Below are 72,089 nucleotides of genomic sequence, written 5' to 3'. Positions count from 1 at the left end.
TATAACCATGGGGTTTATTAGTTGCCTGATTGTATGCTGAGAGCAAAAATTTGGGGGCACCTGGATAGATTTGTATATTGAGCGTTATTAGTGAGCTAGAATCACGAACAACTCTGTAGATGATATAATAGGTGCAGTTCAAAGCAAGTGTTCGCATACATTTGCTCTGATGAAAGAGATTGTGTAGAACCAGAGTAACGGAAATCTGTTCATGATGAGAGCGAACGGTTAACAATTGTAGCATTTTCTGGGACCATTGTTCAATAGATTCAGCCAGATCGTCAATGATCAGCCAAGAGTTTGGTTCAATAATGCTGAAAACATCAAGTCCCTGTATGAATTGTATCTGCACCAATCCCATGGTGGAAGCAATTGCTTTTATTTTACCGTATGACTCCTGCCAAATACTGTAACAATAGTAGATTTTTTTCGGCTTTTCCACAAACATTTTATCGCAATTTTTAATTATTTTAGTTAAGAGTGTTGTTTTGCCTGAAATAGACAGCCCACACAGAAACGATCTGAATAGTGTTTTAAATTTATACATGATCCCTTCAATAATTCACCTAGACAGCTAACTTTATGCCATAGTTGTCTAATGACTAAATAATTTCCCTACTACTACTCCATTAAAGAATAATAATAATAATAAGTAGAAGAAGACGAACAAAGGATCATATTTTCTTTTATTATATGAATAAAAAAGTAACAATACTTAAAAAAATACTGCATTGAAAAAAAAGCACATTAAACTTGAAAAAAAAATACAACATTTACATAGGCACAGAGAGAGAAAAAAAAACACTTAAATAAATACACTTTTTTTTTGTTTATTTATTTATAGAAAAAATACAACATTTATTAGAATAAAGCACTTAAAATAATATCACTTTTTTAATTTGAATGCAACATGTACAAAAGCAAAAAAAAAATCTGCTCTAAGTCCAAAAAAAATATAACTTTGGTAGTGGCTGGCGGTGCGCCTCCCCCCCCCCGGGCCGCAAGGCCCCCCCTCCCACAAAAAAAAGGTTTTAGGAAAAAAAATTTACTGGACTTTATTCAAACCGAGACTTTCCCTTTGGATAACACATTCGGCCCGGTCTGAAGTTAAATAGTGCCCAAGGGGGAGGGTAGTCACACCATCTTGACAAACATAGACCTTATTGGAGATGGTACTCATGGCAATTTTCTCTACATTTACAGTAAAGTTCCTGTAGCTGAGAGAACGAATTGCCAATAATTTGGCTCGTGGAGTTGTATTTTGAACAATACAATTTCCCTAGATGTCCAAGTTGAAATTCGTATCCACATAGCGCGTGGGTACTCCTTTGCAACGTTTCTTGATTTCCTCGTCGTGTGTCTGTACACCTTCGGACTTACAAAAATACCACTGGAAATCATGTCGCTTTCCGTTTCAGATTTAAAAAATAAAAGCTGATTTGGCGCCCGACGTTTCACTAGCTCTGGGTATAGCCCACTCCAATTGGTGTAGTCCATCCGTGAGCTGATAATTTCACCGTGCGCCAAATCATCAATTAGATTTGGGGCTTTACTTTTAACAGTAGAGAATCCGTGTCCCCGTAGCAGACCTCTACTTGCCCCTTTTCCGGCCACTGTACCCTAGCCACATTGTAGTAGAATTCCAACATGAGCTTTTTTGAGATCTCCAAGATAGCACTGCCTGCAGCAATATTTTTATTTAATAAAATGCTTCTTTTTTTCCTATTCAATAGTACCATGTCCGGGCCAATGATTGTGAAGGAAGCGTAATTTGGATTGGTAAAAATTCAAGCACATCGTTTGGGATCGGTCACGATGTCACAACGATTTCTATTGTGAACACTAGCACATTTTTCCGAAAGCCAAATTCAAAATGAACGTATAAATTTCTTTTTTGGCTTTTGTTTGTGCTTCAGAAAGTTTCTTGACAAAAGTGTCTACAAATGTTTTTAGATCTGGTTTTTGGCTAAACTGGAGCACATTGTAAACTTTTGTGATGTTTAGACCATTGTTTTGTATCAATCATAAAGCCATGTCATGCATAGCAATATTTTTTTTTGGCTGTAGTTCAGCAGTAAGTTTTTGCTTCGACGGGGACCTATTCAATTTGTCCAACTCGACTACACGTCTTTTGTGGAGTCTCACAAAATCCCTAATTCCAGGTCCGTTTAAGCACGGGAAAACAAAATCCTTTACTGAATCGTGAAGTTCGACTGGTATCTCCCCATCAATTTCAAAAAACCATCCGACCGGTCCATTCTCCTCAACACTGTCTATTTTGGGGATATGGGGAGCGTGAGGGTCATTGAGCCGATTATAGTCATGGCAAGGTAGTACATAAGGGGACATGGCCGAGGGGTAGAGAGAATTCATATCAAGGAAAACTGCATCCAATTGTGTCCCCCTCTTCCCTCCTGTTGGATCAGTTTCCAAGATACAATCCCCGTGAAAAACGTATCCACCCCTCATTGACCTTTCGATGAACAGATGCTGATCAATGTCTGTGATTAGCCCAATTTTTTCCCCACTAATTTTTAGGATGAGGTCCATTACCAGATGAGGAGATGAAAAATAATAGCCCAAATCAAAATTAAATTCCCCATAGATTTTGTCCGTATTTTTACACATAATGTCTAACAAAGTTAAAACATCACTCGACAAATACAGCTTGCAGTAATCAAACCCAATTTTTACAACCTCCCTCTGCCCACACTTTTTTAGCAAAACTGTATTCATCGGGGGTGCACCTACGATCGTGTAGACTGTCGTAAAACGATTCAATACAAGGAATAGTTTCCTCGGCGAATCTCGACATGGAACGAAAGATCTTAAGCCGAACCGGCCAGCCATGACAAAAAACCAACAAAGAGAAAAATCTCTAAAAAAAACAAACAAACGAGACTGTGGCCAGTGGAGAGAAAAGTAAACAACAAAAAAAAAACAACGCGTATATTTCGCCTTTATACAAACAAGGCGTCTTCAGCACGAAATACACAAAAAAAAAACAGGATAAAACTAAAAACCAAAAAACCCAACACCAAAATAGAAAACCAAAACAAAAAATGAAAATCGGCGCAAAATAATCCCCGTAGGGAAAAGATGCTAAAATAGAGTTACTTCAGTGAGGACACCAGAGTAACTGAGGAAAAATAAAAAAACTGTAAATTAATTTAATTATTAAGTTGCGAAATAACTGAATAATAACTGAAATAACTGAAAAGGATTATTTCGGAACTGAATAATTAAAGTTATTTACAGTTTTTTTATTTTTCCTCAGTTACTCTGGTGTCCTCACTGAAGTAACTCTATTTTAGCATCTTTTCCCTACGTGGATTAGTTTGCGCCGATTGTACATTTTTGTTGTTTTGTTTTTTTTTGGTGGTGGTTTTATTGGTTTTTAGTTTTATCTTGTTTGTTGTTTTTTTTTTTCTTTCGTGCTGAATACGCCGTGTTTGTATACATGCGAAATATCCGCGTTGTTTTGTTTCTGTTGTTTTCCTTTTCTCTCCACTGGCCACAGTCTCGTTTGTTTGTTTTTTTTTAGAGATTTTTCTCTTTGTTGGTTTCTCGACATGGAAAAATAATAATCATAAGATTAGATACCATTGGCAGTTAACAACTACCATAAATCATTTGTAATTTTTTGTTGGAAAAGGAGGGAGGAGGTGCAACAGTCATGTTATTTCTTTACCTGTATTAATTAACTCACTGATTTGAGGAAAAAACTTGAGGACTCTAAAAAGCAACTTTTGTTCGTGTACTCAGCGTCGTCTTCAGCAAATTTCCACATAAATTCCAAAACAAGCAACTTTTCCGATGATTTAGGAATCATTTTGTAGGAAAAGCTGTCTATCACCCATGCATTATCCACTGTTCCATTTCTTTGAAGATGTGCCATTGCTGGTAGCACATATTTCAGACCGTAGATAGAGTTATGTATAAAAACCGGAAGAAAGAGTTGTTGTTTAATTTTTAAATTACATGAATTGTGAGCCCACCCCCGAAAGTTACTTTGTCCCGTTGAATTGGGATCAATAAGGTGATTATGATCCTGGACAGCGTCTTTTGGGGCAAGAACACCTCTACAAACCCAACAAATTTTCCCCTTTTCTAGTGCCAGTTGCTCCTTATCTGATAATGTCATTGGGTAGTTGGTGTGACGCAATCGTGAAATTGCGCCGTTTGCTGTTTTTATTAAAGATATCAATAACTTTTCCATACTACCCTCCTCATCCATAGCCAAAAAAAACTCTCCCAACTGCATTTTATTGTTGGAATCGTGACGGGCGTGCGCGTAGGAACATGCAACTAGTTTGTGTTCCTTGAATATATTTGGCCTTAATAGCGCTGATACCTACACAAGTCTTGTTTCACAGTCCAAACATACTTTATAAATATGAAGCTGGGAATTAACGATATTTTCAAATTTTAAAGTATATTTACTTTATGCCGGCATTTCAATTCTTTTAGTGCCATGAACTTTGCAATGCCTCATGTGATCTGTAAAAGCTTACTCAGATCTGAATGGAGAAAGACACATGGGGCAATAGAGACGTTCCCCTTTCTTCACACCTTGGGATAGGAGTCGACTTATTGCCGTAACGGGGAAAAAATTACCATAGGAATTTACATCTTTGGGGGGCTCGTAAATAACCCAAACCGAATTTTTAACATTATCCACCATCGATGTCGTCACTGAGTGCAAAACACCTTTTTCATTTGGTTTCTTCCCCCATTTACAAATTCCGTGTCATAGTGGTGAACAACCACCCCCAACTCAAGATTTTCATTTGCTTTTTCAAATAAGGTTATCTCTTTCAAGGACACAGGATACTTCCCCTCTAAACAATGAAAGTTAACTTTAGGGAAATTTTTTCCACCGTTACGAACAAGTCCGTCGAGATTTTTTATTGTTGAATAATTGTTTAATGTTTTATGGGCTGCTGCTAAAAATGCATATTTTATGCATTGCAGCCCAATGTCAGATTAGAAACCCTGAACCCATTTGCTAGCATACAAATATGAGTGATATTTTATTTTTTTTCCCTGACCTTCCCTTAAAATAAAGTTTTTTTTAAATCTACTGAGATTCAAATTCATGTGTTCAATGTATAAAATGGTGGACCCACTTCCCCTCTCGTTAAACGTGTCCAAAGTCAATATTAATTTATCTACCCAGTTAAAAAAGTTGTCCTCAAATTCACTTAGACCAGGGTAAAAAGTTTGATTGCCAGTTGAAAAATGAAAATAAAAAACTTCCCCAGATGTCCCCTTTTTTAAATAAAATTTTTGATTTACTGATGCTTTCATCCCCCCTTGACCCTCCCATTTCTGAATCTGAATATCAATTTGTGCTTGAATTCTGTCGATGTAGCTATGGAGAACATTCACTGGGTCTGTTAAAATAATGCTCCCGTCGATCAAGTTTTCCTCGGGAGGGTTAAAATCTACCCTATATGTTTGTAAGTGACCTAGAGCAGACTCTAACAAATAAAATTCACGTAATTCCGGGGATATGACACTATTTTCATGTCCTGCACCTATTTGCATAGGACTCAATTCACTAATTATAAAACTATCGTCAAAAATGTCCCCAGAAAAATTAGGTCCAACAATTTGCATTGCTGTATAATTAAGCGGAATGGTGGGGGTGACAGAACTGCCAATGACTTCACCCCCAGTCTGTTGAATTACATGGTTATGAGATGGCATGAGGTCCCTTATGCCGCTTAGTACATATTCCAAGATGTTTGTGGACAATTGATCGAGCCAGCCTATATTGTCCTGGGACGTAATTTCTTTATGAGAACCCGGTTCAGTTGCACTAGTAACATCTCCTAAATGCTCAAGCATAAATCTATCAACCAATTCCGGGTCCTCAATCATATCAATATCACAATTTAAGTCGTCTAGGCTAGCCATTTCCCCAAGAGTATCCTTAAGAAAACCTCTTTGCCATTCCATGTTATCCAGAACTAATATAGGTTCGCCACTGAAATCTGTTGGGGGTGATAGAATTGGTCCAGTAAATGCTCATGTATCATGAGCCAGTAGCACTGCTATTTCATTAATCTGTAAAAAAAATGTTTTATTTTCTATGTGAAATAAGCATTATATCATAAAGTGGAAAAATCATGTTCATTTTTTTTCCATATCATCCCATAAAACTCAATTCCTCCTAGAATTATTTAAACTAAATACTTTTTTGCTTAAAGCATTATTTACAGAACAAATGCATAATAAATTACAAATTTTGTTAATAACATACACACACACACACACACAAGCACACACACTCACACATGCGCACACACACACACATGCGCAAACGCACACACATGCGCACACACTCACACTTACAACACACACACACACACACGCACACACACACACTTTTACAATGTTGAAAAAATGTCGAAAATGCTAATTCATTAACCTATAGAAAAAAAAGTTTTATTTTATATGTTAAATAGCGATTATTTTATAAAGTTAAAAAAAAAAACATGTTCATTTTTTCACCCCATCCTCAAAACTCAATTTCTCCTAGAATTATTTCAACTATATACCTGCCTCCACCTCTATCCCTCAGAAAGTTCAGAAAGACGCAAAATAGTACTTTCTTTGCTAATAAAAAAAATTCATTATATTCAGATATCTATGAGGGGAGCAGTGAAATTTAAAACAATGGTCGAGGGGCAGGGAGATTAACATTTTAACATCTCTGACATACACTTTTAAGGTGTTGAAAAATGGCAAAAAGGCTAATTCATTAACCTATAGAAAAAAGGTTTTATTTTCTATGTGAAATAACCATTATTTTATAAAGTTAAAAAAAAACATATTCATTTTTTTTCACCCCATCCTCAAAACTCAATTCTTCCTAGAATTATTTAAACTAAATACTTGCCTCCACCCCCCTCCCTCAGAAAGTTCAGAAAAAGAACACAATAGCCTTATCTGTAGTGAAGCATTTTTCTACTCGTAAACTAATTTTTAAAACTAAATAGTTACCCCCTCCTCCCTCAGAAAGTTCAGAAAAACACAATAGCCTTATCTGTATTGAAGCATTTTTCTACTCGTAAACTAATTTTTAAACTAAAAAGTTACCCCCCACCTCCCTCAGAAAGTTCAGAAAAACACAGTAGCCTTATCTGTAGTGAAGCATTTTTCTACTCGTAAACTAATTTCTTAAACTAAATAGTTACCCCCACCTCCCTCAGAAAGTTCAGAAAAAAAAACATAATCGCCTTATCTATAGTGACGCATTTTTCTAATCGGAAACTAATTTTAAAAGTACAAATTTACCACCGCCCACCTCCATAAGAAACTTCAGAAAAAAACAAAATAGCAGAATCTGTAGTGTAGCATTTTTATAATCGTGAACTAATTTTTAAACTAAAAAGTTGCCCCCACCTCTCTCAGAAAGTTCAGAAAAACACAATAGCCTTATCTGTAGTGAAGCATTTTTCTACTCGTAAAATAATTTCTTAAACTAAATAATTACCCCCTCCTCTCTCAGAAAGTTCAGAAAAACACAATAGCCTTATCTGTATTGAAGCATTTTTCTACTCGTACACTAATTTTTAAAACTAAAAAGTTTACCCCGCCTCCCGCAGAAAAGTTCAGAAAAACACACAATAGCCTTATCTGTAGTGAAGCATTTTTCTACTCGTAAATTAATTTTTAAACTAAAAAGTTTCCCCCCCCCCTCTCAGAAAGTTCAGAAAAACACAATATCCTTATCTGTAGTGAAGCATTTTTCTACTCGTAAAATAATTTCTTAAACTAAATAGTTACCCCCTCCTCCCTCAGTAAGTTCAGAAAAACACACTAGCCTTATGTTTAGTGAAGCCTTTTTCTAATCTTAAACTAATTTTTAAACTAAATAGTTACCCCCTCCTCCCTCAGAAAGTTCAGAAATACGCAAAAGAGTGCTTTCTTTGCTAATAAAAAAATGTATTACATTCAGCTATCTCTGAGGGGAGCAGAGAAATTTAAAACAATGGTCGGGGGCGGGGGGATTAACATTTTAATATCTCTGACATACACTTTTATGGTGTTGAAAAATGGCGAAAAGAAAATACTTAAAAAAAAAACAAGTTAGATAGAAATAGGTAGAAGCTAGAGGTGAAAATACTCACATTTTCAAATTCAGACTGCTGTTGAGTGCCGTCCGTTTCTTGCATAGATGTGGTGGCGATGTCACTGACTTGTACAGATGAGCCAGTGGGGCTCCCCATCATGTGAGCAACCATCCATTCTCTTTTCAGCTTTCTACCTTGCTGCATAGGGGTTGGCACTGGTGGGTTTTGGACAGGCAGCGTCGGTCTGGAATGGATGTGAGTGGCCCCCAAGGGACCGTCTATCTCCACTTGTTGTATTGGAGCAACGCCGTTAGTCTTAGCTCTCTTTTCCGGGGGAGAGTAAATGTAGGAATCCTCTTCCTTAAAAAGAAGGCAAAATTTAGCATGGAAAAAACAATTCCCTTTTTTTTTACAGAAGAGAAAATTAGTCTGCACAAAGAATCCCCCTCTAACCACACGGAATCAGGGAACGGAGTTTCTCTCAAACCCCGTAAAGCTATAATAAAATGTATAAGAATTATTTATTTAACAAAAATCCTCGCTTTTGAATGACCACCAAGTAAAGATAAAAACACACAGAATGTGACATCGTTCCATCTTGCCCCCTATCAATTCTGAGTTTCTGACTAGAATTAGACAAAGCCTGTCTTAATCACCAAGCTTTTGTTTTCAGATACGACACGTTTGAAGTTTGGTTCCAAAAAGGCACCCTTGTCTGTAATTATAAACACATATGGTTTTAATCTCTGTGATAAAATGAGCGTGCGAGGCCTGTTCTCCAAAAGTGACCGTTTCTTGTAACACAGATGCTTCTATTTAGATCGGAAAAAGATAGCACATTTTAGACGGACGATGGGAAAAAGGATATTTTTGAACGAATTATGGTCGTAACACAGCCATGGAGGAGGGGGTTTTTGTTTTACATAATAGAAAAAACCATACTTAGCGTTTTCTAACGAGTATACGCATCATATTTTAGGGTTTGTGTTGTTGGAGGGGGGAGGGGGCTAAGTCCACCTGAAATTTGAATTTACTGGAAAAAAGATTTTTTTATCTGGAAATACATGCTTTTTATCTAAGAAATTCAGTAAACTATACTCACATTGACAAATAAAATATCGATTGTTTTCAAAGTTAATAATATGCAGTGTACTATGCTCGATATGTTAAAATATAATGGAAATTAAATTGTAGTGCATGAACATTTTATACGAAATTTCAATGACGAATTGTTATGCAAAGGGAAAATCATATGTAAGCAGTTCTCTGATTGGCTGCCTAAAAAACAGGTGTCAGCTCGAAAAAACCAGTCTGGTTGAAAAACTTGGAGTTGAAACAAATTTGTGTGGGGAATTCCCGTTCATACTGCTATCTTTTTTGAATTGTGTAGGAACAGGAGTGAAATCCTCCCTCGTTTGGAATGGTAGCAACGGGGCATGAGTAAATAGAACGTAGTTTCATGACGTGTTTAATCACGTGTAGAGGTCCCATAGAATAACAATGGAAGGAACATAGAATAGCATGGTACATCGTATAGCTTCTATAGAAGTATAAGGCCATGTGAGAGGATACTCACTCTCTTTGAAAAGGTGTAGAGGTCTCGTAGAAGCATTACCTATATGCATGGGGATACTCACTCTCTTTGAAAAGGTGTATATGTCTTGTAGAAATGTTTTGCTATATGTCTTTCAGAAGTATAAGGCCATGTGAGAGGATACTCACTCTCTTTGAAAAGGTGTAGAGCTTCCATAGAATCCAAACTATCATATCTACGGAATCACCGTTAAACCTTCTTCATGATATTAAACTAATAAGGAAGAAAAGAGTAGTGGCTATATGTCTCCTAGAAGTATAAGGTACTACACTACTTAGATAGCTCTTTTGAAAGCACTAAAAAAAACTGTAGCGTAAAGAGCGAGGTATTGACTTGGGGGAGAACCCTCATATACGTTATAATTTATGTTTGTTTTAAGTTCTAATGTTGCTTCTTATTTTCAGTTGAAAAAAACTTTTTTTAAATTTAATTTCTGATCGTTTTTTAAATAATGCTTGGAAATCCGGCGCCCCCTTCATAGAAATGTCCCTTACCCCAAAGAAACATCCTCCACGAAAAGATTATCCCGAGTAATCCCCTCCTCAAGCCCCACCCTCCAGAAAAAAATCCTTCCTAAAAATGTCTGTATACTTCCCAATACCCGATAAATAATGCTGGCAAGTCCGGCGCCCCCTTCATGGCAATTTCCCTTCCCCCATGAAAACTTCCTTCATGGACAGATCCTCCAACATAACCCCCGACACCCCCCCCCCCACTACCAGAAGAAAACCCTCCTGAAAACTTCTGTATACTTCCCAATAACCAATACTAAATGTTAAAATTGGGTAAAGTTCATAATTTTAGCCCTCCCCCCGGGATCTTTGGGGGATTAAGTCATCCTAAAAGACATAATTATCATATTTTCGACCATGCTGAACAAAATGGCTATCTCAAAATTTTGATCAGGTGACTTTCAGAAAAAAATTAGGGTGGGAGGGGGCCTAGTTGCCCTCCATATTTTTTGTCACTTAAAAAGGGCACTAGAACTTTTAATTTCCGTTCAAATGAGCCCTCTCACGATATTCTAGGACCACTGGGTCTATACGATCACCCCTGGGGAAAAAAAAAGCGAATAAACACGCATCCGTGATCTTTTTTCTGGCAAAAAAAATGCAAAATTCCACATTCTTGTAGATAGGAGCTTGAAACCTCTACAGTAGGGTTCTCTGATACTCTGAATATGATGGTGTGATTTTCCTTAAGGTTCTATAACTTTTAGGGGGTCTTTCCCCCTTTTTTGAAAATCAGCCAAATTTTCTCAGGCGCGTAACTTTTGATGGTTAGCACTAAACTTGATGAAAATTATATATTTGAAATCAGCATTGAAATCTGATTCTTTTGATGTATCTATTGGTATCAAAAACCCGTTTTCTAGAGTTTCAGTTACCATTGAGCCGGGTCGCTCCTTACTTACAGTTCGTTACCACGAACTGTTTGATCAGCACTAGTCAGATGAGTGGCTACTGTTCATAGACTCCTCTAGGGTCAGTTTGAAAGCTGTGCTGCTATATAATGACAATGGACTTGCATAAATACCTGTAGCGCATGCCGCTGATATGAAAGAGAGGTATGAACATATGGAGCTAAATTAGTTGTTTTTACCAAATTTTGCTATTTACTGTGAAAACGAGACAGTACAGACAAGAAGTCTCACTAGGCTAAAACAGCATGGCCTCAACGTGAACCTCTTATGCTTGGTCATAAAAATTTGTCATGAGACCCTTTATTGAAATGTAAAAAAATACATGTTCCCTCATTCCATATTAAACTAGGAGCAGTGAAAAATTTCGTAGAAGCAATGGATAAACTTTCTGATCAATTTTTGAACTTTGAAATTACCCGAGGCCGGTGGTGCTAACTAAAAAATGATTTCTATAGGGCCAGAAATACGATCATTAACAACACATTAACATTTAAATCCTCTGGAAAAAGCAGCCTGGCAGTCTTTCAAAAATTTATGCGTCAATTTTCTTGGAAACCATAAAGCAGAAAAACTATCATGACATAGTGGCTGATCTTCTGCATTCACATAAAGCAGTGGGATGTAACATGTCTTTAAGATTCACTTCTTGGACTCTCACTCAAGATTTTTCCCGTAGAATCTGGGGCTCGACGGTAATGAGCACAAAGAGCGGGTTCATCAGCAAATTTCTACTATGGAAAAGAGGTAACTACGCAAGTCGAGTTGAGACATACTGACTGACTACTGTTGGACTTAGAAGAGAGATGTCCCAGATGCACAATATACCTGAACTTCGACATCTACCACTTTATAAGTAAGTTACAGGTTTACAGCTAGTTACCGATTTTACTACGATATAAAAGATTAAATTTAATGCAACAAAAAACTCCTACAGGATGGGGAAAACTGAAACGTTATTTGAAATCAGTATGAAAAATACTTCTAGAATTTGTTATTTTCACTCTTGAAAATAAAAAAAAGTTTATGGTTGTTGAGCACTGGTAGACAATGTCATTGTCATTAAGTGATTATTTAATGGCAATTATATTATAATTTCCTTATTTCTTCTTTTAAGCTTAGAAGACGCTTTTTCATTTGTTCTATTGAAAAGCGTTTCTGTTTTTTTTTTTTCCTAGTACTATTCATGTTATCTAGACTTTTTTTTCTGTCCTTGCTTTCACAGAACCTTAATATTTTTTATTTGGAAAAAAAGTCCAATTGGAATCAGTATCCATAAAATCAACATAAAGGTCTATATATTCTTTATTTTATTAGCCTTTTTACTCGAAAGACCATATACACTGACATTTCCAGGAAATTTTTTGTCGGTGTTTATCGGCTTGTTCAATGGTTGTTAAGTTAGATTTTTCTTTTTTCCACTCTATGGGACTGCTTGAAAAAGCTAGGAGAAAATTCCCTGACGTGTTTTGACATTTCTCCAAATGGATATTGGATAGGATTTATAAACAAATCAGTGTCATAATTTCCTGTCCAAAAATAGTTCAAACATTATGGGAAATTTAGCACAAAAAAAAACGCAAGAAAGAAAGGGTCTACCTTCAAGAACAAATTGGTTCTAACTTGGCTAAGATAGTTGAGGTTATATTGAAAGATAGAACAGAGTGTCAACAAGCTCAGTTTGGTTTGTCTAGGCTCCTGGGAAATATTGTAATATCAAATGTAAAAGATGTACATAAGGAACCCCAACTTTCACTTAATGAGTATTTTTACTAAGTCACCCAACGAAAGCCATTTGCAAGAAGGCCTTTCTTGAAAGCCTTTCTGTCCAAGACTAAGGTCAAGGTACTGTCCAACTACTGTGGGTACCGGTAGTGGGTTATTGTCGAAATTGAAAAAATATATAAAAATAAGAGAATAAGAAACAATCGCATTTAAATCATGGTAAAAACAAACCTTCTGGTAGGATTTGCCTCCACTGGTAAATGTCCTAACGCCTTTTGTGCCACCTACCCTATCGAACATAAAAAGTATCATTCAAGAAACTAGTATTTTGCGTGGGCGTGATCATAGTTCCCCAAATATTTGAAATACGACTTATTTTTAAGTAAATTTTGATTGTTTTCAAGTGATAGTTGGCTTTTGTATTCGGGAGTAAAGTTTATTGGCTTATATGTATTTCTCCAAATACGGACTGTTTATTTGCCAGATCTGTGTGTAAGTTATTGAAGTTATTCACAAACTAAATTACAAGCATTTGTTTCCTAAAGCAGCAAAATATGTCTATTGCAGCCTTGGGTGCTTAAAATTTGGTGAACTTTTTGGCCATTACTTACACTCATTAAAAAATTAAACTTGAGATACTCATGAGACAAGTTAGAAGAGAAAAACTGAACTTGAAACCTCTTTGTGTACTATACATTAAATGAAAATAGCAAGTTTCATCTAGTGAAAGCAATGAGCAACATTATAACTAAGAACAAACAGACATTGTTCTGCGTATGAGGTCGAGAATCCCCTCCTTTACCCCCTCACTCTGTAGGCTAAAGTTTTATAGTGCTATGATTAAAGTATTAATTGAGGAGAGCATGGGGCTTTCCAAAACGTGACTTGGCAGGTACCGTTGTACTTATTTTTGTAATCCTTTATTTCATTTCCTCTTGCCTTTGATTTATTTTCACTGCATCCTCGGTTGCATTTTTTCTGCTTATCTTTTTTCTTGCCAGCCTCTTGTCTTCTTTTCTTTTCTTCCGGCTCTTCAGTTGTCCTTTTTTGGGGGACATCCTATGTGAATCTGTCATTATTTTTGGAGGTATTATAATACGATTTTCTTTTGATTATGTTAATGAACAGGTTTCTTTCTTTAGCACCAACCAGTAAAGTTTAGATCACAATTTTTCAATTTCCCTGGTAGGGTGAGTCCTTTGGATCAGTCTTGAAAGGGAGGAAGAAAAGTTTCAAACCCTGTGTAGGTGGGTATACTTCATGCATGCGTATTTTTTCTTTTTTTTCTTAGAACACTATTTCACTATTTAAAAAAATATTATGTCTAATCTTTTTTTATAAATAAAATATTATAAAATGCCTGACAACAAGTGTGAACTGTCTTTCTTCAACAATAGTCTGAATACATGAAAATATTTATAAAATGTCATTTACTCAAATGACATTTTTTTAATGCCTTCATATTTTCAGTTAATATATTTTATTGCTATTTTTTAATTTTATGTAGCCTAATTTGCACTCCCGTGGTCCCAGGATTGTTTACAGAAAATTTCATTTTTATAGCTTGAATAGTTTACCTTCAAATCACTGAGCAGATAAATGAATACTTAAGTTTATATATTTATATACACCATAAATAAAATCAGTATATATATATATATATATATATATATATATATATATATATATATATATATATATATATATATATATATATATATATATATATATATATATATATATATATATATATATATATATATATATATATATATATATATATATATATATATATATATGTATATATATATATATATATGTATATATCTACATTATATATATATATATATATATATATATATATATATATATATATATATATATATATATATATATATATATATATATATATATATATATATATATATATATATATATATATATATATATATATATATATATATATATATATATATATATATATATATATATATATATATATATATATATATATATATATATATATATATATATATATATATATATATATATATATATATATATATATATATATATATATATATATATATATATATATATAAAACATGCAAATCTTCTGATATAGGATAAACGACTTTCTTAACAAGAGTGGTTTATTGATTTCTGTACAAGCAGTTTTGCTTCTTCCAATAGTTCATGACTTGTCACCTTTCTAATAAAGCAGCCACCCTGTCCAAAGTCACTGCTGAAATCTGCTGCCCTGTAAATTATATTAGATTAGTCAACTAAATACCTTGAACACGTACTGAAAGTCTTTTGCGGATCTACATAATGGCTAGTTATCGATAGCGGTTAAATAAAACAAAAACAGGTTGTTTTTTTTTCCACTCAAAGTGAGCAGAAACATTAAAACTTAAAATGAACAGACTTTATTCCATATATAAGGGGGCTGTCCCTTCCTCAGACCTCGTTCTTTCGTTCTTATCGTTAAGTCTTATCGTTCTTTAAAAAATTTTCATTCAAACTCAGCGGTCCCTATGTTTCAGGAATCTTTCTTAAAGAATTGGGACAAAGAGTAAAATTTTAGCTAGAAAGTGCGGAATCAAAAAGGGGTAACCTCCCTTATATATGGAATAATTTCTGTTTGTTTTAAACTGTAATGTTGCTCCTTGCTTCTAGTTGAAAAACGTATCTTCTTATTATTTATTTTCTGACCGTCTTTCCTGTCATGCCAGGATATCCCCCTTCCCACGTTTAAATTTCCCCCTGGAAAATCCCCCCCCAGAAATTTTCCTTCCCGCGGGAAGTACTTCCTGTGAAAAATTCCCCCGCCGAAAATCCTCACCCCCAAAAAAATTTCCGTATATTTCTCAATAACAAATACTATTAGTGGGAAAATTGCATAACTTACAGCCCTTTCCTCAGAAGCTGTGGAGGGGGGGGGGGCTATGTCATCCCCAGATGCATATTTATTGGACCTATCAACAATGCTGATCCAAATGACTATTTAAGATTTTTTATCTTCTAGTACCATTGGTTCGATGCGATCACCCTGGGTATAAAAATAAATAAAAACAAATGTACACGAATCCGTGATCTTCTTCTGGCAAAAAATACATAATTCTACATTCTGTAGATAGGAGCTTGAAATCTCTATAGTAGGGTTCTCTGAAACGCTGAATTTGATGGTGTGATTTTCATTAAAATTGCTTGAAATTTTAGGGGTATTTCTCCCTTTTTTGGAAATTAGGTAAATTTTCTCAGGCTGGTAGCTTTTGATGGGTAAAACTAAACTTAATGAATCTATTATATTTAGAATCAGCATAAAAAGAAAATTCTTTCGATGTATTAATTATTATCAAAACTCCTTATTAAGAGTTTCGGTTACTATTAAGCCATGTCGCTTCTTACAGTTCGTACCCTGTTTGAAAGTTGTTATTTGACATATAGTTGAAGTGTTTGCTCAGTGATTCCTAAGAAACTCCCCCTAGAACACTCTCATGGGTTTGCTAGCGGCTCATTGAATGTGGTCTAGTCTAAGATTGAAGTTCTTGTTGACAGTAAACCCTTTGTTATCCATTTATTCAAACACAGCACGAATCTGCGGAAAACTGCTGAGGGTTGTGTTTTGCGGAGGAACGCACGGGTCTCTTGCCGCTCATCCTTGCGGTTTTTCGCAAGACTCGTGCATTAAAAAAAATCCAACGCATGCGGTTAAAACGCTTGTGGATTGATGAAGAAAAGAGGCAATTGAAAGGCTGATTTCAGCTGTCAAATTTCATCAAATAATATATGACAAAAGTCATGTTGAGCATAGAAGATCTAGTTTAATTCAGAAAGTTTGGGAGCAGATCTCGAAACAGAAGAGTTTGTCAGGTAAGGATGTGGTGAACAGTCAGTTCACTGGACTGTTTTAACTGCAAGCTATCCACCAAAGTATGACCAAAGCTCACAATCCACTGAAAGGAAAGTTTGTCTTTTAACCTTGAGATATTTTTAGATAAGTTAAAAAGCAAATAGTTGATTTTTTTTTAACTTAATTTTCTGCAACACACCTGTCTGTGTGAACATTAGGTAAAGGTTCCTGCGGCAGCAATTGATATCAAACCCCAGCCCCGTATTGGCAAGCAGAGATCAATCCACTGCACCACCACAGGTAGCCTACATCCTGGTATTGCGTAATACAGGCTGTATGTATGATTCTATATCTATTGGTATTACTGGAGTATATTAATGGGCGGTGGGGGGAGGGGGTGGTGGTGATTAATAGCATATTAAGAACTTGGCTCATTGTGAACTTGCTGACTTAACTTTGTTTACCAAGTTTTAAATACTATATATTATCGCGTAAAGCTGCTTTTAGGTTGAGACCATGTACATTTTAGCTGATTTGATCATAATATGCTGGTGAATGTGGTCAGTTTTAAATGCCGCCTGCTGCAAAGAGAAAATTTTCACCCAAAATCTTAGTAAATTTAATTTTTGTCTTCCCAAATGTTTCAGAAATATATACAGACATATTGCGTCGAATAGAGTATTCGACATAAAATCATGAAAAATGCATTAAAAATGATTCAGAAACATTTATTTGTTGAGATAACATCTGAGAAAAAAAAGCCAAAAGATATACTCTTAGCTAAGCCTTTCCTGCAATTAAGACGTCCATTGAGCTTCCGAACTCATCTTATTCTGAAGAAATGCTTGGGTAATAATTTAGTGTTACGTGTCGTATAGAGCCAAGATTTTTCTTAATTATTTCTTTCTGTCTAAGTAATTGGGCATAATATTGCAGCACCAGTATCGTCATAATAAAATATCTCATACCAATTAACAATTGACATGGAAAAAAAATCGACAGTTCTTATTGTATTTCTAATTTCTAAAATAATAGCTGAATAGTTTATCATAGCCTATGCAATAGTGTGGACTGAAAAGATAAGGATGTGTTTCCAGCAATTTTTTTGGCTTCATTTATATAGTCAGTATTACGCATTACCATGGTGCAGGTTACCTGTGGTGGCAAAGTGGATTGATCTCTACTTGGTAGTACGGGGCCGGGGTTCGTTCTCAACTGCTGCCGCAAGAACCTCTACTATACTGTCAAGAAGTGCTTCGATCCTAGACTAGACAATAGTGCACGTTAATGAGCCGCTAGCAAACCCATAAGAGTGTTCTAGGGGCAATTTCTTAGGGATCAATGAGCAAACACTTGAACTGTATGTCGGGAAACAACTTTTAAACAGGTTACGAACTATAAGGAGTGACTCGGCTCAATAGTAACCAAAACTCTTAAAAAGAAATTTTGATAACAATTAATACAACAAACGAATTTTCTTTTTGTACTGATTCCAAATATAATAGATTCATTAAGTTTAATTTTACCCACCAAAAGCTACGAGTCCGAATAAATTTACCTGATTTTCAAAAAAGGAGAAAACATCCCCCAACATGTCAAGCAATCTTAATTAAAGTCACACCATCAGATTCAACGTATCAGAGAACCCTAGTGTAGAGGTTTCAAGCTCCTATCTACAAAAATTTAGAATTTTGTATATTTTGCCAGAAAATTACGGATGCGGGTACGTTTTTTTTTGTTTATATTTTTCCCCAGGGGTGATCGCATTGAACCAATGGTCCTAGAAGATTGAGAGAGGACTTATTCGAACGGAATTTAGAAAGTCCCTTTTTAAGTGACCAAAAAGATTGGAAAGCAACTAGCTCCCCTTTCACAGTTTCTGCGGGAGAATTTTCTATGGGAAGAACTTTCCACGGGAAGGAAAATTCCGGGGGAAAATTTTCCAGGAGAAAATTTAAACGTAGCGAGGGGAAGTTCTTAGCACAACTTAAAAGAAGGTCAGAAATTAAATTTTAAAGAAAACAAGTTTTTCATTTATGTCCTCAGTGAAGCGCGGGTTTTCCGTAATCCTAAAAACACAGGGAAATAGCACCTATCAATGTATTTGCGCTAGTTTTATCGATATATGCTGCATAGACTGGAAACTATTTTTTAATTTTTTTTTTTAAGTTTCAACTTTGCACTTAACTTCCATGAGAAAAACTTTATTGTTTTTAAATTATACACACGAAAAATATTTGTGGTCGCTTTGATATTTAGTAGACTACAAGGTATATTGTGAAGAAGTACATCTTTGGCCGTTATGTTTAATAGGAAAATATTATATTACCGAGTTGTAAAAGATTAGGGAAATGATCGGGAATTGCAAGGGCTTAGTTTTAAGGCAGATTCTTCAGATGTGAATGGTTTAGTTGCATGACAGGCATTTGTGGTATGGAGAAATGGAGACATAATTGCTTACACATCCACAATCTTGCATTTCAACCATTTTGAAAATGTACAATAGTAGCGTACAAAAGTCTTTTTTGAAATGAGGATTGTGACTAAAAGGCGTTGTCCTATCTCAATATAAAACTGAATCCTTATGAGATTTTTTTGAAGTTAAGATTGGATTCAAATCTTCCGCACAAAACAGTAGGTACAGATACAAATTTGTATCGGATCCTTGATTCAAATTTTGATTCAAATTATTTCAAGGCAGGATTACCCACAACTCGAAATATTCACTAAAAACATTTATCGGCCGTTGAGACAATGCCAATTGCTATCCTATCTGAAAAAATTTGTTGAATGGTAAATTTTACATCCCCTTCGAACCTGTTAAGAAAAAAGCTCATACTTATTTAGCATATCTGATTGTTTTGCCAGTGAGAAAGATCCATGTATCTCCTTTACTCCTGTTTCTTTAACTATCGCACAAATATTGTTTTTCGTAATGCCGCCTCCTGGCAGAACAATTATTTTTCCTCCAGATTGAGCAGCCAATGTTCTAATTTCTGTTATCCCTTTTATGATATTTTTCTTTTTTCCACTTGTTAAAACTCTTTTGAATCCAAGTTCAACCAGAGTTTGAATGTCAATATCGGCGACATCAAATGCCTTATGGAAGGTGCAGGGCAAAGGGAATGCCATGCTGGAAATGAAAAAGTTATTTGTACACAATCAAATAGAATCATTAAAATAATTTTGCATAAAGAAAAAAATACTTTCCCAGAAACTGAATACAGTGAAAAATTTGCGAGTTGATAGTTGAAAACTATTTGTATTTTGAACAGTGCGCGTCAGTTTTTCGAAACATTCATGACAAAATAAAAATCAACAACTATAAAAATCAAGATGACTTGATCATCTGGATTTATACATTTCTTCAGTTTTTGACGTCCCCGACTAATGAATTAGAATATCCACTTTATTGTTCTTAATTAATGACTTTTGATTTGTTTCAACATCCCCCTCAACATTCCTTGAAAGTTTAAAAAGAAATGTCTTTAGTCGTTCCTGAGATATTATAGATAAGCCCTCTTGAAAACCGGGATGCACATAGTATTTTTGATATAGTTCAAATTCCCCCTCAACATTCTCTGAAAGTTACTATTTAATGCCGTAAGCTGTTCCTGAGATATTGCACACACTATTTTAATAAGATGGATGCACATAGTATGTTTTGATTTAGTTCAACACCCTCTGAAATTTTCAACTAAACACAATTAGCTGATCCTGAAATATTGCAGATACACCCTTTTAATAAAATTATTTGAAAAAAACTACGTTTTCTAAAGAGTTAAAGAGGCTGAGTTACAAGGTCGAACCTTAAAACGTACAGGGATTGGGAGGCACAGTTGGGGGGCTGCCGCCCCCCAAACCCCCCGCTTTCGCAGCCTTTAAATAAAAAAAAAATTTTTAAACTGAAAGTAAGGAGCGACATTAAATCTTAAAACGAACAGAAATTATTCCGTATATGAAAGGGGCTGTGCCCTCCTCAACGCCCCACTCTTTACGCTAAAATTTGACTTTCTCACAACTCTTTTTTTTTAAACAATAAAAACTTTAGCGTAAAGAGCGAGGCGTTGAGGAGGGCACATCCCCTTTCATATACGGAATAATTTCTGTTCGTTATAAGATTTAATGTCGCTCCTTACTTTCAGTTTAAAGAATTTTTTTATTTAAAGGCTGCGAAAGCGGGGGTTTGGGGGCGGCAGTCCCCAACTGTGCCTCCTAATCCCTGTACGTTTTAAGGTTCGACCTTGTAACTCAGCCTCTTTAACTCTTTAGAAAACGTAGTTTTTTTCATATAATTTCTGCACGTTTTTGTACAGTTTATTACTTATTATTGCTTGACTAACTGTTGGCTGATCGTGTCAGGAGTTAAAGTTGGGGGCTGCCGCCCCCAAACCCCCCGATCTTGAACATTCTTGTGTTAAGGCTTTTAATTCCTGAATACTCAAATCACGTCGTACAGGGTGCCTCCTAATCCCTGAACGTTTTAATGTTGGAACTTGTGACTCAGCCTCTTTAACAGCCCCCCAACTGTGCCTCCTAATCCCTGTACGTTTTAAAGGTTCGACCTTGTAACTCAGCCTCTTTAACTCTTTAGAAAACGTAATTTTTTTCAAATAATTTAAAAAAGAAACTGAGTTTCTTTTTTAAAGTTTAAATTCAGTATATAAAAAATTTGCTCTGACGGTGAATCGAACCCGGGTTTTCCGCCTGACAATCTGGAGTATCAACCGCTAGACTAAACAGACACAATTGTAATTGTTTTTTAGTAAATGGAAGCTATTTTCGACGCAAGCAAATTCCCATGAAACTTGATATTTGGTTTTTGGAAAACAGAGAAGGAGTAATCAGATTGAGCTGAAATGTCGAGGAAAAGCTCCAAGGACCCAGAAAAGCTTATCCTCTAAATTTCCGTTTGATCAAACAGCGGTAAAGGGGGATTGTGGTGGGAAAAATTAACATGGGCTAATATAGGAAATCGAGGTTTTTCGTAAATGTAAATTCGGGGGATGGATTTTTCGGTCTGAAAATATCAAAAAGCCTTGACAGGTCGAATTCTGCTTCGAATGAGTCCTCATTCACCCGGATCAGTTGCCAACTGTGGCCTGTAGGCGTGGATAAGAAAAAAAAAAGACATGATGAATTTTAAGTGGCTATATTTGGTTTTTTGAAAACAGGGAAGGAGTTATCGGATTGAGCTGAAATTTCGAGGATAAGCTCCCGGGCCCTAGGAAAGCTTAACCTCTAAATTTCAGCCCAATAAAATAACGTTTAAGGGGGGCTGTGGTGGGAGGGTCGAAACTTCCGGCCCAGTTTACCCCATGAAGATAAAGTCGGAGGAGGATGAAATTTTGCAAGTTTCTTAGTTTGAGCTTGGGCTACAAAATGCGATTACCGCCGTCTCTCTGCGACCTCTAGGACCTGAAATCGCTTAACATTGTGGTGGGTCGCCTCTTTATAGAGGCACAAGTGTGCCTCCTTGAACAGGATACACATAGTTGTAAACAATGGGAAAGTTACATAGCTTACAACCCTTGCCATGGGGAGTAGGAAGACCTTAGCACGCCCGAAAGCATAGTTATCAGACCTTTTGATTATTTTCAATGAAATAATTTTTTTTTTATCAAAGTTTCGATAAGTGGCGAGGGGGGGCCTCTAAATAGGGCAATTGGGGTGGGACTGGCTTCCCTGCATTTCTTTTTGAATATGCCCTGAAAGTATAAGCTTACTGCATTCAGCCGTTCCTGAGATCCTGAGATACATTTTTTTATGTATACCCCTATATATTACTCCAGGATATCCTTTTTAATGGCTGCATTTACTGATAAGAAAGGAGAGTCGAAAATGGTATATCAACTAACAAACGAGATAGTCGGAAAGAAAACAAGCCGATCATCCCTTTGAAAAGATTAAAATGGGGAGGTAATCTCGGATCCACAGAAAGCTGACAAGAAATGGGCCTCGCATTTTGAGAAAGTCTTAAATAGACCTAGATTTGACAATCCAGAAGTAGGGTCTGATACACCGTTTTTACAAATTGACGCAAGTGCTGACCCACCAAGCACTGAAGAAGTGACGGCAGCTGTGAAAAGGCTGAAAAACGGACAGGCACCTGGAGTCGATGGGATTACGACAGAGATGCTGAAGCCGTCCCTTCGAGCCGGCGTAGCCGTTTGGACTACTCTCCTAGTGGCTATCTGGAATAGCGAAAAATTCCCAAAAGATTGGACAAGAGGTGTACTGTAATACTGGCGATGCGTAGTCTAAGACAACTGGAGGGGCATCAACCTAACGCCTGTGCCAAGCAAAATACTAACCACGGTCATATTGAAAAGCCTATGAGCAGCCCTAGAATCAAACCTCAGATAATAACAACACGGCTTCCGAACTGGTTGGTCTTGCTCTGACCTTATTTTAATTCTAAGACTAATGGTGGAAGATTCAAGAGAATGGAACAAAAATCTGTATCTGCTCTTCATAGATTTTAAAAAGGTGTTCGATTCTATCAACCGAGATACTTTATGGAAGATTCTTGAATATTACGGAGTACCTGATAAACAAGTCAAGATGATAATGGCAACTTATGAAGAAAGTGAATGCTTCGTACGCACAGAAAATGGGGAAACGCGTTTCTTCAAATTAATTTCTGGAGTCAAACAAGGATGTGTCTTATCCCCGTTCCTGTTTTTCATTGTAATTGATTATATTCTGCGGCAGTTTTCAGACTGTGGAGTGAAGATCAGCAGCAGGCATGTTTTTGATCTGGACTTTCAGATGACGTTGTTCTTCTTCAAGAAGCGAAGCAGCGACTGCAGCTGTTACTGGGCACCATATATGAAAAGGCCGAGAAAGTGGGACTCATGGTTAATGTCAGTGAGACAAAAAGCATGGCCACATCTTTCTCTCCCTTGATACTGAAATGTAAAGACAAAGCAATTGGGCAGGTCAAAGAATTTAAGTATTTTGGGAGCTGGATTGAATATGATATTAAAATGGCTAATGAAATCGAGAGAAGAATTCGACAGGCGATATCAGCCTTCAACAAGTTGAAACCAGTCTGGCGCAGCAGTAAATACTCTCAGCACTTGAGGCTCCGACTCCCAAATAGCAATGTGATGTCCATTCTCCTCTATGCTAGCGAATGCTGGAAATTGAACGACCAACTGGAAAAACATGTCCTAGCTTTTGAGAATACGTGTCTTAGAAAGATTCTGAACAAATCGAAGCACGATAAGGTCACCAGCATAGAAGTCCGTCCGCGAACCGGTCAGTGACCTCCTGCTGCGTAGGAGATGGACTTGCCTTGGTCATATCCTTTGTATCCCAGAGGACCGTCTCCCAAAATCATTATATGAGTGGTGCTGCGAGGGGAGACGCATGAGAGGTCTACCAAGACACACCGTACGACGGCAGTACGACCAAGACCTGAGAAGTACAGAGCTGTCTCTGCAACAACAGTGGGAGGATGTCACGGCAGTAGCCCAGTTCAGAGATGTCTGGGGAGGCTTCGTAGTTGCCCTATGTGCCATTCCTGGCTCTGCAGGATCTAAGGTCTAAGGTAATTTACTCTCTAAGATCTACTTACCTTAAGAGCTCTGAGCATCCTTTTGCATCAATTGTGCCATCTTGTTTTAATAGCCCAAAGACGAAACCGTCTGCTCCGCAGCTTTTCAGGTCAATCAATTCCATCTTCATTATCTAATAAAATTGGGAATATCAAAAACGAAAGGCAAATTACGATCTAAGCATTATAATCTTACGAACTAAGCATTACAATCCAACTTTAGATGAGAAATGAGTACAAAAAATAAGAATAACAAAAAACAGCTATCTTTTGTATAAGCCTAATGCAACGTCCTGGTATTAAGAGGAGAAGGGACTGGGATGCCCTTAAAGTGGGTCCGAATGCGAAAATACAATAATTAGAAATTTTCTAATTGTAATGAAGCAAACATTTTGTTATCGAGGTCCCAATTTTTTACCCTGTATATCCCTCCCCCCCAAAAAAAAATCAAAAGCTGATTCATAATGCCAAACAATATCCATTTGAAAAAAAAAACGAAAAAGTGAGCTAACTCTTGTGTTTAACTGAGGTATGTATTGCGGCACTGGGTGAAGCTTGCAATGTAGTTAAACTGGAAACTACACTGGAAATCCAATAAATATATATTTTTTTTCAATGTGATGTTTAGTTCAGAAAAGAGGATGAACTGCACTTTTTTTAAACAACAAGCAATGGCTACTAATGCAATGACTATTATTGAAGCGTTTTTGTTTTGTTTCTTTTTAAAACTTTTTTTTATTTGAGGACACAATAAAAGGTCAGACGGCTGGAAGAATTGTTTTCTCTTGGGTCCGCTTATGGCTCTTTTTATGCCAGAAATTTATTTCCTTACCTCAATTTCTTTATCTGTATAACGATAATCGCCATCACGAAGGCGTATCATGACGAAAACTGGTTTATTTACAGCAATTTTCTTAACTTCCCTCAGTAGCGAAGTTGATGGAGTAAGTCCTCCCGTTGATAGAGCAGAGCACAGTTCCAAACGATCAGCTCCGCCTTTGATAGCATTTACTGCTGATTCAATACTGTCTACACAAACCTCAAATAGGATCTGTAAATCAAACGACTTGGTTAGCTATCTAATTTGTCAAGTTCTTGCTGTATTTGAAATTGCAACGATGCAATTAACCGTGGCTTAGCCATTGGAGCTATTTGGGCAGGGTTTATCAGCCCTCTTCAAATCCAGACAACTATTTAAACGTGGATATCCTGCGTGCAGCGGCAGCTGCAACCTAGTAAAAGACGAACATTTTATTATCGGGCACCTATCAGAATTTCATCTCCATACAGACCCCATCGCCTCTCTCTGAATTTATATGACCCCTCCCAAAATAAAGTTGTTGCAACACTACTAGAAAGGGAAGATAAATGTGAATTATATCACTTCAGTACTTGAAAAAATGTATGTCCAAATATTTATGGCTCTATAATGCAACTAATAATTTTTTATATACATTTTCCAAAAAGAATGTCTCAAAGAAAAGTATAGAGCCATATAGAACCCTAAAACGAGCAGAAATAAATTCATATACTAATTCAAACGTAAATCGAACAGAAACTACAATGAATGAAAAAATTAAAACCCTAAAACGAGCAGAAATTAAAGTGAATAACCCTATAAAACACAAAGATAACAGACACTGCTCTAGATTGAGGATTCGAATTCTAAAGCAAACTGAAATTAAATTGATAAATCATATCAGCGTTAAACAAACAGATATTACCATAAAGAGAGGGCTACCACCCTCATGAACCTCCTAAAGATCCGATGCTGATTTACACTTTAGTAGAAATGATTTGCATTTCAAGCATTGTATTTTATATCTGTCATAGCATCAACAACAATAAAATAGTTTCACATGGCTAATCAAGGGTTCAAAAAAGAGCTACTACAAATAATGGTTGGGATGTCCACTCTCCAATCGTACCCTCTAAAAGACTCAAGTGTCATTTGCGTTTTAGCGAAAACCGAATGTATTTTGAACACTGAGGCCTTAAGACATCGACAACAACGACAAAGCAAAGAAAGTCACGGTATAATCAAATTACAGCTTACAGCTTTTGGATACCTCAACACCAAGAAATACCTTTCAAAGACCATTTCAGAGCAAGTTACTTTCTGAATGTCCCTCCTAAACCCAGTTTCCAACTTGAAGTACTTATCTTTTTCACCCACACCGATACTTTACACCTTTTTGGTTACCTCAACACCAGGAAATACTTTTCAAAGACCATTTCTGAGCAAGTTACTTTCTGAATGTCCCTCCTACACCCATTTTGCAACTTGAAGTACTTATATTTTTAAACCACAACAATACTTTACAGCTTTTTGAGTGTCCCTACACCAAGAAATACTTTTCAAAGACCATTTCAGAGCAAGTTACTTTATTATTGTCCCTCCTAAACCCTTTTTCTGATATTTAGTACTTATGTTCGTCACCTAATAATACAGAGGTCCGAAGCTTTAATAACTCCTTACTAACAAACATATTTCGCATACCATCTAGATCAAGATCAAGTCTTGCCGTCTATCCGCCAACAACTGTCCAACTTCACGTACTGATGTTTGAAAACTAAAACGATCACGGTTAGATTTTTTGATGATACAGCACCAATAAACACTTTTCATTGAACCGTTCTGTGCAAATTTCATTCTCATTTTTACCCCTAAGCCCAATTTATAACTTGTAGTACTTATCTTTTTCACCCAAGACTATAATTTTCAGCTTTTCGGATACCTCAACACATATAAATACTTTTCAAAGACCATTTCAGAGAAAGTTACTTTCTTAATGACCCTCCTAAACCCATTTTCCAACTTGAAGTACATATCTTTTTCACCCACAACTGTGCTTCAACACCAAGAAATACTTTTCAAAGACCATTTCAGAGCAAGTTACTTTCTTAATATACTTCTTAAACCAATTTTAAAAATTCTAAATTTTTCCATAGTAGATAGAAAAAGCTATATCATAGCTGTGAATATTTTCTCGAAAGATAAGCAGTTCTATTTCAATTTTTAATTTTCTCAATGAAGTGAAGAAAAGTTAAAGTTCTCTTCTGAATTTTCTCAATGAAAAAGAAATTAGTTTTTATTCAATTCTATTTTTCCAAATAATATAAAATTTTTCCACTTTAGTTCAGATTTTTCTCAAAGGGATGAAAAATTCAAAATACTGTTCCAAATTTTCTGAACGAAGTGAAGAAAAGTTCAAGTTCTCTTCTGAACATTACCAAAGAACACACTTCAATTCTAATTTCTCCAGAGAAAACAAAAATCTTCCACTTCAGTTCTTTATTTCAAAAGACATAAAGAAATTTAAAGTTCAATTCTAATTTTTCGGTGGAAGATAGAAAAAGTAATCCCCAACCCGAAGGAACCCCCTCGGTCCCCAAAGGCCCCCCCCGGTCCCCACAATGCCCACCAAAGGACACCAAACCCAAAGGCCCCCAAAGGCCCCCCCGACACACCCAAAAGAACAACAAACAAAAAGTTCTCTTAGAAATAATATTTTTCATCACTGATAACACTTTTCTGTTCGAACTAGCAAGTTTTCTACCAAAGATATCAAATATTTTCATAGAAGTAACATTTTTTGATTGTGATAACAACTTTTCTGTCAGAAGTAGCAAGTTTTGCTTAACACTAACAATCCTTCTCATCAAAGTAATGATATTTTACCTTAATACCAGCATACTTTTACTGAACAAACAAAAATTTCTCTTAGAAATAATATTTTTCATCACTGATAACACTTTTCTGTTCGAATTAGCAAGTTTTCTACCAAAGATACCAAATATTTTCATAGAAGTAACATTTTTTGATTGTGATAACAACTTTTCTGTCAGAAGTAGCAAGTTTTGCTTAACACTAACAAACATTCTCATCAAAGTAATGATATTTTACCTTAATACTAACATACTTTTACTGAACACACAGAAATTTCTCTTAGAAATAATATTTTTCGTCAGTGATAACACTTTTTCTGTTCGATCTAACATGTTTTCTACCAAAGATACCAAATTTTTTCGTAGACGTACCATTTTTTTATTATAATAACAACTTTTCTGTCAGAAGTAGCAAGTTTTGCTTAACGCTAACAAACATTCTCATCAAAGTAATGATATTTTACCCTTAAGACTAACGTACTTTTACTGAACACACACAAAGTCCTCTTAAAAATAATATTTTTTATCAGTGATAACACTTTTTCTGTTCGAACTAGCAAGTTTTCTACCAAAGATACCAAATTTTTTCTTAGAAGGAACATTTTTTTTTTGTGATAACAGCTTTTCTGTCAGAAGTAGCAAGTTTTGCTTAACACTAACAAACCTTCTCATCAAAGTAACAACATTTTACCCTAATACTAACATACTTTTACTGAACAAACAAAAATTTCGCTTAGAAATAATATTTTTCATCAATGATAACACTTTTTCTGTTCGAACTAGCAAGTTTTCTAGCAATGATACCAAATTTTTTCATAGAAGTAACATTTTTTTATTGTGATAACAAATTTTCTGTCAGAAGTAGCAAGTTTTGCATAACACTAACAAACCCACTCATCAAAGTAATGATATTTTACTTTAATACTAACATACTTTTACTGAACACACACAAATTTTTCTCAGAAATAATATTTTTCGTCAGTGATAACACTTTTTCTGTTCGAACTAGCAAGTTTTCTAGCAAAGATACCAAATTTTTCTTAGAAGTAACATTTTTTGATTGTGATAACAACTTTTCTGTAAGAAGTAGCAAGTTTTGCTTAACACTAACAAATCTTCTCATCAAAGTAACAACATTTTACCCTAATACTAACATACTTTTACTGAACAAACAAAAATTTCTCTTAGAAATAATATTTTTCATCTATGATAACACTTTTTCTGTTCGAACTAGCAAGTTTTCTAGCAAAGATACCAAATTTTTTCATAGAAGTATCATTTTTTGATTGTGATAACAACTTTTCTGTCAGAAGTAGCAAGTTTTGCTTAACACTAACAAACCTTCTCATCAAAGTAACGATATTTTACTTTAAAACTAACATACTTTTACTGAACACACACAAATTTTTCTAGGAAATAATATTTTTCGTCAATGATAACACTTTTTCTGTTCGAACTAGCAAGTTTTCTAGCAAAGATACAAAATTTTTTTATAGAAGTAACATTTTTTGATTGTGATAACAACTTTTCTGTCAGAAGTAGCAAGTTTTGCTTAACACAAACAAACCTTCTCATCAAAGTAATGATATTTTACCTTAATACTAACATACTTTTACTGAACACACACAAATTTCTCTTAGAAATAATATTTTTCGTCAGTGATAACACTTTTTCTGTTCGAACTAGCAAATTTTCTACCAAATATACAATAAATTTTCTTAGTAGTAACATTTTTTGATTGTGATAACAACTTTTCTGTCAGAAGTAGCAAGTTTTGCTTAACACTAACAAACATTCTCATCAAAGTAATGATATTTTACCTTAATACTAGCATACTCCTACTGAACACACACAAATTTCTCTTAGAAATCATATTTTTTGTCAGGGATAACACTTTTTCTGGTCGAACTAGCAAGTTTTCTACCAAAGATACCAAATTTTTTCTTAGAAGTAATACTTTTTGATTGTGATAACAACTTTTCTGTCAGAAGTAGCAATTTTTTCTTAACACTAACAAACCTTCTCATCAAAGTAACAACATTTTACCTTAATACTAACATACTTTTACTGAACACACACAAATTTCTCTTAGAAATAATATTTTTCATCACTGATAACACTTTTTCTGTTCGAACTAGCAAGTTTTCTAGCAAAGATACCAAATATTTTCATAGAAGTACCATTTTTTTATAGTGATAACAACTTTTCTGTCAGAAGTAGCAAATTTTGCTTAACACTAACAAACATTCTCATCAAAGTAACGATATTTTACTTTAATACTAACATACTTTTACTGAACACACACAAATTTTTCTTAGAAATAATATTTTTCGTCAATGATAACACTTTTTCTGTTCGAACTAGCAAGTTTTCTACCAAAGATACCAAATTTTTTCTTAGAAGTAACATTTTTTGATTGTGATAACAACTTTTCTGTCAGAAGTAGCAATTTTTGCTTAACACTAACAAACCTTCTCATCAAAGTAATGATATTTTACCCTCATACTAATATACTTTTACTGAACAAACTAAAAATTTCTCTTAGAAATAATATTTTTCGACAGTGATAACACTTTTTCTATTCGAACTAGCAAGTTTTCTACCAAAGATACCAAATTTGTTCTTAAAAGAAACATTTTCTGATTGTAATAGCAACTTTTCTGTCAAAAGTAGCAAGTTTTTCTTAGCACTAACAAACATTCTTATCAAAGTAATGACATTTTACCTTAATACTAACACACTTTTACTGAACACACACAAATTTCTCTTAGAAATAATATTTTTCGTCAGTGATAACACTTTTTCTGTTCGAACTAGCAACTTTTCTACTAAAGATACCAAATTTTTTCTTAGAAGTAACATTTTTTGATTGTGATAACAACTTTTCTGTCAGAAGTAGCAAGTTTCGCTTAACACTAACAAACCTTCTCATGAAAGTAACGACATTTTACCTTAATACTAACAGACTTTTACTGGACGCGCACACAAAATTCTCTTAGAAATAATATTTTTCACTTCTATGTCTGAATCTATTTGCATACATGTCTGGGTCGGTGTTTGGTTAGGTTAAGTTAGCTAAATTAGGTTAGGTTAGCTAAGTTATGTTAGGTTAGCTAGTAAACATTTCTCCATGTTTAAGTTAGGTTAGGTTAGGTTAACTTATCATGAGCGCTCATGATAAGCTAACCTAGCCTAACTAAAGCATGGTATCAAGTCGACATGGGTGGATTTTCTGGCGAGTATGGTTAGGTTAGGTTAGATCAAGTTAGGTTAGGTTAAGTTAGGTTAGGTTAGGTTAGCCTACGTACGCGCGCGTACGTAGGCTAACCTAATCTAACCTAACTTAACCTAACCTAACCTAACTTGATCTAACCTAACCTAACCATACTCGCCGGAAAATCCACCCATGTCGACTTGGTACCATGCTTTAGTTAGGCTAGGTTAGCTTATCATGAGCGCTCATGATAAGTTAACCTAACCTAACCTAACTTAAACATGGAGAAATGTTTACTAGCTAACCTAACCTAACTTAGCTAACCTAACATAACTTAGCTAACCAAAGCTAGCCAAACACCGACCCAGAAATGCATGCAAATAGATTCAGACATAGAAGTGAAAAATATTATTTCTAAGAGAATTTTGTTTGCGCGTTCAGTAAAAGTATGTTAGTAATAAGGTAAAATGTCGTTACTTTGATGAGAAGCTTTGTTAGTGTTAAGCAAAACTTCCTACTTCTGACAGAAAAGTTCTTATAAAAATCAAAAAATTTTACTTCTATGAAAAACAATGATATCATTGGTAGAAAATTTGCTAATTCGAACAGAAAAAGTGTTATCACTAATGAAAAATATAATTTATAAGAGGAATTTTCGTTTGTTCAGTAGAACTATGTTAGTGTTAAGGTAAAATATCATTATTTTGATGAGAATGTTTGATAGTGTTAAGAAAAACTTGCTACTTTTGACAGAAAAGTTGCTATTACAATCAAAAAATGTTTCTTTTAAGAACAAATTTGGTATCTTTGGTAGAAAACTTGCTAGTTCGAATAGAAAAAGTGTTATCACTGTCGAAAAATATTATTTCTAAGAGAAATTTTTGTTTGTTCAGTAAAAGTATGTTAGTATTAGGGTAAAATATCATTACTTTGATGAGAAGGATTGTTGGTGTTAAGCAAAACTTGCAACTTCTGACAGAAAAGTTGTTATCACAATCAAAAAATGTTACTTCTATGAAAAAATTTGGCATCTTTGCTAGAAAACTTGCTAGTTCGATCAGAAAAAGTGTTATCAGTGATGAAAAATATTATTTCTAAGAGAAATTTTTGTTTGTTCAGTAAAAGTATGTTAGTATTAGGGTAAAATGTTGTTACTTTGATGAGAAGGTTTGTTAGTGTTAAGTAAAAATTGCTACTTCTGACAGAAAAGTTGTTATCACAATAAACAAATATTACTTCTAAGAAAAAATTTGGAATCTTTGCTAGAAAACTTGCTAGTGCGAACAGAAAAAGTGTTATCACTGACGAAAAATATTATTTCTAAGAGAAATTTGTGTGTGTTCAGTAAAAATATGTTAGTATTAAAGTGAAATATCGTTACTTTGATGAGAATGTTTGTTAGTGTTAAGCAAAACTTGCTACTTCTGACAGAAAAGTTGTTATCTCAATCAAAAAATGGTAAGTCTATGAATAAATTTGGTATCTTTGGTAGAAAACTTGCTAGTTGGAACAGAAAAAGTGTTATCACTGACGAAGAATATTATTTCTAAGAAAATTTCTGTGTGTTAATTAAAAGTATGTTATTATTAAGGTAAAATATCATTACTTTGATGAGAATGTTTGTTAGTGTTAGGCAAAACTTGCTACTTCTGACAGAAAAGTTGTTATCACAATCAAAAAAAGTTACTTCTACGAAAATATTTGGTATCTTTGTTAGAAAACATGCTAGTTCGAACAGAAAAAGTGTTATCAGTGATGAAAAATATTATTTCTGAGAGAAATTTTTGTTTGTTCAGTAAAAGTATGTTAGTATTAAGGTAAAATATCATTACTTTGATGAAAAGTTTTGTTAGTGTTAAGCAAAACTTGCTACTTCTGACAGAAAAGTTGTTATCACAATAAAAAAATGTTACTTCTATGAACAAATTTGGTATCTTTGCTAGAAAACTTGCTAGTTCGAACAGAAAAAGTGTTATCATTGACGAAAAATATTATTTCTGAGAAACATTTGTGTGTGTTCAGTAAAAGTATGTTAGTATTAAAGTAAAATATCGTTACTTTTATGAGAAGGTTTGTGTTAAGCAAAACTTGCTACTTCTGACAGAAAAGTTGTTATCACAATAAAAAAAAGTTACTTCTATGAAAAAATTTGGTATCTTTGCTAGAAAACTTGCTAGTTCGAACAGAAAAAGTGTTATCATTGATGAAAAATATTATTTCTAAGAGAAATTTTTGTTTGTTCAGTAAAAGTATGTTAGTATTAGGGTAAAATGTTGTTACTTTGATGAGAAGGTTGGTTAGTGTTAAGCAAAACTTGCTACTTCTGACAGAAAAGTTGTTATCACAATCAAAAAATGTTACTTCCAAGAAAAAATTTGGTATCTTTGCTAGAAAACTTGCTAGTTCGAACAGAACAAGTGTTATCATTGACGAAAAATATTATTTCTGAGAAAAATTTGTGTGTGTTCAGTAAAAGTATGTTAGTATTAAAGTAAAATATCATTACTTTGATGAGTGGGTTTGTTAGTGTTATGCAAAACTTGCTACTTCTGACAGAAAATTTGCTATCACAATCAAAAAATGTTACTTCTATGAAAATATTTGGTATCTTTGTTAGAAAACTTGCTAGTTCGAACAGAAGTGTTATCAGTGATGAAAAATATTATTTCTAAGAGAAATTTTTGTTTGTTCAGTAAAAGTATGTTAGTATTAAGGTAAAATATCATTATTTTGATGAGAAGGTTTGTTAGTGTTAAGCAAAACTTGCTACTTCTGACAGAAAAGTTGTTATCACAATCAAAAATGTTACTTCTAAGAAAAAATTTGGTATCTTTGGTAGAAAACTTGCTAGTTCGAACAGAAACAGTGTTATCATTGATGAAAAATATTATTTCTAAGAGAAATTTGCGTGTGTTCAGTAAAAGTATGTTACTATTAAAGTAAAACATCATTACTTTGATGAGTGGGTTTGTTAGTGTTAAGCAAAACTTGCTACTTCTGACAGAAAAGTTGTTATCACAATAAAAAAATGTTACTTCTATGAAAATATTTGATATCTTTGGTAGAAAACTTGCTAGTTCGAACAGAAAAGTGTTATCAGTGATGAAAAATATTATTTCTAAGAGAAATTTTTGTTTGTTGGTCTTTTGGGTGTGTCGGGGGGGCCTTTGGGTTCGGTGTCCTTTGGTGGGCATTGTGGGGACCAGGGGGGCCTTTGGGGACCGGGGGGGTTCCTTCGGGTTGGGGATTACTTTTTCTATCTTCCACCGAAAAATTAGAATTGAACTTTAAATTTCTTTATGTCTTTTGAAATAAAGAACTGAAGTGGAAGATTTTTGTTTTCTCTGGAGAAATTAGAATTGAAGTGTTTTCTTTGGTAAAGTTCAGAAGAGAACTTGAACTTTTCTTCACTTCGTTCAGAAAATTTGGAACAGTATTTTAAATTTTTCATCCCTTTGGGAAAACCTGAACTAAAGTGGAAAATTTATATATTATTTGGAAAAATAGAATTGAATAAAAACTAATTTCTTTTTCATTGAGAAAATTCAGAAGAGAACTTGAACTTTTCTTCACTTCATTGAGAAAATTTAAAATTGAAATAGAACTGCTTATCTTTCGAGAAAATATTCACAGCTATGATATAGCTTTTTCTATCTACTATGGAAAAATTTAGAATTTGTAAAATTGGTTTAAGAAGTATATTAAGAAAGTAACTTGCTCTGACATGGTCTTTGAAAAGTATTTCTTGGTGTTGAGGTATCCAAAAAGCTGTAAAGTATAGTTGTGGGTGAAAAAGATAAGTACTTCAAGTTGGAAAATGGGTTTAGGAGGGACATTAAGAAAGTAACTTGCTCTGAAATGATCTTTGAAAAGTATTTCTTGGTGTAGGGACACTCAAAAAGCTGTAAAGTATAGTAGTGGGTGAAAAATATAAGTACTTCAAGTTGCAAAATGGGTTTAGGAGGGACATTCAGAAAGTAACTTGCTCTGAAATGGTATTTGAAAGGTATTTCTTGGTGTTGAGGTATCCAAAAAGCTGTAAAGTATAGGTGTGGGTGAAAAAGATAAGTACTTCAAGTTGGAAAATGGGTTTAGGAGGGACATTCAGAAGGTAACTTGCTCTGAAATGGTCTTTGAAATGTATTTCTTGGTGTTGAGGTATCCAAAAGCTGTAAAGTATAGGTGTGGGTGAAAAAGATAAGTACTTCAAGTTGGAAAATGGGTTTAGGAGGCACATTAAGAAAGTAACTTGCTCTGAAATGGTATTTGAAAAGTATTTCTTGGTGTTGAGGAATCCAAAAAGCTGTAAAGTATAGTTGAGAGTGAAAAATATAAGTACTTCAAGTTGGAAAATGGGTTTAGGAGGGACATTAAGAAAGTAACTTGCTCTGAAATGGTCTTTGAAAAGTATTTCTTGGTGTTGAGGTATCCAAAAAGCTGTAAAGTATAGTTGTGTTTGAAAAAGATAAGTACTTCAAGTTGAAAATAGGGTGTAGGAGGGACATTAACAAAGTAAATTGCTCTGAAATGGTCTTTGAAAAGTATTTCCTGGTGTTGGGACACTCAAAAAGCTGTAAAGTATAGTTGTGGGTGAAAAAGATAAGTACTTCAAGTTGGAAAATGGGTTTAGGAGGGACATTAAGAAAGTAACTTGCTCTGAAATGGTCTTTGAAAGGTATTTCTTGGTGTTGAGGTATCCAAAAAGCTGTAAAGTATAGTTGTGGATGAAAAAGATAAGTACTTCAAGTTGGAAAATGGCTTTAGGAGGGACATTCAGAAAGTAACTTGCTCTGAAATGGTCTTTGAAAGGTATTTCTTGGTGTTGAGGCATCCAAAAGCTGTAAAGTATAGTTGGGGGTGAAAAAGATAAGTACTTCAAGTTGGAAAATGGGTTTAGGAGGGACATTCAGAAAGTAACTTGCTCTGAAATGGTCTTTGAGAAGTATTTCTTGGTGTTGGGTCACTCAAATAGCTGTAAAGTATAGTTGAGGGTGAAAAATATAAGTAATTCAAGTTGCAAAATGGGCTTAGGAGGGACATTAAGAAGGTAACTTGCTCTGAAATGGTCTTTGGAAAGTATTTCTTGGTGTTGAAGTATCCAAAAAGCTATAAAGTATAGTTGTGGGTGAAAAAAATAAGTACTTCAAGTTGCAAAATTGGCTTAGATTGGACTTTGTGTATGGATTTTGCACTTAAATGTTAATAGATTGGTGTTGAGTTGTTAGTAGGCAAACGAATAGCAGGCTAGTATTTCTGCTGGTATATATCATATGAAATTAAAGTTGAAAAATGGTTTTTTTTTGGTCATTTTAGATTTAATTTGGTCTGCAATGGCCTTTGAAAAGTATTTCTTGGTGTTGGGACACCCAAAAAGCTGTAAAGTATAGTTGTTATGGAAAAAGATAAGTACTTAAGGTTGTAAAATGGGTTTAGAATATACATTAAGAAATTAACTTGCTCTGAACTGGTCTTTGAAAGTTATTTTACTGTGTTGAGGTAACCAAAAACCTGCATGTTTGCGGGTGAAAAAAATAATCGCTTCAAGTTTCAAAATGGGTTTAGGAGGGACATTAAGAAAGTAACTAGCTCTGAAAGGGTCATTGAAAAGTATTTCTTGGTGTTGAGGTATCAAAAAACAGTAAAGGAAATGTGGTGGTGAAATATATACGTACTTAAAGTTGCAAAATGGGTTTAGGAGGGACATTAAGAAAGTAACTTGCTCTGAAATGGTCTTTGAAAAGTATTTCTTGGTGTTGAGGTATCCAAAAAGCTGTAAAGTATAGTTGTGAGTGAAAAAGATAAGTACTTCAAATTGGAAAATGGGTCTGGGAGGGACATTAACAAAGTAACTTGCTTGTCTTAGTCGATTACGTCATTCTATGCCCATACATGAATTCCCGTCATGACCTTCTGATAGGGTTCTACCGATTATGTAATCAATTTCTCAGAAATCCATTTGTCCTAGTTGATTATGTCATTCTATGCCCATAAATGGATTCCCGTCAGGACCTCCTGATAGGGTTCTACCGATTATGTAATCAATTTCTCAGAAATCAAATTGTCTTAGTCGATTACGTCATTCTATGCCCATAAATGAATTCCCGTCATGACCTTCTGATAGGGTTCTACCGATTATGTAATCATTTTCTCAGAAATCCATTTGTCCTAGTTGATTATGTAATTCTATGCCCATAAATAGATTCCCGTCATGACCTTCTGATAGGGTTCTACCGATTATCTAATCAATTTCTCAGAAATCCATCTGTCCTAGTTGATTACGTCATTCTATGCCCATAAATGGATTCCCGTCACGAGCTCCTTATAGGGTTCTACTGATTATGTAATCAATTTCTCGGTAATTCTCTCCCTTCGATTACGCAATCAATATATCTCTTCCCCACGTTCCCCTTAGAAACAACAAATTAATTTCTCTTTCGTGAATCAATAATTCCCCTTAGAAACAACAAATTAATTCTCCTTTCTTGAATCAATAATTCCCCTTAGAAACAACAAATTAATTCCCATTTCGTGACATATCAATCAATCTTGACATCACCTGTCAGACATTATTAAACTTCGCCTGGAAACAATTTGATTAATGATTGACAGTACCTGTCAGACATTATTAAACTTTGCCCGGAAACAATTTGATTAATGACTGACAGCACAGGTGTTCCAAATTCCCAATCGCTTTAATTAACCACGTGTTCTCGCTAATGACTCTATGCACATGGCCAAAACAACAACAACAACAACTTCGACCTTGGAAATTTAGGTCATTGACCCCATTAACCAAGTGTTCTCCCTAATGACTCTATGCACATGGCCAAAACAACAACAACAACAACATCGACCTTGGAAATTTAGGTCATTGACCCCATTAACCACGTGTTCTCCCTAATGACTCTATGCCCAAATTAGGACCATAAACCACGTGGTCCTGTCACGACTGGTACCCCCCCTTCTACTTCCCTTTTTTGTTAAAACTCCTTCTTTTGATTCTATTTCATTCAAACATATAGAAAATTGATGCCTATAGAAAAATTTTAAAGTGAATATTGTGAATTATTGAAAAGAACGGCTTTAAAAGGAAAAAATAATGGATAAAAATTTACTATTAATTAGACTAACAAACCTAGATTGGTCGTTTCTAATTTACTGTGGCTGACTAGTTCGTGAAGTTAACCTGAGAGCTTAAATCTGAAATATGTAATGAGCTCGATGCTACAATAAAACTTGTTAAGGAGAATATAGAGTCGCTAAAGCGGGGTATACTTCCAAATATTCGAGTTATGATGTCAAACAACACCTTAGTAGAGAACTCGAGAAGCTGGATATGGCTATAGCGGAGAAAATAGAGACAGCTCTTCAGGATGAAGCACCTGAAGCACGATGATGGAAGTTGACTCTTCCCCTTCTTAGGATGTAATTTGGAGGGGAATCATGTCCCTCTCCCCAGAAATGTCTTTGGCTATTTGGGTTTACTTAGCCAGGAACTTACATTTTATGTTTCAAGCTGTTTAAAAAAGAGAACTTATTGGTTATTATTAGGGCCCCAGTTTTAGGCAAACCAATATTTTTGTCTGTTTTTTTTTTCAATTGGGTCCCCTTGGCCCAGGGATATTGAGATATGTTTTAAGTCAATCGAAAAAAAAATCTATACCCCAGTTTTTATGGACCAAATTTTTGTGCATGAGGAGTTTCCCGATCCAGGAACTTATGGACTTCACCCTACACAAATATGCACCGACCCTTCTCAATAATGACTGATACACACTCATACATCACTGTACGTAATTTTGTCAAGCCTTAAATGAATAAACTTAGTTAATTGAAGCTTGAAAATACAGGTCTATGTTAACCGTTTACTTTCTAGGGACAACGTGAACATTTAGGAACAAGTGCGCCATCGCGCGGCATAAATGCCTCTAAAACTAGAAAACTCAATGTGCAACTTCTTGATAATTTTAAATCGATGGGTTATCTCAAATTTTCAATCAATAGCTATTTCTCCCCCTTTGGAGCTCAATTGTTGTTTTGTTCCAAGAAAGGTAGAAAACGCCACTTTGCTGTAGTGCAATTTCTGTACTACTAAAAATGGACAGTAGTGATTTTTTTCTGTTCAAATCTCTGGTCCTTTTGAAATCCTTCAATCTCTTTTCCGTTCGGAAAAAAACTAGCATCTGTGATGATTTTTCTCACAAAAATTGCAAAAATTTTCATTGTTGTAGATAAGGCAATGATTCCACTGCAACAGGGCTCTTTGATTTGCTGAGTTCGATGGTACAGTTTTCATTAAATTTTCCCTTTCGCGCGCACTTTCCTCCTTTTTTAAAACAACGGCATAGTTCCTGAGGATTGTAACTTTTAGTAGGTAGCTTTAAATCTAATAACATTTAGAATCACCGTAAAATGCCGATTTTTTAATGCCTATACTTTAATTAAAACTCTGTTTTTTTTTGTTTTTTTTTTAATCCCACCTTCTCTCCTCTCAGTGGCACTAACATTAAAAAAAAAAATACTTTTAAACATTACAAAAATCTAAATGCCACCTACACTCTACAATTTACTAAAATTAGCAGCCAAAGAGTGGTCTTTCCATTATTGTACTTCTACTAAAATAATTTTTAAAAATTAATAACAATAAAATAAAATGCTCTCCCGCAGAGAGGACGTCCCCCCTCCACAGGAAGTCCCCGCTTGCGGTGGCCATTTACAACAACAGACAAAAATTTTTCAAATTCCAATTCTGCAAAGAAGCCACTACCAAAAAAAAATATAAAAAAATATCCCAATAAAAAAATAAATAAAAAAAACAACAAAAAACCAAAAAAAAAACCTCTTTTACATTATCATTTCAGCTTATTTTTACAACACACAAAAATAAACACACTAATATTTACGAAAAAACAAATAAGCTGAAATGACCATCAAACCCTATTTTTAAACTTCATTTTTTTTCCTTTTTTCCTAATAATCCATTTTTTTTTCTTTTTTGGCTGCTAATTAAAAAAACAAGTTTTTTTAATTAGCAGCCAATTTGTTTTTAAGGTTTCAGTTACTATTACACGGAGTTGCTCATTACTTACAGTTCGTTGCAACGAGCTGTTTCATGCTTTTTTGAATGGTGCCTTTTTACCTTGCTTTTATTTACACATCTTTTAAGTATCTTTTTTTTACTGAATTACCAAAGGATGTATTGATTTCTTTAATTTCTTATATTTAATTTGACTTATTTCATGATACTTTTCAACACAAAAGGCAAGCTCAGCAGTTTTAGTCATGAGAGCACTTTATAATATAGAACTTTACTTAAAGATGCTTATCAAACCGTTCGTGGTAACGAACTGGACCGGGTAAGTCAACCGGGTAAGGAGCGACCCGGCTCAATGGTAACCGAAACTCTAAAAAACAGAATTTTGATGCCAATAGATACGTCAAAAGAATCAGAGTTTCATTCTGATTTCAAATATATAAGTTTCGTCAAGTTTAATTTTACCCATCAAAAGTTACACGCCTGAGAAAATTTGGCTGATTTTTGAAAAAAGGGGGAAAGACCCCCCCTAAAAGTTATAGAACCTTAATGAAAATCACACCATCATATTCAGCGTATCAGAAAAGCCTATTGTAGAGGTTTCAAGCTCCTATCTACAAAAATGTGGAATTTTCTATTTTTTACCAGAAGAAAGATCACGAAATGTTTTTTTTTTTTTTTTTTCCAGGGGTAATCGTATTGACCCAGTGGTCCTATAATATCGTAGGAGGGCTCATTGGAACGGAAATTAAAAAGTTCTAGTGCCCTTTTTAAGTCACCCAAAAAAAGGGAGGGCAACTAGACCCCCTCCCACGCTCATTTTTTCTCAAAGTCACCTAATTAAAATTTTGAGATAGCCATTTTGTTCAGCATAGTCGAAAATCTAATAAATATGTCTTTTAAGATGACTTAATCCCCCACAGTTCCCAGGGGAAGGGCTGCAAGTTATGAACTTTGCCCATTGCTTACATATTGTATTGGTTATTGGGAAGTATACAACATTTTCAGGAGGGCTGGAGGAGGGGGTTATTCGGGAGAATCTTTCCATGGAGGATGTATCTTTGGGGTAAGGGACATTTCTATGAAGGGGGCGCCGGATTTCCAAGCATTATTTAAAAAACGATCAGAAATTAAATAAAAAAACAAGTTTTTTCAACTGAAAGTAAGAAGCAACATTAGACTTTAAAACGAACAGAAATTATTACGTATATGAGGGGGGTCTCCCCCAAGTCAATACCTCGCTCTTTACGCTACAGTTTTTTCTTTAGTGCTTTCAAAAGAGCTATCTATTCTAATTAAACGGCCTTTGTGATTCAGGGGTTTGTGAATTAATTTTTTTTTAATTTTTAACGTAAAGAACGTGGTATTGACTAAGAGGAGAACCCCCTCATATACGTGATAACATATACGTAATAAAAAAAAAACAATAAAAAAAACAAGCGATACGGCTCAATAGTAATCGAAACTTTTAAAAACGGTCAAAATCAAAACCTGCAGTAATTCAAAACCGTTCAAAAATTAAATAAAAAAAAAAAGTTTTTTTAACTGAAAGTAAGGAACAACGTTAAAACTTAAAACGAACAGAAATTATTCCGTATATAAAAGGGGCTGTCCCCTCCTCAACGCATCGCTCTTTACGCTAAAGTTTGACTTTCTCACAACTCTATTTTTTTAAATAATGAAAAACTTCAGCGTAAAGAGCGAGGCGTTGAGGAGGGCACAGCCCCTTTCATTTAAATAAAAAAAAAAAAGTTTTTATAACTGACAGTAAGGAACGACGTTAAAACTTAAAATGAACAGAAATTATTCCGTATATGAAAGAGGTTGTCCCCTCCTCAACACCTCGCTCTTTACGCTAAAGTTTTTTATTGTTAAAAAAATAGAATTGTGAGAAAGTCAAATTTTAGCGTAAAGAGCGAGGCGTTGAGGAGGGGACAGCCACTTTCATATACGGAATAAGGGGACTAAGGGGAGAACCCCCTCATATACGTAATAACATATACGTAATAAAAAAAAACAATAAAAAAAAACAAGCGATACGGCTCAATAGTAATCGAAACTTTTAAAAACGGAATTTTGATGTCAATACATGTATCAAAAGAATGGGCTTATAATGCTGATTCTAAATATATAAATTTGATTAAGTTTTAGTATTACTCATCAAAAGCTACGAGCCTGAGAAAATTTACCTGATTTTTTAAAGAGGGAGGAAACATCCCCTACAAGTGAAATAATTTTAATGAAAATCACACCGTTAGATTCAGCGTATCACAAACCCATAATACACAAGTTTCAAGCTCATATCTGCAAATATCTGCAACTTTGTTTTTTTGGCCAAAAGAAAAATATACGAATATAGAAGTTTCGTTACGCAATTTAATTTGTAAATTATGTCAGAACAAAATTTAGAGACAGCCATTTAGTAAAAGAAAAGTAAAATTTGTATGCAAATTTTGTTTACTTATTCAATGACGGTGAGCCAAAATAAAAGTTGCATTAACTAAAAAACAATCAGAAATTAAATAAAAAAAACTAGTTTTTTAAGCTGAAAGTAAGGAGCGACATTAAAACTTAAAACGAACAGAAATTATTACGTATATGAAAGGGGCTGTCCCCTCCTCAACGCCTCGCTCTTTACGCAAAAGTTTGACTCTTTCTCACAACTCTGTATTTTTAAACAATAAAAGACTTTAGCGTAAAGAGCAAGGCGTTGAAGAGGGACAGCCCCTTTCATATACGGAATAATTTCTGTTCGTTTTAAGTTTTAATCTCGCTCCTTACTTTCAGGTTAAAAAACTTGTTTTTTTATTTAATTGAACAACAGACGTAATACCGCAAAAGACATTACCGCAATTGACATGCGCCAGAAAGAGAAAAGAAAATAGTCACATCTTTTCAATCCAGAAGAGAAAAAAGACTTTCCCAAGTAAAATCACAGACAATACACCTGAAAATGTAAATTTTGCCCGATGGAAAACGGATCTTCAGTCAGTTCCAAAGGCCATATCTCACTTTAAACAATTTTTACTTGAGAACAGCCATATCTCACTTCTAACAATTTTTACTTGGGAATAGTTTTTACTTTACGTTATTTTTTTAGATTGGTTTCTTGTTAAGATTAAATAAAAGGAAACAAGTTTTTTCGACTGAAAGTAAGGAGCAACATTCAAATTTAAGACGAACAGAACTTATTACGTATATGAGGCGGGGTTGCCCCTTCTCCAACACCTTGCTCTAAACACTGAAATCTTTTGGTACTTTAAAAAAGCTTTTTATTGCATATATTACACGGCCCTAATGTTTCAAAAGTCGTTCTTAGAGATTTGGGATAAAAATTCAAACTTTCAAACTGTTCGTGGTAACGAACTGTAAGTAAAGAGCGACCCGGCTCAATAGTAACTTTTTTGGAATTTTGGAATTTTAATACCAATAGATACATCAAAAGAATCAAATTTTAATTCTGATTTTAAATATATAAGTTTCATCAAGTTTAATCTTACCCATCAAAAGTTACGCACCTGAGAAAATTTGGCTGATTTTCGAAAAAAGAAGGAAAGATCCCCTAAAAGATATAGAACCTTAATGAAAATCAGAATTTTAGTGAATACCTTATGAATAGATTAGAGTTTTATGAACCTTAATTAATAGATTAGAGTTTTAGTTTAGCTAGAGTTTTACTAAGGAGTTTTAGTTAGAGTTTTAATTTAGCAGTTTAGTTTAGATTTTTAGTTTAGTTTTAGTTTAATGTTTAGTTTTATTTTAGAGTTTTAGTTAGATTTTCAGTTTAATTTAGTTTAGTTTAGATTAGTGTTTAGTTTTAGTTCAGAAATTTAGTTAGTTTAGTAGTTTAGATTTTAGTTAGTTTGGTAGTTTAGTTTTTTAGTTTAGTTTCAGTTTAGAGTTTTAATTTAGCTAGAGTTTTATTTAAGAGTTTTAATTAGAGTTTTAATTTAGAAGTTTAGTTTAGTTTTAGTTTAGTTTAGATTTTTAGTTTATTATCTTATTAGTTATTTAGTTTAGATTTTTAGTTTATTTTAAGTTTATTTATAACCTTTATTTTTAGTTTAGTTTTAGTTAGTTTAGTTTTAGATTAGAGTTTGAGTTTAGCTAGAGTTTTATCTAAGAGTTTTAGTTTGAGTTATAGTTTACTTTTATTTTTATTTTTTTTAGTTAAGAGTTTTCTTTTTACTTTAGAAATTTAGCTAGAGTTTAGTTTGGAGTTTTAGTTTAGTTTTATTTTAATGTTCTAGTTTAGATTTAGTATAGTTTAGTTTAGTTTTAGTTAGTTTATTTTTAGTTATGGCTTTGAAGTGCCTAAAACAGAAAATAAAAGCCGTTGTTCGTGTAGTTTCTTCAGTGTCATAATGGCGAATAATAGCTTTTTCTACTGTTCACTGGAAGATGTACTGTAATTTCTTTTTCGAAAATATCGGTGACTAAACGTAGATCCTCGGGTGTGCTCTGATTAAGATCTAGCAAAATGTAGATGTAGGGCTTATTTGTCGCCTGAGTGTACGCTGACAGAAGAAATTTAGGGGCGCCTGGATATATTTGCTTATTAAGAGTTATTAGCGAGCTAGAACCACGAACAACTCGGTAGATAATATAGATGGTACAATTCAAAGCAAGGTTTCGCATATATTTGCTCTGATGAAACAGATTGTGTAGAACTAGGGTTATGGAAAAGTTCGCATGATGAGAATGAACGGTAAACAGCTGTAGTTTTTCCTGTGAGAACTGTTCAATGGATTCAGCGAAATCATAAATAATCAGTCATGAGTTCGGTTCAATGCTATTGAAAACATCATATCCCCGTATGAATTGTATTGGTATAGGTGTGGCAATAGCTTTTATTTGATCATAGGACCCCTGCCAAATACTTTAGCAATAATAAATTTTCTTTGGTTTTTCCAAAAACATTTTATTACAATTTTGAATTATTTTAGCTAAAAGTGTTGTTTTCCCCGACATTGATGGACTACACAGAAATGATCTGAATGGCGTTTTAAATTGATACATGCTGCTGCTGTTGACAACAGTCGGACTACAACTAACTGTAAATCATACTTATCCAATGAATAAGTAGTAATAATTTTCCCATAGATATATCTACGTTAACAAGAACAACAAAAACAATATTTCATTTATTTATTCAACATGAAAACTCCATTTGTTCAACAAGAACAACATAAAAGAAAACTTGTTCAACAAGAACAAAAACTCTATTTGTTCAAACATTATTGACATACAAAATGACACTTTTGTTCAACAAGAACAACGATAACACTTTATGTACAACACTTATTGTCATTAAAAAAAACACTTTTTGTTCAACAAGAACACTTCATGTAAAACACTTATTTTCATAAAAAACACTTTTTGTTCAGCAAGAACAATATTTGTACAACAAGAACACACTTTTTGTTCAGCAAGAACACACACATTTTTGTACAAACACACACTATTTGTACAACAACACTTTTTTTGTGTACAACATGAACATGAACAAGAACTTTAAAAAATAGCACAGTTGAACATTATGAATTTAAAAGATCCGTCCACCCTCCGGGGATCCGCGGGGCAGGCCGTGGGCGGGACCCTCCACCCCCCTGGGGGGGGACTGTCTACAATAGTCGTCGTCACTGCTGCTGCTACAGGTTGGGTTAGGTTAGGTTTGGGTTAGGTTGGGTTAGAGTCAAACTCAGGTTAATTTATCCAGACCAAGTTGATTGCGATAGTCTATGCATTAAACCTGGTCTGAAATACGGTAGTGGCCATGTGGCAGTACACTTACACCATTCTCGAGCACATAGACTATGTCGGATATACATGACATTGCATTCCTTTCCACTTTTACAGTATAATTTCTATACTGTAGAGAGCAAATTGCAAGCACTTGTGCTCTCGGCCCTAGGCTACTTTCTAGACAGTCTCTGTACACGCTCATGTTGAAATTGCTCTTTACAAAATGTGTAGGCACCCCTTTACACGCCTGCGTTGCATCCCCATCATGTGTTTATACACAATAAACTTTAGGACGTGGGAACACCCACCTGGTGTCAAATTACTCCCCGTCTCTGAATTTGACATTAGTAGTTGGTTAGGGGCTTGAAGCTTCAGCAACTTAGGGTAAAAAGACGGATTCCAGTAGGTGAAATTCATCCGCGAGCTGATGTGTTCCCCATTTTCTAAATCTCCCAATAAATCCCCAGTTTTTACTTTTAACAGCAGAGAAGCTGTATCCCCATAATAAACTTGAACCTCCCCCTCCCTTGGCCATTGTACCTTGCACACATTGTAAAAAATGACAACATGAGCTTTTTGGAAATTTCAAGTACTGAACTACCTCCTGCTATATTCTTGTTCAGTACCAAATTTCTCTTTTTCCTGTGTAGAAGAGCCATACCAGCCTCTATGCTCGTGAACGTTGTAAAATTGGGGTAGGCAATAATTCGTGCACACTCTTGAGGGTCAGTAGCGACGTCGCAACGAGATTTGTTCCGTACGCTTTGACACATTTTGCCAACCGCTGAATTTAGAATGAGTTTGTACATTTCCTTCTCTACTTTGGTGTTTGCCCGAGAGCGTTTATTAACAAAAATGTCGATAAACGTCTTTAAGTATGGTTTTTGACTGAATTGCAGGACCCTATGTATTTTGGTGATATTGAGACCATTGTTCACCATCAAGTGCAAAAGCACATGATGAACAAGGATATTCTCCTTAGGGTCCAGATCTGCAATCAATTTTTGCTTAGAGGGGGTCCAGTGCATCCCCATATCCTCAAACAATGATCGATTGTAGGGGCTCAGCGAGTCCCTGGTCACTGGTCGATTGATACAGGGAAAAACAAAATCTCTGACTGAATCATGAAGCGCCAATGGAATGTGCCCGTCAATTTCCAAGAAGCATCCTTGTGGCCCATTGTCCTCGACGGTGTTAATGTCGGGGATCTCGCAAGGATTCTCAAGCCATTTATAGTTCCCACATGGCAAAGAGTAGTGAGACATTGCCGAGGGGTACAATGAGTTCATGTCCAAAAACACTGCATTTGACTTTGCACCGTTTCTGTTTTGTTCGCTTGGATCTGTTGTCAAAACGCGATCCCCATGAAAAACATACCCACCCCTCATTGATCTTTATACAAAAAGATGTCGATCTACATCAGTTATTAAGCCTATTTCCTTCCAACTAATTTTTAAAATCAATTCCATCACTAAATGTGGCGTGGAAAAATAATATCCTATATCTAGTCCAAACTCTGAATAGATTTAGTCTGTGTTCTTGCAGACTATGTCTAATAGAGTTAAAACGTCACTGGCCAAGTACAGTCTACAATAATCCCACCCATTTTTACAAGTACTCTTAGCCCACACCTTCTTGGTAAATTCAGATTCCTCGGCAGTGCATTCACTGTTGGTGAGTGAATTATAGAAAGCTTCGATTGGAGGTAGCTTTACCTCGATTAAACGAGCGCCGGAACAGTAATATTCGTATGCATATACACCTTTACAGGTTAATAGGTCATACATTTTACTGTCTAGAAAGTTCTGTTTAAGTAAGGGAAAACTATCAAAATTGTCACTACTCTTCACTTGAATCAAATGACTTAATACCTCGGGAAACAACTAAAAGATTCTAAGAAGTCTGGTTTTTTTACAGCAGGTATGTCTATTATTTACTACCTGTCATTTCAACTCGAGAAGCACCAGCTTCTCTGCTGATTTGAGAATGATGTTATAGGTAAATGAATTACTTACCCATGGACTATCTACTCCCCTCCCTCCCTATACATACGTGCCAGTGCCGGTAAAATAAATGTTTAAACATAATTTGAATTATGAATAAAAACCGGAATAAAAAACTGCTGGCTAACGTTTAAGTTACACGATTGATGCGCTACCCCTCTAAAATTACTACCCCCAGAGGATATTTCCTGCCACAAGTGATTGTGGTCTCTGACTTTCCCCTCCCCCCTCCCTCTTTTCCCCTTATCCCCCTCTTCAAACTCCCCCTTACAAACCCGGCATATTTTTTTATTTTTAATCGCGAGACGATCATCTGCAGACAACACCATAGGGTAATGCATATTTCTCAAACGAGAAATAGCGCCATTAGCGGTGTCAATTAATTTAGTCAGTGCCTTGACCATACACTCTCCCTCATCCAACATTTCAACTATTTCTAACAACTGCATAGTGTTAGAACTGTCATTTTGCGCGTGGGCGTAGGAAACTGCAATAGCTTGATGTTCTTTGATTCGGTTTTGAAATCGAGGATCGTTCACTTCCCCCAGCTTTGCTTCATAATCCAACAAGATTTTATTGCTCTGCAGGAGGGTGTTTTGAATATTTTTAAAGCGTAAAATAGCCCTATCCCCTGAAACCGTATCCACTGACTGGTAGCCATGCCATCTACAATGCTTCATATGATTTTGCAACTTTAATTCTGTCCAAAATCGAGACAGGCATATCGGACAGTAGAAACGTGTCCCCCTAGTCTTACCCTCCCCCAGAACTCTACTAATGTTTTTAATCTGGTTGGAATGGCCAATTGCATTGGGGTTTCTAGGTGGTGTGTATAACAACCATACCCAGTGCTTAACCAATTCAATCGACGGATCTATTATTGGGAACACCACCCCCTTCTGCTTAGAACGAATCCGATCCTCAAATTCAGTATCATATTGAACCACAGCAACACTGATATTTAAATGGGCATTGGCCCTTTCAAAAATACCAATAGACCTTAGCTTTACTGGGTATTTTCCCTCTAAACAAGAAAAATCTACAATGTGAAAATTGGGCCCCTCCTTCCCATGTACAGCCCAGTGATCTAAATTCGTCTTGGTAGCGTCATCTGCAAGAGGCTCGAATACTGATATGAGGAAAGCGTACTTGAAACATTTTTGATCTGTTTCAAAACAGATTCGCTGGACACCTCGACAACCTACTAAATCGGGATTATATTTTAATTCAATTGCCCTTGGCCCACTCCCCCCTCTTAAAACAAAATCTTTTTTAAATTTACAGATATTAACGCTTAAATTTTCAATAAATAAAACTACAGACCCACTCCCGTTTTCGTTATAATTCTCGAGATGCGTAATAATATGGCCTATCCGCTCTGAAAAAACACCCTCAAAATTCTCTAAATTTGGATAGACCACTCGCATCTCGGTGTGTACATAATGATGATAGACCTCACTTTTTCCCTCATTTAAATAAAACACCTTTAAAACAATAGAAACCTTAATTGAATCCCTCCCTTGACCCCACAACTGAATTTGGTTTTCTAGCAGTGCACGAATTCTATCTACATATTCATGAACAGTTTCTACAGGATCAAACACAAAATTACCACCCAAAAAGCGAATTAAAAGGGTCTCCAAAAGTTGCAGTGTAAACAACTATCGTATTTAAAATTGTATTTGAGAGTTGAAACTCAGGGAATGAAGTCAATTGGATATTACCCTCCCCCACCTCCTCCCCCTCTTGTATATTATCACCACCCCCTCCCCACATTGTTCATCAATAGGATTGTTTGAAGACATTTCATCCTCCCCCTCATGTATATTATCACCACCCCCTCCCTCACATTGTTCAATAATAGGGCTATGGGAAGCCACTTCAGTTGTTTGAAATGTAAGTATGTTATCAGTGGGGGGAGGGTTCCCTGTTAATTCATTGACGAAGTCACATAAGATTTGAATTGTATTTGGACTTAGCAGCGGCAAGTCTGGATCTGAATTAACTACACTGCATTGCTCAACTGTGCTATTATTAACATTAAAATAATCGGTTAAAAAATTGTCATTGACACAAGGTATTTCTAGAGAATTAACGATACATTGCAATTCGTTGATAGTTGGCGATTCATTGTAGTGAATTGCATGAAATTCCATTACCCCTTCAATAAGTTCAGTACTTCTTTCTTCAGTTGGTGAGGGGGTCAGAGCATCTGGAACCAATGTAATCTATAAAAGAAAAATAGCTTATTTTCAAAGTGTCTAAATCACCCTATTTTTTAAAATTGGATTATTATTTAAAAATGCGCTTAGCAGTAGCATTTAGTTCCCTACTCTATATATATATATTCTGAAAGTTCCAACTTAATACAATCTAAAAGATGACAGAGAAGGTTTTGATTTTGTTCAAACAACTCCTCAAAAAATAATTCATATTAATACTCTATATATGTCTTTTAATATCTCTAACACGCTTTTACTGTGATGAAATGAATCGATTGTTAGAAGGCCCCTTAAAACTATAATATTCTAGCGAGAAATAGCATTTTGAAATAAAAAGACTCTCTAACAGTATACTAGAAATTAGCTAAAAATATTATTATGAGGTTGAAAAATAGCGAAGATGTCTACAGTAGGCAGAGAAAATAGGAATGATTAAAAAAAGAGTGGTTTCTTTGACAGGTAAAACAAAGAAATTATATTTAGATATCTCTGAGGGTGGGGGGAGCAGAGAAATTTAAAACAATGGGGTGTGGGATTATAGAGAAAATAACTAATTAATATCTCTGACACACTTTTACAGTGATGAAAAATGGGTTTATTTAGATATTTCTATAACCAGGTAGAAATGCTTACATTTTTATATTCCGGCTGCACTTGAGCGCCAGAAGGCCCTGATATAGTATGCTGGGGGGCAGCCTCCTGACCGTGCGTATGTGGTGCAGCTCTTGAAGGTCCTGGTATCGCATGCTGGAGGGTGGACGACCCGGCAGCGTTATGTTCCTGTACAGATTAAGGTGCAGCTTGTGCAGTAGTGCCAGTGACGGCACGGACTTGTGCAGTCGAGCCAGCGAAGTCACGGGCTTGCAAATATGCATCGACGGCGATGTCACTGGTAGGTTGCATTGGTTCCTGATTGGATTGGGCTTGGGCAGGCATAACCTATCTGGAGGGCCTCAGCCAGTGACAATACTGCACAACTTTCGCCTTCGCTGGAGTTTTATTATTATCCCTTGCTTTTTTTTCAGGAGGATGTGCGAATTCTTCATAATTTTCCTTAAAAATAAGACAAAATTTAGTATAGAAATAAGTTTTCCCTTCTTTACAGAATAAAAATTAGTACCCCAACCCCCTAACCATAATTTTGTCTAGAAAGCATGTATCGCAGAGAAGTCCCCTCCCCCCCATTTTTAGTAAAATGAAAAGTAGAAATTTGCGAGAAATATAGTAGACTCAGAAATCAAATGCTATTCAATTTACGCATAATAAAGTTATGTATTCTTTTCATAGAAATCCCGACCCTCTTACTTTTCACGCAAAGAAACACTTTGTTTTCACATTACAATGAAGGTGTTAGAAGCGAGGCATTGCAACCCTAACCCCCCCCCCCCCCCATTAAAACACTGAATACTCAAAATGGAAAATGAATATTACATGAAACTGACATCCATCCCCCTCTTAACAATCCCCCCCTCTTTTTACAGAAGAAAGTCTCTTCCTTTTCAGTAAAGCAAAAGTCAAATTTGCAAGGAAGAAGCTATGATGTTAATTTGATCAAAAGTATCCTTTTTTTCTCTGAAACCTTTGACTAAGCCGCTAACATAAGGATTGAGAGGCCGGATGTACTTTAAAAGGGTGACAGTAATTATCAGCTATTTAAAACTTCACGGAAATGCTTAAGTCAAACCAAAGCGGCTTAATAGCTAGGGGATACACAAAAAGATGGCTGTCAAAAGGAGAATTCAAAAACAGCGTTATTTCGATTGTAAGAATTAAATTAAGAACCTCAGACGGATGTGGAGGGGGATGTTAGGCTTATGTAGTAAAAACGAACATTTTAAGGTTTCTAGCGAGTATCAAAAATATGTTGTGAAGTTTGTATTGTGTGGTGGGGGTTATCTGAATTTGAATTTACTGGAGGGGGGCTATGTAAAATGATTTTATTTGAAAATAAAGTATGAAAATTTACTAAACAGAACTCACATTGTTAGTCGTTGTATCCAGAGTATCCAAGTCACTAATATTCAATGTTTTATCCATTGTTTCACAGAACTTTCTGAATGTTTAATGATAATGCACGTCCATTATATACGAAATCTCTAGGGCGAATTGTGCTGTAATGGGAAACCATATGTAACTGACTCTCTGATTGGCTTATAGAAAGACATCTTATGTAACCGGCTCCCTGATTGGCTTAGAAGGGGACACGTGATCATGTTTCCCGTTATCAGATCAATACATTCTCCCCACCGATTATGTAATCAATTTCTCAGAAATTTAGTTCCCCTTCGATTACGCAATCATTTTCTCAGAAATTTAGCTCCCCTTCAATTACGCAATCAATTTCTCGGAAATTCTCTTGTCCTAGTCGATTACGCAATCAATTTCTCGGAAATACATTTCCCCCCTCTTGTCCTAGATCAATATATCTCTTCCCCACCGTTAATGCGCATGTGCAAACTTCGCCCCGGAAACAATACACTTGGAAACGACAAATAAATCAACCTTGAAAGAGGTGTCATTGACCCATTAGAATCAATAAACCATGAAAATACTTCAAAGTGAGAAAAATCCTGTTTTTTCATTCTCAGCGACAAAAACCATAAAAAAGTGCATAAATTATGTACTCGTGGGAGCTCATGATAGGTTACTACTAGAAAGTCAAACTTTAGCGTAAAGAGCGAGGCGTTTAGGAGGGGACAGCCCCTTTCATATACAGAATAAGGGGACTAAGAGGAGAACCCCCTCATATACGTAATAACATATACGTAATAAAAAAAAAGCGATTTTTGCTCTCCCCTCCTCACGCCTCGCTCGGCTGTCCCCTATTCAACACCTCGCTCTTTACACTAAAGTTTTTTATTGTTTAAAAAAATAAAGTTGTGAGACAGAGTCAAACTTTAGCGTAAAGAGCGAGGCGTTGAGGAGGGAACAGCCCCTTTTATATACGGAATAATTTCTGTTCGTTTTAAGTTTTAATGTCGCTCCTTGCTTTCAGTTTAAAAAACTTGTTTTCTTTTTATTTAATAGCGTAAAGAGCGAGATATTGAGGAGATGGCAACTTGTTTTTTTATTTAATTTCTGATAATTTTTTAAATAATGCCAGGAAAAACGTCTTCCCCTCCACGGAAAAATCCCCCCACGGAAAGATCTTCTAGACAATTCAATCACGGTGAAAATTTACCCCGGACAATTACCCTTAATATCTCCACGTGTAGAATTGAGTCGGCTAAGAGAAAGTAAGACAAATAAAAAGAATTTCGTATAAGAATTTTAGAAAATTCACCTAGTGTGAAGTGTGAAATTTCTCCTGAAAAGTTCTCCCATCAGAGACCCCCTGTCCATGGAAAATTCCCCACTGGAAAATTCCCCAAGAAATTCACCCAACCCCAACCGAAAAACGTATTCATAATTCCCAATAACAAATACTATATGTAAACAATGAGCAAATTTCATAACTTAAAACCTTTCCCCAGGGGATGTGGGGGGTCATGTTATCTCCAAAGGTATATCTCAAAATGGCCCTTAATAAGGGCACTAGAACTTTTAATTTCAGTTCAAATGAGCCCTTTTCCTATAGCCTAGGACCATTGGTTATGTATAATCACCCCGGGGAAAAAAAAGAAAATAAATACATACGCATCCCTGATCTTTCTTCTGGCAAAAAATTCAAGATTCCACATTTTTGCACATGGGAACTTGAAATCACGGCATTAGAGTTGTCTGATGCGTTGAATCTCATGGTATAGTTTTTGTTGATTCCTTGACGTTTAAGGCCCCCCCTATTCTTGAAAATCAGGCAAATTTTCTCAGGCTCGTAGCCTTTGATGGGTAAAATTTTAATGAATCTTATATTAGAAACTTAAGGAATCTTATACATTTGGTATCAACATAACAAGCCAATTCTTTTGATATATCTATTGATATCAAAATTACGTTTTTTAGAGTTTCGGTTACTATTGAGCAGCGTCGCTCCTTACTTACAGTTCGTTATCACGAACTGTTTGATGATACTGTTTATTTCCCGCTAGAGCCTTATTTTTTATAAGATTAATTTGCAAAGTTTTTGAATAGAGAATTCATCAAGTTTGCGAACTTTAGTAGGAAATACTATGACAACAGGAAAGACATTATTTTCTCCGGTTTTTCTAAAAATGGGCTAGTGGTCACTCGTCCATACTTTAAAAATTATTCTTAGAATTATTACGAATAAATTTTCATTCTATCAACTCTAGGAAAAATTTATATAGGTTGGTTTAGCCAGCGTGTTCGTGGCCCTTGACTCTTCAGTAAGAAAAAAAGAGATTGAAAAATAAATAAAAGAACAAAACTACAGAACTAGAAAAGACACACATGGCAGAAAAGCGATTCCGGTCTTTACGAAAAAGTACACGTCACGCTGGACAGCAGTTCGTGGAAGGTTACTCCAACATGGGTAAATAAACAAAAACAATGCAAAAGAAATAAGATTTGTTTATGTCCTTATATCAAAGTTCAAAATAATCTTTAAAGATGTAACTTACATGTTTTATCCTTTTTTCCCCATTGTTTTTGTTTATATACCTTAGTCCTTGGTGAGGAACTGACAGTTTCAGTATGATAATACTCCTAAGGAGATTTACACTTTTTGCGACAGGATATGCATTTAACTTTTCTCATCATAACCCCTAAACCATTCCTAAATATATTTTCCTGTCAAATTTTTCCACAGAATCTCCGAGAAAGCCACTTTTATTTCTATAGAAAGAAGTTCAGTCTTAAGAACACATAGACGTTAACGATAACGACACATTGGTTTCATTACGGTGGAATATTTACCGAAGGATTTACTTATCCAATTAATTACTTACCGAAGGATTTACTTATCCAATTAATTACTTACCGAAGGATTTACTTATCCAATTAATTACTTACCGAAAGATTTACTTATCCAATTAATTACTTATCGAAGGATTTACTTGCCGAAGTAAATGATATGTAATGATAATTTTATGAAATACATTAAGAAAGTTAATTAAAATTAATGAAGTTAATAATAATTACACGTAACCATGTATTAACGAAGGTAATGTAATGATCCTTACCGAAGGGTTTACTTACCGAAGTGTCTGGGACAGAAATAATTTTCGGATTTGTTAAAGTTCCTGAAGTTATGTCCATATTGTATAGACCAAAGTGTTGGTCCAATGAAATTTGTTGATGAATTTGGGGTTGTCAAGTAGCCTACTTTCTTCTTTTATTTTCAGGACTGCCTAGCCTGTGTTATATTTATCTAGAAAGATAAAGCCGTAAATTGGTGAAAAAGTAAGTTTACCAACAAAAGTACGAGAAACTAAAGGGACTTATTGTTTGATATCGTTGAGGGTGGATGCTGTGGCGTAGCCTGGGAGAAGGCTTTAAATACCTAGACTTCCCCATACTTAACATGTAAATGAAAAATAACTTTTTGATCAAACAAGGTTTTAGACTGGATGCTCGTAGACAATAAAAAAAGCCTCATTCGAACGGAAATTTGGAATTTGAGTACCCTTTCACCAACTAAGAAGATCAAACCTAAGTAAAGTGCCATTTCTATCCATTTTGTACACCAAATCATAGGCAGCTCAATAATGCTACCTAAGGAAAGAACGAAATTGGCACAATGTATTATTTATTTATTTATTAGACCAGGGAGCTTCGTATAGACGTTGTTGTAGAAATTTCGGTTGGAAATAAAAGTTCTAGTGCTATTTTTAATAGTCAGGTCAGTATATTTGTAAGGTTCATGAATTATGACAACCTCCCAGGCCCTCAGGGTAAGGGCTATAGGTTAAACTAGTTGTCGGTTGTTACCATCTAGGGTTTTTATTGAAGGGGTGGTCGTATAAACTTGCTCATTCAATAGAAGTTGCTCATTCAATTGGAAATCAGAAGTTCTAGTTTATTTTTTAAGAGACAAAAGTGATCAGAGGGTAACAATTCCACCCACCGTCCTCTTTTTCCCAAATGCATCCGACAGAAATTTTGAGATAGCCATTTCGTTCAAAAGAGTCTAAATATCATATAACGAGGCCTTTGGGGTTGAAACAACACTACAGAACCTGGGGGCAAGGGTTGTAAGTTATGCCCCGGGGACACAAGGTTTTTATGGAAAGTGTGGTTGTGTAAACTTTAGAGGAACCTCATTTGATTGCAAATTGAAAGTTCTAGTTCCATTTTAAGAGTTAGAAATGATGGAGGGCAAATAGCCCCCCCCCCCCCCGAGGACCCTCACTTCCCTAAACGTATCTTATCGAAATTGTGAGATAGCCATTTTCTTCAAAACAGTCCGAAGAACATATGACAAAGCCTCCAGGGTTAACACAACCCACCAGAGCCCTGAAGCAAGGGTTGTAATTTATGCTCTAGGGTTGTACATATGCTCTGGGGGCATATAAGGTTTTTTTTTGGAATGGGTGGTCGTATAAACTTTGGGTAGGGTGGCTTATTTCATTGGAAATTGGTTGTTATAGTGCCCTTTTTAAGAATCAAAAGTGAATTGAGGGCAACCAGCCCCCTCCACGCCCATCATTTTCCCAAACAAACATCCAATAAGAATTTTTAGACATCTATTTTCTTCAGCATTGTTGAAATCCAGTAATTATACCTTTGGGGATGTCAAATCCCCTACAGCCCTCAAGTCAAGGGCTGTAAGTTAGGCAATTCGTTTATTCTTTACATATGGTATACGATATTGAGAAAGGTATGCATGTTTGACATTCACTCTCCAAAAAGACAAAGGGCAGTCAGGTGAGCCTTTCAGAGAATGTCGAGGAAAGTGTTGAACTGAATCAAAATACGGTGTGTGTATACGGGTTGTCAAAAGGGAGCAACTCAGGAATGACTGACTATATTAATTTGAAACTTTCGGAAAATGATAAGGGAGATTATCAATTGACCAAAAGGCAATATTTGCACGTTACTATTGCTACTACAACTACCACCACTGCTACTGCAACCACTATTACTATTACCACTGCCACTACTACTATTAAAACGACTACTTCTGTAGCGAGTACTCCCAAGGTTGATGATATTGAAATAAACATCTGAGGAAACGTTTGGAGGAAAATTGAACTAAATCAAAACATAATGTGTGCATACAGATTGCTGGTATGGGCGTATGGTCAATATTTTTGGAATGGGTTACCGCATCAAAAGAAAACTTATGGGGCAACATGAGTGGGATGTTCAACTGGCCGAAAGGCAACATGGACCTGCTACTACTGCTGTTAATACTGCTGCTACTACTGTTCCTAATACTACCACTACTACAATGATTCTAGTACAAATAAAGATACGCGTATGAAAGTGAAAATTTGACAGAATATTGAGGGATAATTTGAACTACATCAAAACACATTATGTGCATGAAGATTGTCAAAAGGGCGTCTCTCAAGGATGGATTTGGGTGTTACGTTGGAACTTTCAGAGAATACTTAAAGGCAAAGATGAACTGACAAAAAGGTAATATGTACAAACCACTACTAACACCACTACCACTCCTACTTTTACTGATACTACTACTACTACTACTACTACTACTGCTACTAAACAGCTCCTACTACTACTTCAATTGCAACAAATTGCAAGAGTATTAACATGAAAAGAGAGTCAAAAGGGCACATCAGGAATATTTTTGGAACGGCTTACCGCGTCAAGGTGAAACTTCCGGGGCATCATGAGGGGGATGTTCAGCTGACCGAAAGGAAACTTGTACTTGCTACTACTGATATTAATACTGCTACTACTACTGTTGCTGCTACCATTAGTACAATACTAATATTGTTACTACCTCTCCTTCTACCACCACAACTTATTGTGATACTAGTACTATTAAGGCTAAGTCTATGAAACTGAAAATTTGAGAGAATGTTGAGGGCAAATTTGAACTAAATCAAAAGAAAATATGTGCATTCAGGTAGTCAAAAGAGCGTATCTCAAGAACTGATTTGGGTATTAAGTTGGAACTTTCAGAGAATACTTAAAAGGGAAGACCAATTGACCAAAAGGCACTATGTGCACGCTTTTACTATTACTACTACCACTGCTACATTTACTAGTTCTACTACTACTATTACTCCAGCTACTACTTCTATTGCAACTACTTGTAAGGCTAAGAGCATTAAGATGAAAATATTAAGAAGTATATGAATATATAGGTTATCAAAAGGACATACCGGCAGTGTCACAGCAATCGCTAATTGTATTGAATTGAAACTTCAAGTACTTGATGGGAGGCATGGTCAACTGACCAAAAGGCAATATTTTAATACTTCTGCTGCTTCCAATACTAGTTCTAATACTATTAATACTACTACTAACACTAACACTACTACTGTGACTACTATTACAGCTATTGCTATGGGTATGAAGGTGGAATTTTTAGAGGGGAAGGTGATCTTAATCACAACACACCATCTGTTGTCAAAAGGGCATATCAGTAATATCTTAGTAGCAGTTTTGTGTGTTAAGGTGAAACTTGCATGCCTTGTTTTGGGAGATACTGCTTCTTCTACTTCTGCTACTACTATTACAACCGGTGTTTCTGCTACTGCTACTAAGGCTAAGGGTATTAAGGCGAAAATTTTGGGCTTTATTGAAGCTGTATTGAATTAAATCGAAACACACTATGCCAACAAAGGTTTCTACGGGATCGTATCATCAATGCTTCAGGAACGGTTGATGGTATTAAGCTTTAAATTTTAGCTTACAAGGAACATTTAGGCTGATGTTAAACTAAATTATAACGAACTATGATCATGTAAAATGGCAAAAGGGTGACGAAGCAATATCTCAGGAGCGACATAAATTATTCAATTAGACCTTTCAGGGTAAGTCGTGGTGGATTTTGAACTAACTAGAAGGCACTATGTGTATACTTTTAATACTACTTTACGGTTACTGTAACTAATGACCCTAAGGGTATTAAGGTGAAACTTTTCGTGAACGTTTAGGGGGAGTTTCAATTAAACGAAAAGACTATATGCAAGCAGGTTTCCAAAAAGGGCATATAAGCAATATCAAAGGCAGCGCTACTCTATCATAGCTAACAATATCATTGAAACTTTTAAAGGAACTAATTTGATTGGAAATTAAAAGTTCCAGTGCCATTTTTAAGAGTAAAAACTGATTGGAGGCCAAGCAAACCCTCCTCCCTAGCTCATAGTTTTACAAAAGCTTCCAATCAAAAGTTTGAAACAACCATTTTGTTCATCATAGTTGAACGGTCCAGAACGTAACTATGTCTCTAGGGATATTGGGTATGTTAGCCACCACAGTTATGAAATTTGTCCATTATAACTTAAAACTAAATGTTGCTTTAAACTAAATCAAGAGGCACGGTGTGTATGGTGGTTGCCAATAAGACATCTCAGCAATATCCCAAGAACAAATGATGGTATAAAATTGACAATTTAACTAAACCAAAGGAGTGTAAGTGTATCAGGTTGTCAAAGAGCATAGATAGAATTTTTGGGGAATAATATTAAGTTCTATTCTTCAGGTAAAGTAGAGGAGGTATAAAACTAAATTAAACAATACTATTTGCGTCAAGATTTTCAAAACGGTGTATGTTCTTAAAAATTGTTGAAAAAGTTTCTCCAACTTACAAATGGTTCCCATTAAAAAGACCATGTCAATAAAAACAAACAGAAATTAATTTGAAAAATTTTTCCACAAAATAAGTTTTTCAAAGAAAAATAAAGAACGCCATTAAACCAAAAATGAGCAGAAATCAAATTGAATAATCTACCGAGCGTAGAATTACCAAAAATTACCCTCAATAAATAAATAAAACACAAAACAAACAGAAATTACAATAAATAGCCGATTCAAACTCAAAACGAGCAGAAATTAACATGAGTAGGGCTGACATCCCCCATGCCTTCTCAAGACCAGACCATAATTTGCACTTTGCTGAAAAAAATACAAATGAATTTACATTGTCAGTTTAATATAAATATGCTAATATTTATTCCTTAAAGTCTTAATAATTTTCGATTCATTAAACTTAAAAAAGTTAAAACATTTAAAATGTGAAAGTCCGAAATAAGGATATTTAACAAATATTACACCAAGCGACAATGTGTTTGTTGACAAGTCAGCTTTGTCAGTCTTGTGCAAGCTTTGATGGTTACAAGTTAGGTCATAAATCTCAGAAATGAGCTAGAAATTAGGTTAGAATCTCAGAAATATAAATCTCAGAAATGCTCAATACTCACAATTAGTGCATGATGAACGTCAACAAATACATAGTCGCTTAGTGTATGTCTGAAATATTTGTTAATTATCCTTATTTCGGAATTTCCCCAGTGAATGTCAGCATTCATCAGATTTCGGTCTGATATATATATATATATATATATATATATATATATATATATATATATATATATATATATATATATATATATATATATATATATATATATATATATATATATATATATATATATATATATATATATATATATATATATATATATATATATATATATATATATATATATATATATATATATATATATATATATATATATATATATATATATATATATATATATATATATATATATATATATATATATATATATATATATATATATATATATATATATATATATATATACTACTCACTCACTCACTCACACACTCACTATATATATATATATATATATATATATATATATATATATATATATATATATATATATATATATATATATATATATATATATATATATATATATATATATATATATATATATATATATATATAATGCCTACCATACAAAGGTATGGTAGGCATTGATGACCTTATCCATTCTTCTAACTGCGTGTGTCTTTACTTTTCATTTTTAACATGCTCTAGTTGTCGTTTTCGTATATCTTCTAACCGCCCGTGTCTTTGCTCTTCATTTTGTATTTTTGACACGATTTTGTATTTTGAATAATTCAGACAATTTAGCAATGGTATTTACTTTAGCTGCCCGTATTAGTGTTGTCACAGTTGAGAGTCCAGGTTGTCAAATTTCAAATCTTATCACGTTTGAAAGTTCAGATGTGGGTTCCAAAGAATCATCATTTATGGTAACTGCAACTGCAAATTTTAATTTTGTGGGCCTTCCAACAGACATTATATTATATGAGTAACCGTTGCGTTGGAAACTAAACAGTCTTATTTATGCTATGCATGACATCAGATAAGAAAATACTTATACGAGGCATGTTTTTTAAGTAAGTACCGTTTTGCGATTTCGCCACCACAGCGCTACGGTCGTCGTTCTGCGCATGCGCGCTGGTAACCTATATCTCTTGTCTACGCATTGAAACAATTACAGTCTGATTTTAATTTTATACGTGGTTTACTGATTGTTACAGATGATTCCGACAATCGTGAGTCCTACAGATTGTGAAGTAAGGGCAGTTATATGATTTCTTAGTGCTAAAGGCGTAAAAATGATCAATATTCATCATGAGATCTGTGAAGTTTACTGACAAAACATTATGAGTGATGGAATGGTAAAGAAATGGGTGAGAATCCAAACAACAATCCATGGAATAGCGACATTCATCATCACCCAAAAAAGTGAAGTTTAGCAAACATTTTCTGCCTGGAAAATCATATGCACAGTTTTTTGGGACAAAAAAGGAGTATTGCTAGTGTAGTTTCTGCCTCGTAATGAGACAATCAATGCAGCGTCTTATTGTGAGACATTGAACAATCTGCGTCGTGCAATCAAGAACAAAAGATGTGGCAAGTTGAGTAAGCGCATCGTTTTACTGCATGAAAATGCCCGTCCACATGTGGCTAATCGGGCCAAAGATCTCATCAAATCTCTTAAATTGGAAACTCTAGATCATCCTCTATACAGCCCTGATCTGGCACCCAGCGACTATCATTTGTTCCTGCACTTGAAGAAACACCTGGGTGGTCAGCGTCTTCAAGACGATAACGAAGTCAAAACAGTTTTGATGCAGTGGTTAACAAGTCAGGCGGAAGAATTTTATGAGGAGAGTATTCAAAACTGGTGCCACGTTATGTCAAGTGCCTCAATATTCACGGAAATTATATAGAAACGTAGATTAAGGTATAGGCTTTCATGTAAAAGTAAAATTATTGCGATATCTTTGCACGTCTTTTTTTAATTCCAAAACGGTACTTACTTAAAAAACATGCCTCGTATGATGCCATATACAATGTCATAAGAAATGCTTATATGATGTTCTAACATAGTACATGACGTCATTTGCAAAAACCAAAATTAAGGCTCTGAACAAATTTTCTCAGACTTCCAACCTATCTAGATCGTTTTTTATGCAAGAATATCCCAAGATGCCAATTTTCCCGAAAAAATATGGTGCCGTTTTCGAAAAATAGAATATATTTATACATATATACACAATTATTGCTCACTTATAAATATTAATTTAAAAAAAAAACTTTCCGAAAAATAAGTTTTTCAAAGAAAAGTAAAGGCCATTTTAAACTTGAGCTCAGTAGATACAAATACCTGTTAAAATTCAAACTCAAAACGACCAAAAATTTATATTAAAGAATAAATGAAACCCAAAACGAACAACAATTAAATAAACAATCATAGCAAATAACATAAACCAGGTAATAATATAAATGTATAAATAGATCTTCAAGCAAGTAATACTTAGATTGAATATGAAAATCAAGCTTAAAACGAAAAAAAAATTTGATATTGAAGTATAAATGAAACTTAAAACGAACGGAAATTAAATAAACAATCAATGCAAACCAACATACAATAAATATTAATGTAAATGAACAAATAAATCTTAAAACGAGTGAAACATAAATTGAATATGCAAATAAATCTTGAAAGGAACAAAAACCACAACAAACAAGAGTTTGGGTATCGCCTCCATCTCTCACAGTAAAAGCCTAAAACCTACTGCGTCATTAGCGCTTTACTGAAAACCTTACTGAATTTTATTACAAACATCTTCTTTTGCACTTAATATTGAAAATAAACATTAAAATTATAGTAAAATTTTGAACTGATGAGCTTTCAGATATTGATATCATTATACATCAAATATTCAATTTAATTTATTAGTTCTTTTGAAATTTGCTCGAGGGGAATATAGCTTAACTGCAAACCAGAGGTTGGATACTACCCCCTTCGGCAATGATAAAAAAAAACCAAAAGCCGACTGCCTGATTGGGGCGTCTAACGAGACGATTTATAATAGAAAAAATTTATTTTAAATTTAGTAAATCAATGAAAATAAAAAAAAAAAAAAAATGAAAAAAAATATTTAGATGATGGATCTTTCAACAGTTAATATCAATACACATCAAATATTCAATTTGATGTTGTTTATACTTTCCAAGACTGTTCAAGGCGCTTATAGTTTTCAGGAAAGCGCCAATGGCGCAGTAGGTTTTAGACTTGTATAGTAAGAGAAGGAGGCGAAACCCAAACTCTTGTTTGTGGTGATTTCTGTTCGTTCCAAGTTTGATTTGTATATTCAATTTAAATTTCACTCGTTTTAAGATTCATTTATTAATTTACATTAATGTCTATTGTATGTTTGTTCTCATTGATTGTTTATTTAATTTCTGTTCGTTTTAAGTTTCATTTATACTTCAATGGCAAAATATTTTTTTTCGTTTTAAGCTTGATTTTCCTATTCAATCTAAGGATTAGTCACTTTAAGATCTATTTATTTGTTTATATTATTACTTGTTGTATGTTATTTGCTATGATTGTTTATTTTAGGCTTTTACTGTAATGCGAAAAATACCTTATGGTAAAATTATCGAGAAAATAATTTTAATTCCATATAATTAATAATAATTAATTGTAAAAACTATTCCTTCTTTCTAATCCCTTCTCTATGTACGCACCAATACGAAATATTGTGGTTGGATTACTACTTTGTAAGATTTTAGGAAGCAGCAAAACAATCCCATGTAAGTAATTTTCCCTTAAATCAGAGAGCACCGGACACTTTCGCCCGGTGCCCCCAGAGCATTACTTACAACGCCGGCCTACGGACCCTGGGGGGTTGTGTCGACCCTGGAGTTTTCATTATATATTCTTTGAACTACTTTCTTAAACAATGGCTATCTCAAAGTTCTTATCAGATGGGTGTGAGGAAAAAAGGGAATGGAGAGGATAGTTGCCCTCCGATATCATTTGAATCTATATAAAGTGCCTCTGGGAAAAAAATAAATTGGAGTATGTGGGGGGGGGGGGCTAGCTGCCCTCCGATCACTTTTGACTCAAGTGAATTACCACTTTCAATTTCCAATCAAATGAGCCCTCTATGAAGTTTATACGAGAATCCCTTCCATAGCAACCATATATGCCCCCAGGGCATAACTTACAAGCCTATCCCCGGGCCCTGGGGCGCTGTCCCTATCCCCGGGCCCTGCCGACACAGGAGTTTTTGTTATCTGAACTTTGAACTATTTTCAACAAAATATCCATTTCAAAATTTTTATCTGATGCATTTAGGGGGTGGAGGGTGGGGGGGCTAATTGCTCTCCGATCTCTTTTGACTCTTAAAAAGTGAACAAGAACTTTCAATTTCCAATCAAATGAGCCTCTCTGAAGTTTATACGGGCATCCCTTCCATAAGAGCTATATATGCCCCCAGAGCATTACTTACAACACCTGCTTCCGGGCCCGTGGGGGTTGCGTTGACACCGGAGTATTTCTTATCTGACCTTTGAACTATTTTTAATGAAATGGTTATTTTAAGAACTTTATCGGATGGGATTGGAAAAAAGGATGTGTAGGGAGGGGTGCTAGTTGCCATTGGATATCTTTTGACTCTTAAAAAGCGTATTAGAACTTTCAATTTCCAAACAAATGAGCCCTCTCTGAGGTTTATACGAGCCTCCCTTTTATATGAACCATATACGCCCCCAGGACAACACTTACAACGCCTACCCCCCGGGCCCTGGGGGGTTGTGTTGACACCGGAGTTTTGTTATCTAATTTTTGAACAATTTTCAAAAAACTGGCTATCTCAAAATTTGTAGAGGCTGGGTTTGGGGCAAAAAGGGCGTAGGGGCGGGCTAGTAGCCCTTAAATCTCTTGACTCTTAAACAGAGAACTAGAACTTTCAATTTCCAATCAAATGAGCCCTCTCTGAAGTTTATACGAGTAGCCCTTCCACAACAGCTGTATATCCCCCCAGGCATAACTTACAACGCCTACCCCGGGCCCTGAAGGATTGTGTCGAGCCCGGAGTTTACGTTTCATGATCTTTGAACCATCTTGAAAAAAAGTTCTCTCAAAGTTCTATTAGAATGGGTTTGAGAAAAATAGCGAGTGAAGGAAGGGGGATGGTGCTATTTGGCCTCCGATCTCTTTTGACCCTTAAAAAGTAAACGAGAACTTTCAATTTACAATCATATGAACCCTCTCCGAAGTTTATACGAGCATCCCTTCCATAAGAACTATATATGCCCCCAGAGCATTACTTACAACGCCGGCCTACGGACCCTGGGGGGTTGTGTCGACCCTGGAGTTTTCATTATATAATCTTTGAACTACTTTTTTAAAAATGGCTATCTCAAAGCTCTTATCAGATGGGTTTGAGGAAAAAAGGGCATGGAGAGAGGGGGATAGTTGCCCTTCGATATCATTTGACTCTTTAAAAATGAACTAGAACTTTTAATTTCCAATCAAATGAGCACTCTCCGAAGTTAATAGGAGCATACCCTCCATAAGAACCATATATGCCCCCAGAGCAATGCTTACAACACCTGCCCCGGGTCCTGGGGGGTTGCGTTGACACAGGAGTTTTTCTTATCTGATTTTTGAACTATTTTTAACAAAATGGCCTCACGTAAAGGAGTTTTTATTATATTATCTTTGAACTATTTTTAACTAAATGGCTACCTCAAATTTTTTATCAGATGTATTTGGGGAAAGAGGGCTTGGAGGGAGGGGGAGCTAGTTGCCCTCCGATCACTTTTGACTCTTAAAAAGGGCACTAGAACTCTCGATTTCCAATCGAATGAGCCCCCTTTGAAATTTATACAACGACCCCTTCTATATGAAGTGCCTCTGGGAAAAAAATTAATGGGAGTATGGGGGGGGGGGGGGCTATCTGCCCTCCGATCACTTTTGACTCTTAAAAAATGAATTACAAATTTCAATTTCCGATCAAATGAGCCCTCTATGAAGTTTATACGAGCATCCCTTCCATAACCATCATATATGCCCCCAGGGCATAACTTAAAACCCTATCCCCGGGCCCTGGGGCGCTGTGCCGACACCGGAGTTTTTGTTATCTGGACTTTGAACTATTTTCAACAAAATATGCATTTCAAAATTTTTATCTGATGCATTTAGGGCGTGGAGAGGGGGGAGGGCTAATTGCTCTCCAATCTCTTATGACTCTTAAGAAGTGAACAAGAACTTTCAATTTCCAATCAAATGAGCCTCTCTGAAGTTTATATGGGCATCCCTTCCATAAGAGCTATATATGCCCCCAGAGCATTACTTACAACACCTGCTTCCAGGCCCTGGGGGGGTGCGTCGACACTAGAGTTTTTCTTATCTGACCTTTGAACTATTTTAATGAAATGGCTTATTTTAAGAATTTTATCGAATGGGCTTGGAAAAAAGGATGTGTAGGGAGGGGTGCTAGTTGCCATTGGATATCTTTTGACTCTTAAAAAGTGTATTAGAACTTTCAATTTCCAAACAAATGAGCCCTCTCTGAAGTTTATACGAGCCCCCCTTTCATATGAACCATATACACCCCCAGGACAACACTTACACCGCCTACCCCCCGGGCCCTGGGGGGCTGTGTTGACACCGGAGTTTTGTTATCTAATTTTTGAACAATTTTCAAAAAACTGGCTATCTCAAAATTTGTAGTGGATGGTTTTGGGAAAAAAAGGGCGTGGGGGGCTAGTTGCCCTTAACGCTCATGATTCTTGAAAAATGAACTAGAACTTTCAATTTCCAATCAAATAAACCCTCTATGAAGTTTATACGAGCATCCCTTTCATAAGAACCATACATGCCTTTAGGGTATAACTTAGAACGCCTTCCCCCAGGTCCTGGGGGGTTTTATTGACACCAGAGTTTTTCTTATCCGACCTTTGAACTATTTTTAACAAAATGTCTAACTCAAAATTTTCATTAGATGGGTTTAGAAAAAGAAGGCATGGGGGGGGGGGGGGGGCCAATTTGCCTTCGGATCTCTTTTGAATATTAAAAAGTGAGCTCGAAATTTCAATTTACAATCAAATGAGGCCTCTCTGAAGTTTATACAAGCATCCCTTTAATAAGAATCATACATACCCAAGGGCATAACTTACAACGCCTGCCCCCGGGCCCCGAGGGTTGTGTCGACATCTGAGTTTTTGTTATCTGACTTTTGAACAATTTTTAACTTAATGGCTATCTCAAAATTTTTATCAGATTTAATTGGGGCAAAGGGGGATTGGGGGAAGGGGGGGGGTTAGTTGCCCTCCAATCTCTTTTGACTCTCAAAACCTGAACTAGAACTTTCAATATCCAATCAAATGAGCCATGTCTGAAGTTTTTAGGAGTATCCTTTCCATAAGAACTATAAATTCTCCCAGGGCATAACTTACAACGCCTGCCCTCGGGCCCTGGGGGGGCTGTGTCGACCCCGGAATTTTTGTTATATGGTCTTTGAAATATTTAAAAAAAAATGGCTATCTCAAAGTTCTTATCGAATGGGTTTGATTAAAAAAGGCATGGAGGGGGGGGGCTAGGTACCCTCCAGTCTTTTTTAACTCTTAAAAAGTGAACTAGAACTTTCAATTTCCAATCAAATGAGCCCTCTTTGAAGTTTATACGAGCATCCCATCCATAAGAACCCTATATGCCCCCAGGGCATAACTTACAACGCCTTTCCCAGGACCCTGGGGGGTTGTGACGTTATCCGGAGTTTTGTTATATGATCTTTGAACTATTTTTAACAAAATAGCTATCTCAAAATTTTTATCGGATGCATTTGAAAAAAGGCGTGGGGGGCTGGTTACCCTCCGTTATCTTTTGACGCTCAAATGAGCTCTGTCTAAAGTTTTTTCGAGCATTCCTTCCATAAGAGCCATATATGCCCCTAGGACATAACTTATAACCCTTGGCCTAAAGACTCTGGGAGGGGTATCATGCTCAAAGATATAATTTTCAGAACCTTCAACAACGTTGAACAAAATGGCCATCTAAAAATTTTTATTGGATATGTTTGGGGAAATGGTGGGCATGGAAGGGGTGTTGGTTGCCTTTCAATCACTTTCGACTATCACAAAAGGCACTAGCCATTTAAATTTCCAATCGAATGAGCCCTTTTTTAAGTTTCTACGACAACACTTTCTATGAAAACCTTATATGCCCCAAGGGCATAACTTACAACCCTTTCCCTGAGGGGTGTGGTGAGGGTTATCATCCTTAAAGACCTAATTTCCAGAATTTTCAACTACGTTGAACAAAATAGCCATCTCAAAATTTTGATTGTGTATGTTGGGAGAAAAGGTGGGCGTGAGGGGGGGGGGGGGTTATTTGCCCCCCAATCACTTTTGACTATTAAAAAGGGCACTAGCCCTTTGAATTTCCAATCGAATGAATCCTTTTTGAAGTTTCTAAGACAAAGCTTTCTATAAAAACCTTATGTGCCCCCAGCGTATAACTTACAACCCCTTCCCTGAGAGATGTGGGGGGGGAGTGTCCTCCTTAAAAACATAATTCCTATATGGAAATCAACTATGTAGAATAAAATGGCTATCTCAAAATTTTGATTGGATGTCTTGTGGGAAATGGTGGGCGTGGAAGGGGTGTTAGTTGCCTTCCAATCACTTTTTACCCTCAAAAAGGGCACCTGAACTTTTGATTTCCAATCGAATGAGCCCCCTTTGAAGTTTTTACGACGACCCCTTACATATGAAGTGCCTCTGGGAAAAAAGATATTAATAAAACATTGGAGCCGTATGGCCTTTACTATAGGCAACGCCATAGCGTTGCCTCTGATAGTAAAGAAACATTGGCTATGCATTGTGGATCTCAGACACTCATACATTTTTGTTTACGAATATAAACATGAATAAGTAAGCCGTTTAAATGGGATATCGGGAAAATACATGTTTTTATGGACCTCAGTAATCAGTAAGTGTTTTCTCTCTTTGAGGAAAGGGGATTTTCCTTGCGTGAGATGTTCCATTGAAGATGAATTCGTTGGACTACCTGAACCAAAGATGCAAATGCAAAAGTATTAAGCCTAAAATTCCTTTTACCCTCTTAAAAGATATTGTTTCAAATACTACGTCTGTAAGAGCTGAGGGCCAAACATAAGTTCAAATCGAACTAGTTTTCTAACTACTTTTTAAACCAAAAGACAAATAAGAGGCTAGATTCTTACGTATAGCCTAAGCATCTAGGCTTTAAAATATTTTTATTGAAAAATTAAAAAATTCCACCCAAATGTCTCAGAAAATGCATTTCCCCCCTCCCCCTATGAACTGATGTCACTAGTGCTCCCTAGTTAAAAATTTAATTTTTGAGTTTGTAAAGTTAAGTGCTCAAAAATATCTGATTTTTTTTTTTTTTTTTCGAAACTGACTTTGAATTAGGCTGTGATAAAGCATGATGATATGATGCTAGGCTAGATCAAGATCTCACCACTTAGCGTCATAACTTATCATAAAGATGGCGCGTATAGTTCAAAATTAGATTCTATGAATTAATTCAAATGCTTCATTAATATCGGACATATATAATGACTGCCTCTAACATACAATAAAAAAAAAAAAAAAAATGATAAATATTACCTGTCCGCAGTGTTCCTGATATACTCATTAAATTCAGGATACCTTGAGCTAAACACTGTTCTATTATAGATGGCACATAATATTTTGCTCTAAGACAATGAGGAAACAGATAAGAATTGGATCTTCAACCACCTCTGATTAGTTTGCTAGATTCAGCATAAGAAGATAGGGACTAAAAACTACTAGCGTCACTTAATGGCATAGCTAGGAAGGCAAGGGTGACTGTCCCCGGGCGTGGCTTCTGATGGGGCTCCTGACTGTTTCTGGGGACTGAAAACCATAATAACGCCTCTGTTTTCACTTACAATGCAGCGTCTGGTGACTTCGTTTAAAAATTAAATATCTGATATGGCATTAACTAACTCCCAATTTTACCCTGATAAAATTTTCCACAGATATTAAAATTTTTTCTCTATAAAGAGCGGGAAATTAAATAAGTGAATCTCCTTCCCTTCCCCCGCTCCCTTTTTAGTACCCATGCGTATTGTTTACTTTACAAATTTGGAAATTTTTTTTGGTCATTTTTTTTTCTTTTGCTAAATTGTGTTTTGTATTTTTTAGTCATAGGTCACTATTGTCTTTTTGTTTTAATTAATCTAATTCCTTTATAAATTCTGCAAGTTTTACTTCTTTGTTTTTACCGTTTCGATATGCTGATTCCTGTTTCTCACCAACCTTCTCATATTTTATTTATTTATTTATGTTTTTATCAACTCTGAAGTGCAAATTCAGCCCATCCAGGCTTTTAATAGACAATTTCCAGGAATGAAAATTATCTCCTTTTTCCTCAGAGTTGTTTTTTTTTAAATGTAGTTTTGTTTCATTGAACGTTAAAAAAATATATAAAAGTAGCCTTGGTTTTTGTATGCAATTCATAGTCAGTAGTGATGTCAATTGAAGGAATTAATACCCTATCCTTGAACAGGGAAAAGTTTTATACAAACATTCACATTTTGTTGCATAATAGCTATGAAATTACCATGTTGATGGTTAGACTAATTTCAGAGAATTTTAGGTGAGATTCAAAGGAACTTTGACCTTTGATTAAAATTACAATCGTAATAAATTTCGAAATAATCTTAATATAATCTATCTAACGACTATGTTGACTTCACTTTATCACTGCAAGCAAACCCTTACCTTTATATTGTCTCTTGCTTCTTGTTATTTTTAGTTATTTTTTACTCTAGACTAAAAAATACAGTTTTTCGCTTACCTGTTGCAAAGAATTGAAAAATTTTCGAGCCACTTGAACGCAGAACCAAACCGTTCTTGATAGTGAAATATAAACAAACAGTGCTATTTGTTAGTATCAAGCTGAAATCAAAACAAGAAATAGCTTAATTTGAAAGCAATATAAAAATTAACCTGATGTAGCATTTACACTGATTTAGAATATCTTAACCCCGTTGCATTTAAATATCGGTCTAAATATAGGCTAAATATCGTTTAGAATCAAATGCAAATTGCAGAATATTAATAAGTGAGAAAAATATCCTCATGAACGAGTGCAAAACTAAACACAAAGTAAAACACTAAATTCAGAATTAAAGCACTAAATTCAAACTCAAACACTAAATTCAAACACTAAGTGTCAAAAACCTAGATGGGAGGTTTCAGCTGAGTGTAAAACACTTGTTTGTACTTTTACCGAGAAGAATGCTCATAGATACATATTTGTTGGCCCAAAATCGTCCGATCAAAATTTTGAGACAGCCATTTTGTTCAGCAGAGTTGAAAGGTTATAAGATTTGTTTAAAGGTTATAAGATAAAGTTATAAGATTTGCCCATTTTGTACGTATAGTGGTTGTTATTAGGAAGTGTGCATACCCTTTTCAGGTGGGAGTGGGGGGGAGATAATTTTCCGCTGGAAGTACTTTCCATGGACAGAATTTTCCTTGGAAGGGAAGTTTCCGAGAGGTGAAGTTTTCAGGGGAAATTTTACACCGAGGGAAATTACCAGAATTCCTATACGAGATTCTTTTTATTAGTCTTACTTTCTCTCTTCCGACTCAATTTTACGTGTTGAGATGTTAAGAATAATTGTCCAGGGGGAATTTTTCCCAGAATTGAATTGTCCAGAGGGCCTTTCTGGGGGGGGGGGGAGAGGATTTTTTTTCTTGGAGGTATAGCCGGATTTTTCTA

General features: G+C 35.2%; 1 protein-coding gene across 1 annotated transcript; it reads right to left on the bottom strand.

The window, feature by feature from the left end:
• Positions 1 to 14,947: 14,947 nt before the first annotated feature.
• LOC148953261 (copper homeostasis protein cutC homolog) lies at positions 14,948 to 70,036 on the bottom strand. The gene is made up of 6 exons (XM_089087592.1): positions 69,944 to 70,036; positions 55,225 to 55,396; positions 25,073 to 25,291; positions 24,262 to 24,374; positions 19,519 to 19,812; positions 14,948 to 15,083 (listed from the first exon to the last, which is right to left on the bottom strand). Exons 2-6 carry the CDS (start codon positions 55,282 to 55,284, stop codon positions 14,963 to 14,965), a joined length of 807 nt encoding a protein of 268 aa, XP_088943718.1. The 5' UTR covers positions 55,285 to 55,396; positions 69,944 to 70,036; the 3' UTR covers positions 14,948 to 14,962.
• Between the last annotated feature and the right edge of the window lie 2,053 nt (positions 70,037 to 72,089).

The sequence above is a fragment of the Artemia sp. Qi Xiang Cuo genome, chromosome 4 (assembly GCF_049724085.1).
Source record: "Artemia sp. Qi Xiang Cuo chromosome 4, ASM4972408v1, whole genome shotgun sequence".
NCBI lineage: Eukaryota > Metazoa > Arthropoda > Branchiopoda > Anostraca > Artemiidae > Artemia > Artemia sp. Qi Xiang Cuo.
This window is presented reverse-complemented; position numbering and strand designations above follow the sequence as displayed.

Bases quoted from the DNA above. Each gene is read 5' to 3' on its own strand.
- LOC148953261 (XM_089087592.1), bottom strand. From the start codon at position 55,284: ATGGACATAACTTCAGGAACTTTAACAAATCCGAAAATTATTTCTGTC. The intron at 19,813-24,261 runs GTAAGTAGATCT...TTTCATTTCCAG, and splicing joins GGATGCTCAGAGCTCTTAAG to CATGGCATTCCCTTTGCCCT. The intron at 15,084-19,518 runs GTATGAGCTTTT...TATAATTTACAG, and splicing joins CAATCAGATATGCTAAATAA to GGCAGCAGATTTCAGCAGTG.